This window comes from Eleutherodactylus coqui, chromosome 6 (assembly GCF_035609145.1).
Source record: "Eleutherodactylus coqui strain aEleCoq1 chromosome 6, aEleCoq1.hap1, whole genome shotgun sequence".
NCBI lineage: Eukaryota > Metazoa > Chordata > Amphibia > Anura > Eleutherodactylidae > Eleutherodactylus > Eleutherodactylus coqui.
The window spans coordinates 237,532,319-237,593,266 of record NC_089842.1 but is presented as its reverse complement, the minus strand read 5'-3'; the positions used below and the strand labels follow the sequence as shown (position 1 = coordinate 237,593,266).

Below are 60,948 nucleotides of genomic sequence, written 5' to 3'. Positions count from 1 at the left end.
AAATCAATTTTACACTGCGGTCTTAGTGTTTCATGCACACAGCTAAAGGGAGTTTCTTGTGTTTTAATATAAAACAGAGCATTGTGTACATAATAATACAGCTTTAATAGCCCCTCGTGTTATTGATATGTTGATACATATCAATACTGTTAGCAAACATTTGTTGAGAATGTAGGGACCACTCAGATTTTTTGAAAGTCTCTATTGATTTGTAGGGGGCACAAGCCTTGGGTGCTAGGACTGTAGTGGCTCTTCCCAATCATTTGCACTTGAGGGCCCAAGTATCCCTGGTCCAACACTGGACTCCTTCTGGCCCCCTAGGGCGTGCAAAGGCAACAGTTGCATTCGGCTCTGGAGCCTGGGGCGGGGGCATAGGAAAACATCAGTATTAGAAATAGTAGGGGTGGGAGGGGAGGGGGTTTGCACGTATTCTATATTGGGGTCCAGAAGCTTCTGACAAGGTATAGATGTGCATGTATATGCGGCATACAGCGCCTGCTATCTGTTGGTGTTTCTAATGTTGTAAGTAAAGGTTTTGCTGCTCCACACATGTGCAGGCAAGTCTGGGATACCAAAGCCAGGGGAGGGGAACCATCTGAAGGCATGTCTGGAACAGCCTTTAGTCCCTGCAGAAACAACAAAGTTAGTATTAGCCCTTAAGGACACAGTGGAATCATTGTTTTCATCTCCACATTCCAAAAGCCATAACCTTTTTTTTACAATGTGCGATAAATAACGCTTTATTACTTTATAGTGCCGGGCATTAGAGATGCAGCGATGCCAGTTTCTTGTAGGTTTTCTTTTGACTATTTACATTTTTCCATAATAAAACGTAATTTAAAAAAAGATTTCTTTATTTTATATTTCACAAAGGATTTTTGTATATTTCTGTACATTTTGTACCATTTTTCATCTTACATTTCCCATTCATTTCCTCGCATTACATAAACGTATATCTGGTTCCGGCTCAATAGCAGAGGTGATGCCAAGCAGATGCTGGTTTCCATGTTGGGGGCTTCAAGGTTTTGGGCTGTTAAAAAGTAGGAAAAAAATAACAATTTGGAATCTGTATTGATGCTACATCACAAAACTGTATGTGTTTTAGGATATCTCCCTACTCTTTATATATTGCCCTCAGCCTACTATTGTCCCCTCCCTGGCCAGCCTTAGCTATGTGTGACTCATGTGGTCGCATGAGACACTGGCTACCAGTTTGTAGGGGAAGACACCAGGTGGATGTACTGTGAGCTGGATCTACCTAGGCAGATGATCTTCTTCCTCCATGTGACAGTGTCTTGTGGAGCTACATGAATCATCCTCCTCCTGGCTTTGTCTCCTCTCCTCTGATGTTCCGAGGTTCTGCTATCATCCCATTGGCAGCCCCACAACACAATTGCTTAGTTCTGCTAAAGTATTTATGTTTAGAGCTAGGTTCTGGTATTGTATCTATGTACTGTTTGTTTTAGTACTGTATGTTATAAGCTTGGTTCTGTGGCTGTATCTATGTACTTAGGTTGGTTCTGGTGCTGCTGTAAGAGGGGTGAGCAGTGTCCTGTTCCCCTCTTACGGATTACAGTGGTTCTGCTGGCATGTACTGAGCTGTAGAACAAGATCCCATCTGCTGCCTTTATCAGACTTTGGCCACCAGTGGGAGCTCCAGCACAACCGAAGACTATTACTAATACCAGTGAATAGTGCAATTGAACTATATAGAGAATTTTCCAGAAGGAGCTCTGATTGGCTGTGTAGCTCCATGTGACTTAGTGGGGAAGGGCTGGCAGCCATCATGGTGCAAATCAGAATTCAGGCTGTATGAGAAGAAGAGGCAGCACAGAGATGTCTGCAGTATAGTGGTAGAGACCGCGCCTAGAGACAGTGCAGCAGGGAGTGCCCCCATGCTGGGGAGCGGCCAGAAGTGAGACTGCCAGAGACTGACATGGTGCTGATGATCAAGAAATTGGGACGGCTGAATGGCAGGACCCTCCAGAGCGTGGGAGGAGAGGGAGTCTCCTGTCTATAGATGCCGGACCCTGAGGCTGTGGTGTTGAAGTTCAGGAGTAACCGGACTGTGAGATGCCTATACTTGGTAAAGAGATGCCAGCACTTGGAAGTTTACAAGTTCCCCTGCAAAGGTTATGAGTAAGACCCCTGGCCGGGGTGTGGGGGTCACAGACACATGGGAACTGCATGCAGGACTCTTCCATACTGTAAAATGCCGGTCAGCTGATTGGAGACTAAACAGACTCCAATATACCGTGTTTCCCCGAAAATAAGACAGGGTCTTATATTAATTTTTGCCCCAAAATATTTCTTTTTTACATGTACATCTGCCTGGACACCATTTAAAAATCATGCAAGGGCTTATTTTCAGGGTAGGTCTTATTTCCAGGGAAACAGGGTAGTCAATGGGATCTATTCGCGCTGTGCAGTTCCATCATGAGATAGATCTGTTCGGCCAGGAGATTGCATTATGGAAGCAGGAAAACGGAACCCCAGATGCAGATGTGAAAGCAGCCTCACCTGATTGATAATATCTGATTAACATGCTGTTTCTTCATGTGATTCAGTCTTCGTGTTCTCTGAGGAGATTTGGGATCCTGATAAAAGAAGATAGAGAAGTAATAAACTCACCCGCTGTCCTCCCTGCTTCACCCGTTACCTCCCATGTGTCATATGTACAATTGGTGCCTGCTTATATGACAGAAGGACCCTCGGGCACCATGACTCAGGTATCACTGTACCTGCTCCAGCTGTGCCCCCAGTCCCATCACCAAAGAAGACCACAACACGAGGGGTGCTGACAGACAGTGCTGTGGAGAAGGCGGTTGTGGAAGAAATGCTGCAAAGGAAGCTTTGCATAATAGGTTGATATATAAAATGAAGCAGCTCGGTCTGGGCGAAAACTTGTTTAATAAATGGCTCATACTCCGATTGGGCCACCGTTGCTAGTGGGGTGCCACAGGGTTCAGTATTAGGCCCCATTCAGTTCAATATATTTATCACCGACCTGATAGAGGGGCTGCACAGCAAAATATCAATATTTGCAGATGATACAAAATTATATAAGACAATTAATACAACGGAGGACAATGTGCGGCTACAAACGGACCGAGATAAGCTGGGGGCTTGGGCAGAAAAATGGGAAATGAAGTTCAATGCTGAAAAATGTAAGGTTCTGCACATGGGCAGGAGAAACGGATGTCACCAATATACACTAAATGGGGTACTGCTAGGGAAAAGTGATATGGAAAAAGACCTGGGGGTACTAGTGGACTGTAGACTAAACTGGAGTAACCAATGCCAGTCAGCCGCTGCAAAGGCAAATAAAGTCTTGGGGTGCATCAAAAGAGGTATAGGGGCGAAGGACGAGAACATTATCCTCCCACTATATAAGGCACTTGTCAGGCCTCACATGGAATACTGCGTACAGTTCTGGTCACCGGTGCTCAGGAAAGATATTACAGTGCTGGAGGGGGTTCAAAGAAGGGCAACTAAACTAATACATGGAATGACGGGACTGGAATACCCAGAGAGGCTATCAAAGTTGGGACTATTCACCCTGGAAAAAAGATGACTAAGGGGCGATCAAATAACTCTGTATAAATGCATGAGGGGACGATACAAGGATCTCTCTCATCATCTGTTTATATCCGTTTATCCGTGGCTGTTGAGAAAGACCTGACGGTCGATACACGTTCCCCATCCTCACATTTCACATCCATGTGCGCAATGCTCTTTTACTAATAAAGGAGAGGTTTGGTATGGTTGCAGCTATCCTCCACTTTTTTCTTTGCTCTTTATTGGACTTCAGCTGCTTGCCGACAGCTCCATGGCTCTATGAGGATATGGCTCCCATTACATCTTCAGCACTGCAGGAGAGGTGAGCTCTGTTTTTTGCAAATTTTTTTGCACTCCTTTGCCTTTATGATCTGTTCATATGCGTACTGTGACACAGGGGCGTAACTAAAGGCTCAGGGGCCCTGATGCAAAAAGTGAGCTGGGCCCCCCCCTCTATCTGTATCTGTACCCGTACCCATACCTAAACCATGCTGCACAGAGACATAACTTGAAGCTTCTGGGCCCCAATGCAAAACCTGTAACAGGGCCCCCAACGATAATGCTTTATTCATAGTACTGGGCTCCCTATATGGAGAATAGAGGCTTTATGGGCCCCCTAAGGCTCCTGGGCCCGGGTGCAACCACATCCCCTGCACCCTCTATAGTTACGCCCCTGCTGTGACAGTAAGGCTTTAGTCAGACGGGAGTTTTTTGCCGCAATTTGCGCATGCGTCCGGCGATTTTATAAAACCATTGCTTTGCAATGGTATCGGACACATGAGCACCTTTTATGCGCTCGTCCGATAAATTATAGAACAGAAATCGCAGATCGCACCTATTTAAGCCCTTCCTGACAATTCATCCCACACTCGCCCGCTGCGCATTGCTTTCAATGGAGCCGGCTGTATTGCCGGCTCCATTGAATGCAATGCGCTGGACAGCTCCGGCCCGTTTCTAATGAAACGCGGCTAGGAGCATATTTTCGGGCGATTTTCGGGCATCGGTCACGCGATTTGCGGATGCGCATCCGTCATGCGATCCGCAAATCGCGCGAAAAAACGCCCGTCTGACTAAGGCCTAAGAGGACATCCGCTACATCTAGAAGAAAGCAGGTTTCATCACCAACACAGAAGGGGGTTCTTTACTGTAAGAGCAGTGAGACTGTGGAACTCTCTGCCCGTGGATGGGGTGATGGCAAAATCCATAGAGGAGTTTAAGGGGACTAGACATCTTTCTATCATATTACAGGATATAGACATTAGGTGACCAGTGGGTTGTTGTTCTGGGGCTTACATTCAGGTAGGAACTATCAAACATTGATCCAGGGATTATTCTGACTGCCTTCCCTGCCATGGAGTCGGGAAGGAACTTTCCCCTCGAATGGGCTAATTAGCTTCTGCATCTTGGGGTTTTTGGCTTCCTCTGGATCAACAAGGGGGTTGAAACAGGCTGAACTAGATGGACATTGTCTCCATTCAGCCGAACATACTATGTTACTAGAAATAGAAGTGATAATAATTTATTGGTAAATTATCAAAATGCAAAGTGACTGAACAAAAGAGAAATATAAATCCCATCAGTATTTGGTGTGACGCCTTTTGTCTTCACAACAGCATTAGCTCTTCTATGTACACTTGCACACAGTTTTTGAAGGAACTCAGCAGGGAGGTTGTTCCAGACATCTGGGAAAGCTAAGCACTAGAGATGAGCGAACGTACTCCTTTCGAGTAATTACTCGATCGAGCACAGCGATTTTCGAGTACTTCAGTACTCGGGTGAAAAGATTCGGGGGGCGGGGGGAGGCGTGGCGGCGCGGGGGGTAGCAGCGGGGAACAGGGGGGAGCCCTCTCTCCCTTTCCCCCCCACTCCCCGCTGCAACCCCCCACTCACCCACGGCGCCCCCCGAATCTTTTCGCCCGAGCACGGAAGTACTCGAAAATCGCGGTACTCGGGCGAAAAAGGGGCGTGGCCGAGTACGCTCGCTCATCTCTACCACAGATCTTTTGTGGATGTCGGCTCACTCCAATCCTTCATGTAACCCCAGACAGACTGAATGATCAGGAGATCAGGGCTCTATGGGGCCAAATCATCACTTCCAGAACTCCTTGTTCTTCCTTACACTGAAGATAGTTATTGTGACATTGGCTGGATGTTGGGGATTGTTGTCCTGCTGCAGAATGCATTTGGAGCCAATCAGATGCCTTCTGTTTATTAAAAAAAATCTTACTTTATGGCATTTTTTCCACACCCGCCTAAACCTTTTAGGCCGGTCTCACGTGATCGTATGCAGAATCCCACGGATTCCAGTTGTGAGATTGGCTGAAAACCCTGCGTACAGCCGTGTAATTGTATTGCGTATGACCGCGTACTCATGCAGGTGATCATGTGCAGTACACTTTTTTTCTTGTTTAGATTTCCCGCACCATCACCTAACGATGTAATTGCTTATGGTCTGCAGGTATATCCGGGACTATAGAGAACAATGGGCTCCATGTCACAGATATCTGCAGTAAAGTAGAACATGCTGCGTTCTTTTTTCCATGAACGGATTACACAATTCCGATCCGCTAATGGGAGCAGAATTGGGTAATCCAATGTATTTGATTGATCCGTGTATTACCGCGGATCAAATGCTTGTGAAATCTGCAATTACTATCCAGTTGAGTGAGACCGGCCTTACACAGTTCTGTATTTCTCCCTTCTCTGTGAGGTCGGGTAAGCAGTTTCAGTAATCTTTGGTACCCTGTTATACCAGTTCTAGCTTGGATGCAAGATATGATACAGGCAAGCATGGAGGCTCTAGTACCCTGTTATACTGACTCTAACTTGCATACAAAATGTGATATGGATGGGCATGGAGGCTCTAGTGCCCTATTGTACCACTTCTAGTTTTGATACTAGATGTGATACAGGCGGGCATGGAGGCTCTAGTGCCTGCTGTACCACCTCTAGCTTGGATGCAAGATGTGATATTGGTGGGCAGGGAATCTTTAGTATCCTGTTGTACCACCTCGAGCTTGGATACAAGATGTGATACGGGAGGGCATGGAGGCTCTAGTACCCTGTTGTACCACCTCTAGCTTGGATACATGATGTGATATGGGCGGGCATGGAGGCTCTAGTACCCTGTTGTACCGCCTCTAGCTTGGATACAAGATGTGATACAGGGGGCATGGAGGCTCTAGTGTCTGCTGTACCACCTCTAGCTTGGATGCAAGATGTGATATGGGCGGGCATGGAATCTCTAGTACCCTGTTATACCGCCTCTAGCTTGGATACAAGATGTGATACGGGCAGTCATGGAGGCTCTAGTACCCTGTTGTACCACTTTAGCTTGAATACAAAATGTGGTACAGGTGGGCATGGAGGCTCTAGAATCCTGTTGTACCACTTTAGCTTGAATACAAAATGTGATACAGGCGGGCATGGAGGCTCTAGTACCCTATTGTACCACCTCTAGCTTGGATACAAGATGTGATACAGGGGGCATGGAGGCTCTAGTGTCTGCTGTACCACCTCTAGCTTGGATGCAAGATGTGATATGGGTGGGCAGGGAATCTCTAGTACCCTGTTATACCGCCTCTAGCTTGGATACAAGATGTGATACGGGCAGTCATGGAGGCTCTAGTACCCTGTTGTACCACCTCGAGCTTGGATACAAGATGTGATACGGGCGGGCATGAAGGCTCTAGTACCCTGTTGTACCGCCTCTAGCTTGGATACATGATGTGATACAGGGGGCATGGAGGCTCTAGTGCCTGCTGTACCACCTCTAGCTTGGATACAAGATGTGATATGGATGGGCATGGAGGCATACAGGTTCCGAATGGCATCCTGTGGCACTGTGCTACACATTTACTGTAACTGAGACTCTAGATTGTGCAAACTCGTAGGCAGTGGAAGTTGGCATCCCAGATGGTCCCATACATGATCTATTGGCAATAAATCTGGCGACTGGATAGCCACGACAGTGTGACAGTGTTAAGAGGGCTTCCTGTCACCCCCTTGTGTGTGTGGCCAAGCATTATCCTGCTGGAAGCCACCATGAGAGGAACACATGTGGCTGCAGGATGTCCTGAACATATCGCTGAGCTGTCATTGTCCCTCGTACCACTACTGGGGGGACCGACTGTCATATTCGATGGCCTCCCAGACCATCACACCAGCAGGGGGCAGTGTGCCGCTCCACAGCAAAGCCAGGATTGAGGCGCTCACCCAGAGGTCTCCAAATACGAACATGGCTGTCGTCAGTGCCCAAACTAAACCTGGATTTATCAATCAAGATACCCCGGTTCCACTCCGTAGCATCCAGTATTGTTGTTTCTCAACACCACTGCAAACAGTGGTGACGGTGGGCGTCACAAACCATACATGTAAAGGGCACCATAAGACCAAATGTGCTTCAACTAAGTACCTGAGGATTGAACCATTTTTAGGGCATCAGGTGACAAGACCGTTCATCTCATTACACCACAAATCTAATAATTTGCATATCTGCCTGAGATGTAACTGCATGCCGAGTTTGCAAGACAAATTCAACTTCTTCTATATGCTTGATTGTTTGCTTGTTATTACAAAGAGTGTATATGTATGCAGCCAGTAGTGCGAACATCTGCACTATCTCCTGCTAAGACTCCTACAGAACTGTAATGCTAGTATATGGAGAGCAGTTCCACATTAAGGCCTCTTTCACACGAGCGTTGAAGTTTTCGTTTGCCTTCAAAGTGGGCAAAAATTTGCATGAATGAAAAAAAGCCGTGACCAAGTCGTGGCTACATCTCACATTGTCTCGCTCATTCACACGGCCGGGTGCAGCGTTTATATGTTGCAGCCCGGAATTCCTTTGGCTGGCATAAGTACTTCAACTGGCTCAATAGAGCTAAATGACTCCCTCCCCCTCCCTTTGCTGGGAGCTCCCATAGAAGTTTCTGGGAGCTGCCGGCTAAACGCAGCTGAAAGATAGGGCAAGATCTATCTTTTCTGGCAAAACATTGAAACATTGTCCGGCACATTTTTCCGGCCTGGCGTTTTTACGCTGTTACTAATCGGCCATGTGAATGAGAGCATTGGAATCCAATGCTTTATATGGTTGTGACTGTTATTGCGTCTAAATTAGCTGTGTAAAAACGCTCATGTGAATAAGGCCTAAAGGGGAGAGATGACATCTTATTGCCTCCTGTGCACCGCTCCTGTTAAAACATTACGGCATATGAACTTCTAGAAGCATGGCAACTTCGACCATGTATAGGAGAGCATCAGGAAGTATCTCAAACCCAGAAAACTCAGTGTGTTGCTGGGAAATGTAGTTTCCCAGTGGTCACATGGCAGGACTGGCCATTCTGCCATGAGAAGGAGCCTGCATAATAGGAGAAAAGAGATACAAACAAAGCAGCATAGTGAGATAATTTTAACATGGGCCTACCTATTTACCTTATTTATTATCTGTGAGGGTACTGTATTTTTGGAAAAGAAAACTACCATTGTGGGATAACCCCCTTAAAGCAGTTGTCTCCACCGGGTACCCAACAGCACCTCATGATTGCCAAATGGGAGTCCAGAAGGATTTTTTTTGCCAGTAAAATGAGAAACATTGGCTTCTACCTCATTGGTTTTTTTTCGCCTTTCTCTAGGTCAACACTGATGGGGGTGGGGGGTAATAGACTGAACCAGAAGGACATACCGGTATGTCTTTTTTTTAGCCATCCACACCATGTTTGGTTATGATGTCCGTGACACAGTGACCTCAGAAGTGCTACGTGCTAGTCCATTCCACCACGGGAACCATATACATCTTTGTGGAGCCGCTGACGGCTATAAGATGGTAAAGATCGCGTTTTTGTTTTCAGTCCTGCATTAATCTTTATTCTTTACCATCAGGAATTATTTATTAGTTATGATAATTAGTCTTAAATTGACTCAAGGCTGAACCTCACATGTACCCTTGTATAATGGTGGAAAGATCTGTGGGACCATGGATAGGTGTTTCTGTGGACACCTTGCATTCTTATTTTGGGACATACAAGCACATTCCTACCTTTCCTGTGATTAACCATTATAGTGAGATATATAATTAATGGCACCAGGAACAGAACACATTGCGCTGGCTTTATGATCAGAAGAAGAAGTCTACGAGGCAGGAAGACTTCTGCAAGAGAAAACAGAGAAACAACTGATAAAGGGACATGAAGAGGCCTGATGACCTCTTGGTGACAACAGCAGATCACGCAGGATGATGGAGATCTGAAGGTGTCACCCAGTACATGTATGAACACCTGCTGGGCAACATGGCAGGTAGATTGTGGTGGATGTCTTATGTTTGAGGTCAGAAGAATCAGCAGCTGCTGACATCAGGATTCCTATAAGGCTGGGTTCACACGGGACGGAATTGCCATATGGCAATTCTGCCCATGGCTCCTAATCCCACGATTAGCAGCTTGGACGAGATTTTCAAAAATATAGTCCACACACAACGGCCAATCCATTGCGGAAAAGCCGGGCATAAACGGACATGCAGTGTGGAATTCAATTCCACAGCATGTCATTTATTTTTTTCGTTTCTGCAGCGACCTCTCTCCTCTCTATGGGGAGAGAAAACCACAGCAGAATGCCGGCAGCAAAACCGCTCCAAAACCCGTGGCAAAATGCTGCAGGTTTTGAAGCTGCCCTTCTCTGGCGGAATCCTAGCAGAATTTCAGTGCGGTCATTCAGCGAGAATTGTGCTGAAATTTCGTCCCGTGGAAACCCAGCCTAAGAAGTCAAGAAGGTTCTGAACGGAGTGTCCCTAATAGGGATTACTGGGATTGTGGGAGGGTAATGACTGGCCTATTATTATACTTCTAAGACTTATTTCCACAGAGACACACAGTGGATGTGTCTTCTATGTAAACTCTGATGATACCTGCAGGTCATGTCCCCATCATAACAACCAAGGTGCCAGCATTACTAGTGCCTTCATAATGATAGCAGAGTGCCCTTGTAAGCAGTGTCAGTATAATGCCTGCTCATAAACAGTGAATGATCCTGAATCACATCCTGTATTACTTGAATACTCCCAACATTCTTTAATAATACAATGGCTGGTCTGCTGTCTACTTACAAGCAGAATAGTGAGTACAGCTCTGGAGAAGGGTATGTGCTAGTGAGCTCTGCTAAGATCCAGAGGGTGTGGTCATCCCAGGCACAGGATCAGCTTTTGGCCCAGCAAGGTGTGCCGTTTCTGGGGCTTCCGACAGCAATGGAACCCCTGACCTCCTCCCTCCGGCTTCGGTCAGGGGGAGGGAGGGTTGAATCCCAGGAGGGAAAGAGAGCTAGTCGGGGCAGCAGCAATGTCACCCTGATTCCCCAGGTAGATACAGAGTCCAGGAGGACAAGAAGCCAGGCAAAAGGAAAGAAGGTCAGTGCAAAAGAAAGCCTGTAAGTTGAGGTGAATGCCAAAAGGGAGTGTCCTTAGAGGAACTGGCATCCTGTATCGCCACACATACATGCGGGACTATGAAGAGACCGGGAGGGAACTTTTAAAGCATCGAAGAGAGCTACAGGCTGCCTGCTGTGAGATGGAACGAGCCTCCCGTGGCAGGAAAATGGCAATAATCAAGAAAATTAAAGCCTGTGAAGTGGCGATTGAAATGTACAAGGAGGAAAGGGAGAGGATCCTGAAGACCTTTATGACCTTTATGAAAAAATTGCTAAATGACATGCAGTTCTCCCAGATGGCGGCCAGGAGCCCTGGCAGCAGAGAAACTGGGTAAATACCAAAACAGCAGCTCAGAGGAATCGGAAGCTTTAGGGTGGGGGGCAGGTGGCATGGGTATTAGTGTATCTTGACGCCACCAGGAATTCCTGGTGGATTCAAGATTGACAGGGGGTGACGCCCCCTGTATCTGATTGGCTGCACAGCACTCTGGCAAAAAAGTCCTATAAAAGAGCAACTAAAGAACATACAGTGGGCCCTGGTGCTAACGCACAGCCACAGCTGCAACGGTGTTAGTATGCACCGAGGCACAAGGCAGAACCCCGGAATGTGTTGTGGCACGGATGGCCAAGTTTTGTGAAGCAGGTGTTCGTGCGCCACCAGCATCGTACCGCAAGATGCACCCACTCCCATATAATATAGTGATTGCGGCCGCTGCAGGGAGTCGACTAGGCATGGAAAGAGTGTTATGTGGCGGCTGCAAAGTGCTGGAGCACACGGCGGATGGCTTCCCCACACCACCTGATCTGCCTTTCCCAGCGGCAGAGCACAAGCCCTGAGGGCGGAGCCTGTCAGCAGGGGAACCAGCAGCCATGGATGTGACAGTCCTGGTGTCGCACCAGAAGCGCTGAGGCGGGGGAAGGGTGTATAGGCACATCACAGTCCCGCCGGTGGAGCAGATGCGCTGACAGCGGAAACTGTGAGCGGCCCTTCGCCAGACAGGGATCTGACAGTACCTCTGGCAGCGGACAACAAGCAGTGAGGGTGGTAGCAGTAAGTGGGGGACCTTAGGGTGAGAGTAAACATGTCTTCTTTGCCTTACATTATTAGATGTTAATGCTGCCATGTTATAGCTCATAATAGGTTGGTATATGACAAAGGTCTAGGCTAGTCTATTAGCGATTAAGGCGATAAACCTACACTAACACCAATAGAGCAAAAGCTTCCAACACAAAGATAAGGTAGGATAGGAGAGAGTGAGAGAGATATGCAGCAGCACCTCCAGTCTGGATGGTAGACTGGAGGTGCTGCTGCATATCTCTCTATTAAGGTTTTCTTGCTAAACCACTATTAGTGTTCAGCATACTATTTACCTATTCTACCATTGCTCTTAGGTGTACGGTTTTGGTGCGGTTGTCTCACCATTTAAGAAAGAGTAGGCAAAGGTACACAGTCTTAAAGCCATTATACGGTTGCTATCGGGCCATCTTCTTAGTACTGGTATATACCGTTTGCCCTGAGGTCACGGCAGCTTTATATCCACATATCGATACGGGTGATTTTGACCCATTCTTGGGATGACAATTATTCCACTATAAGGTTCCTGATGAGTTAGCTCTTGACAGAAACGCGTTGAACCAAAAAAATTTTTGTGAACCAGTTTACTCTTGCTGTTCGGTTTCCTTGACAACAAGTATATGTGTCATCTATCTATTTCTGACATTGCTCCAGAATTATGATCCTGATTGTTAAAACTATGAGTCATTGACGTTCATTTTGGTCACCAGCCCTTAACCACGGTCGGTTGGCACTAAATCAATATCTCGCACCAGGAAGTTAGCCATATCGCGGCAGATTAAAGCCTGTGAGCAGGCCATTGACTTTTATGAGGAAGAAAGGGAAAGGATCCTGCAAAGAAGCGGGCCTTTCAAAGAGAAACTGTTAAACGACAAGAGGTTTAGCAAAATGGAGTCTGTGAGCAGCGGCGGCATTAAAGAGCGCTCTGCCAGGTGCTCAAGCAGCAGCAGCTTGGGAGAATCAGACAGTGCTGAGGATGGGCGAGCTGGGTGCTCTGGTGAGCAGCAATCGTCGCTGCCAGGTGGGACTACTGGGCCCAGCATCCAAGCTGAACAGGCGAGTCTGATTCAGAGGACACTGATGACAGTTGCAGCAGCAGTGGAGAGGGGCACTGATAATGCGGCAGATTCAGCTGCAAGAGTCCCCAGAGAGGTTGCAGTCTTGCTATTTTGGAAAGGATCTGCCCCCAGAAATCTCAAGCAAGAAGAGGAGGAAAAAGGAAAAAACATATATTCAAGAAAAGTTTGTTTATGTCACCAAGCACTCTGGTTTGGCTGAAAAGTCAGACCAGGGTGGTAACCCTGAGCTCCTAGTCCCGGGCTCTGTGGTGGGTCCGGTGCAGGGGACTGGGGAAGAGAGGGTTAATGCGGCTCAAAACTCCAAGCCCACTTGTGCTAGTAGTGGGAATAGAGGAGTAAAGGAGATAGAGAAGAGTGTTGGGAAAGCAAAGGGTCGCGGGCAGTCCAGAGGTGCTGGCGCTGTTGGTCACATCCGAGTGGGAGGGGGGCGTGATCCGGCGCCAGGTCTCACCGCTAGTGGCTTAGCTGTCCCCCCTGTGCCCCTAAAGCACCTTTCCGGTACGGAGGGGGCGCAGTGGGTTGTGGCTGGGTCTGCCGATCCTCCCACACACGGTAAACCTCCTTCTTCTGCTGCTGGAAGGAAAGTTGGAGGAACTACAAATCCAAGAGTGGCTAAGGTGGGCGGAGCTACAGCCACCAATGTCAAGAGAAATGTTGAAGTACATCTTCAGCCACCCACCGAAGGTGCCATGGACTTGCCCTCAGGGCATAAAGGGAAAATTAAGGGCAAAGGTAAGATGGCTCCTGGTCCAGCAGCTAATGGAGAAGTGAGTGAGGTAATGGATGTGGCTGTTGGTACCCCTGCTGCCCCTGTTCCTGCAGGAACAGCTGTCCCCGGTTCCCCTGCTAGTATGCGACTTTGTGTACGGGTGGGTGGGGCTTCGGAGGGTAGTCAGGGGGTGGGCCAGGATACAGTCACCCCTCCAGCAGCGACAACAGCTGGTAGAAGTTATGCCAGTGTCGCCGCTAGAGGGAGGGGGGATGCGTCTTCCTTGTCTTTGGGCTCTGGGGACGGCGTTTTGCAGCGGCGCCTCCTGGAGGCCTTGAGGAGGGGGAAGGGCTCGATGAATGTAGGGGGCCGAGTCGTGGATTTGTCTCTCTGGGTGGAGAGACATGGTCTTGGTAACTTCCGAGAACAAAGGGGGGAGACCGTTTGGTCCCTGCCGACAACCGGGCAGGACATTGGCCGTAGGAATGTGGCTCATCTTCAGTGGAGACGCAATGACGTGTGCCCATCCAGGAGTAAGGTGGTGGAGCTTCTGCTGAAGATGGGTTTCAGGGCAAATGACATCTATGCCCTGATCCATCCTTATGGCACATCTGAATTCGACATCAGCTTTGTTCGCCCGGAGGGCCTCGAGCTCTTTTGGAGGAACTACGAATTGATGAAGGACGAGACCGGCTGTCGCGGTTTCGCTGCACAAGTGGTAACCCGCCTAACTGGAGTCAAGAGAGTAACAGTTTTGACTCGTAACGAGTCCCTCTCTTGTTATGATATTATGACTTGGATAAGTCGGTACGGAGAGGTAGTGGATATGCCCAATAAGAACCGGGATGAACAAGGCATCTGGTCCGGAGCCTGGACGTTTATGGTGAAACTTAAGCGTTCAGGGAATTCGGTGGCCCACATACCATCCGAGGCCTTCCTTGGCAGGGATCGTATCTTGGCCTTCTACCAGGGGCAGCCGAAGCTCTGTCACAAGTGCGGCGACCCCACACATTTGAGTGCAGCCTGTAATGTCATCAAGTGTGCTCTGTGTGGCGAGGTAGGTCATCTTGCGGCGTCTTGTACAGAGATTAGGTGTCACCTGTGTGGTGACCTCTGTCACCCATTCAGTCGCTGTCCGCGCTCTTTCGCCAATGCGGTCATGGCCCCAGCGTAGGAGAGCCGTGAGGTTGCTTCTGCAGGGGAGGGGACCAGCAGAGGCGATGGAGCCCAGGAGCCAAGGAAGAACAAACATGCTGGGGCAGCCAAGCTGAGGCGCCAAGGAAGTGCGGAAGGGGCAGGGAGCTGGTGGAAACCCAGGTGGCAGGTGGGTCAATGCTGGCCCCTGCTCCGGATGCAAATCATGTGGCTGAGGTCAGGAAGATCCAAAGGGAAGAGGATACCACTTATTCAGATACTTTCCACTATGAAAGTGTGGGTGAGGGTAAAGATGAGTGGCAAAAGAAAAAGCGCAAGCAGGGCGCCAAGAAAGGGAAAAAAAGGGAAGGGAAATCTTCCCCTGCAATGGGCCAGGTGCAGGAAGGCAATCCAAACTCTCCTCTTGTTGAGCTCTCCAACAGGTACCAAGCTGTCTCGTCCTCAGAGGAGGCAGAGGGAGAGGTGTCTAGGGCAAGCGTGGGGCCTACAGGGGGTGCTGAGCCTTCCTCTTGTGGGGGTTTGGTGACATCCAGGGGGAGGGCTGGCCCAGAGCCCAGTGGCAAGGAGGACGAGGTCAAGGAGCCCCTTGCCATGGACCTTTCAGTGTCCAAGAAACGTGGCAAGGGGTCATTCTCAGACCCTGATGAGAAGCGGGGTGGGAAGAAGAAAGCCATCTAACTCAATCACCAGTGATGGCGGCACCGGCTCCTTTGACACTGGCATCCATTAATGTTGGCAGCATTAAATCTGATATGGCTAGATTTGAGGCCTTTGATTTTCTCAGCCGCGTTGAAGCCGAAATTTTGTTTTTGCAAGAGACCAGGCTGCCAAATTTGGCAGCTGTGCATAAGTCAAGGAGGGAATGGAGGTCTAGTCCATCTTACTGGTCTCTTGCGGCCGAGCCATATAATGGAGTGGCGGTACTTTTTACCACAGCGGTTGAATGCCGACGGGTTATCGAGTTAGAAATAGGGAGATGCCTGATCCTGGATATTCTCATGAAGGGACAAGAGCTTCGGCTAATCAACATCTACGGGACCGCAAGGATCTCTTTATGAGGATCAAGCCGTACCTTTTTACCAGTCGGCAGGTGATCTTTGGGGGTGACTTTAATGCAGTCAAGAGGACTCATGACAGGGGAGGCTCCCTAGGCAAGCTGACTTATGATAGCGTCGTGCTTAATAGCATAGCTAGCGAAGCTCGCCTGGTGGATGTCCACATCCGGCACACCCCAGGCCACGTGGGTTTCACCTATTATAGAGGCGAGTGCAGGTCTAGAATAGATAGGTTTTATTTGAAGGAGGAAGCCATCTCTTCACCAGTTTCTGTTGTTGAGGTGGAATTCTCTGACCACTGTCTGATTTTGTTTTCCCTGAATGTTGCAGAGACCCCCCCGGATGGGTAGAGGCTTGTGGTGCTGAATTCATCACTTCTGGAAGAAGCAGAGATAAGACAGTCCTTTGAGGATTTTCTGCAGAGCCAGGTACCATTACTGGATCTTTGTAGCAATAAGTAAGAGTGGTGGGAGATGCTCAAAATCAGGGCAGCTAGGTTCTTCCGCCAGCTCTCCAGCCTCAGGAGCCTGAGTAAGTACCGTCTTTATCAGGGCCTGAGGAGGAAACTCGAACATCTCGTCTCGACTGGAGGTAGCCGAGAAGATATATCCAGAGTGAAGTCTTTGCTCAAGGGGTGCCAGTATAATAGGCACGCATCTTTGGTTTTTGAGAGGGACTTAGGGAAGTACCTCTCACCCGACCCCTACAGAAACTGCAAGATGTCAGTGAATCGTAAAGTTCTCACTGGACTGATCGACGATACGGTATCTCTGAACAGGTCCAGATCAGGGATTCTGGAAGTCATCAGATCCTTCTACTCGCACCTTTTGAGAAAGAGGGATCTAGATCGAGATGTGATGTTGGCTTTCCTGGATGAAGCTGTTCCTGAGCCAGGGGATGACATCTCCCTTAATGTTTTGACAGAGGAGATCAATATAGAGGAAAAGATTGCCAGGACCGGATGGCCTAACATCCGAGTACTATAAGACCTTCAAGGACCTCTTGAGTCCCCTCTTGACTGAGGTATTCAATGAGTTTCTTTCCTCGGGCACTCTGCCTAGGTCAATGAGGAGGTCGGCTTTGATCCTTCTGTCAAAGGGTAAAGACTCGAGCTGTATTGAGAACTGGCATCCCAAAGTGCTTCTCAATACGGACAGGAAGGTTCTGGCAGTAGTGCTGTTTAATCGGCTGGTCATGTTTGGACCCCGGCTCCTCTCGGGGGCCCAGCATTGCTCTGTTCCAGGCCGTAGCACCTTTAGTGCTGTTCTAGGTGTCCGGGAGGCAGTGGAGCAGGGTAGGGCTGGTCACTGGGAGGGGTACCGGCTGACCTTGGATCAGGCCAAAGCGTTTGATCGGGTTAATCACGAGTACCTCTGGTCTGTTCTTCTGAGGTATGGCCTGCTAGTGGGGTTTGTCAATTGGCTCAGGACATTGTACGCGGGGGCTGAGACTTTCCCACTAGTGAACGGTTGGGTCGGCCACCCATTTGAGGTTGGGTCTGGCGTCCATCAGGGTTGTCCTCTGAGCCCCTTGCTGTACGTGTTTGCCATTGATCCTTTCCTTAGGAGGATTGATGGTGGGCCTATGGCAGGGGTCGGGATGGATCGGGCGGTGCCGGAAGCCACCCTCAGGGTGGCAGCGTACGTGATGACGTCACCGTCTTTGTGTCCTCGAGGGGGGAGGCAGAGTACGTGATGGCAGAGATGGATCGCTACTCGGAAGCATCCGGGTCTGGCATCAACTGGGATAAGTGCGAAAGTCTCTGGTTAGGAAGGGGAGATCCTACATTTGGTCTCCCGGACACCCTTCCACTGCCCCAGGACTCGGCTAAAGTTCTCGGCATCAAATTTGGCCAGGGAGATTACCCCATGCAAAATTGGGTGGTCAGGCTCGATGGTGCCACTCAGAAGGTGGCCCAGTGGAAGGGTTGGTCTTTGACCCTTCGGGAAAGGGTTAACCTGATCAAAACATACCTGCTCCCTTTATTCATCTACCTGGGCAGCGTATGCATTCTGCCAGAGCCTCTCTGGACCCGGGTCTACAACCTGTTCTTCCTAATGTTGTGGGGGAACAGGTTGAACCTAATTAGGAGAGATGTCACATATCGCACGAGGAGACTAGGGGGGTTATCTATGGTCAACCCCGTGGTGTTTCTTGTAAACACCTTTGTTAAGATGAATATAGGCAACCTCTGGCAAGAGAGGGCTCCTCCGTGGGTATTCTCCTGTTGGGGATGGCTTCGGCCTTTCTTCCAGGAATGGGAGACAGGAGGGCGAGTGAAGGATCTTTGCACGCCGCACGGGCATCTTCCGGCTTACGCTACCGTGGTTCTGAAGATGATACGTCGGTAGGGTCTGGGGATGTGGGAGATCAGGACTCTGTCGAGGAGACTCCTCGATAAGAGGGTTCTGTTGACCCATTTCCAGAAGCCCCTGGCGCTCAAGGACTGCCCAAGTCGGGACCTGGAGGGAGGGTTACGTTTATTGAATTCTGACAGGATCCCCTTGAAGTTTTGTGACTTGACTTGGCACTGTTTCCACGGGAGACTGTATGTAAGGGGCAACTTGAAGAGCAGGCCACAGGTGGATAGGGGCTGCCCCCGTCAGGAGTGCAGTAACGTGCTGGAAAGCATGGAGCATTTCCTGCTTCAGTGTCCCTTTAATACAGAGGTATACAATCGGGTGGGAGCCTCCATTGGTTGGCCCAGGTTGGCACGCCTCTCCTATGCGGAATGGGTCTATGAGGCATTCAGGGACCTTGGTGGCAGGGACCGGTGCACTTTATTCTTAGTCAGCCTAGTGGTCAGGTTTCACATTTGGAATGCACGGTGTTTAGTTTCGACGGAAGAGAAAATCCTCCCCGTGGATGAGATGAATAGGAACATCCTGGGTGACCTGGTGAAGGTGCGTTCTCTGGATTATGAGAGGTTGGGCACGACTAAGGCCTCTCTCCTATGGAGAGGGTTTGTCTTTCGTTAGGGACAGTTTTCTTATTGTTAGGGTCTTTTTAGGGACAGAATAGGGAGAGGTAGGGACAGTTTCTCTGAGGGTAATTTTTAGAAAAGGAGTAGGGACAATGTAAGGACAGACTAACTATAGGGATAGTTTCTCTCTATTTGGTCGGTGCCCGGCTTATCATATCCAGTCCTTGTGGAGGGCTGTGTGTGACACTAGTAGAGTTTTTGTTTTCGGTCCAAGATAAAGTATGTACCGCTGCAGGTAACTGAACCTTAGGCTTTCGGGTATTAATATGTAGTGTTGGTTTGTAGTTATGTAGTATAAAGAGATGCTCTATGTTTTGTTTTGTATATAGGGTTAGGTGTTATAGATAGGTTGGGTGGGGGCTTATTGGGGGGAGGGGGGGATTTATGCCTCAGCCGTAGCTTGACACGTCCCGGACAATGAACATTGGGCATGGACTGTTGGTGTGGGCGTGGCCCTCAGGCTGAGGTGGGCAGGGCGTGTATTCTGGTGCAGCTTGGCTCGTCCTGGACATAGACATTGAGCACGGACTTGGGATGCAGGCGTGGCTCCCAGGCTACAGCATAGTGGGTTTGTTTGGGGTGTGTGGTGGTTTTGTCTGTTTATAGGTTTAGTTTAGGATTATGTAAGGTTTTATTCTTTAGGTGGTGGGCATCACCAAAAAAATAAAAATTAAAAAAATTAAATAAAAAAAATAAAAAACATTTAATTAAGAAAAAAAAAAAGGGCCAAAAAAAGGGTATTGGGTTGTTCTTGTTATTATTATTACTTTTTGTTGTTAGTACTATTGTTATTATATAATTGTTTTGGTGTGGAATTTTCATTTATTAGTAGAGATGAGCGAACGTACTCGGTAAGGGCGATTTCGCAATCGAGCACCGAGATTTTCGAGTACTTCACTACTCGGGTGAAAAGTACTCGGGTGCGCTGTGGGGCGGGGGGTTGCAGCAGGGAATGGGGAGGAGAGGGAGAGAGAGAGGGCTCCCCCCTGTTCCCCGCTGCTACCCCCCCCCACTACCCTCTGCAACCCCCCGCCCCACAGCGCACCCAAGTACTTTTCACCCGAATAGTGAAGTACTCGAAAATCGCGGTGCTTGATTGCGAAATCGGCCTTACCGAGTACGTTCGCTCATCTCTATTTATTAGTCAAGTTTTCTTTCTTCTTTTTTGGGATTTCAGGCTGGATCCTGTGAGTTTGGGATGTTTTCTTACATGTGGGTATATTGTTATATGTAGTATGTAGCGTATATGTATGGGTGAGGATGAGTGAGTGTAGTTTTGGAGTGCAGGTTGGTGTAGTGTGCGGTGTGTATTGTTTGGACCAGATGGACCTTTTGCTTTTGTTCCTTTGTCCTGAAGTAAGGCGAAGTCTAGTTAACACAAGTGATCATTTGTTTTGGTTTTATGTTTATGTCTTATGCCAAGTGAGCGATATTTATGTTCTGTTTATTGTTATGTTTTTCACTTTTATAATAAAAAAGATCTACAGGATGTAACTCAGGATCAGCGCAGGATAAGTAATGTATGTACACAGTGACTCCACCAGCAGAATAGTGAGCGCAGCTCTGGGGTATAATACAGGATGTAACTCAGGATCAGTACAGGATAAGTAATGTATGTACACAGTGACTCCACCAGCAGAATAGGGAGTGCAGCTCTGGAGTATAATACAGGATGTAACTCAGGATCAGTACAGGATAAGTAATGTATGTACACAGTGACTCCACCAGCAGAATAGTGAGCGCAGCTCTGGAGTATAATACAGGATGTAACTCAGGATCAGTACAGGATAAGTAATGTATGTACACAGTGACTCCACCAGCAGAATAGTGAGTGCAGCTCTGGAGTATAATAATGGATGTAACTCAGGATCAGTACAGGATAAGTAATGTATGTACACAGTGACTCCACCAGCAGAATAGTGAGTGCAGCTTTGCAGTATAATACAGGATGTAACTCAGTATCAGTACAGGATAAGTAATGTATGTACACAGTGACTCCACCAGCAGAATAGTGAGTGCAGCTCTGGAGTATAATACAGGATGTAACTCAGCATCAGTACAGGATAAGTAATGTATGTACACAGTGACTCCACCAGCAGAATAGTGAGTGCAGCTTTGGAGTATAATACAGGATGTAACTCAGGAGCAGTACAGGATAAGTAATTTATGTACACAGTGACTCCACCAGCAGAATAGGGAGTACAGCTTTGGAGTATAATACAGGATGTAACTCAGCATCAGTACAGGATAAGTAATTTATGTACACAGTGACTGCACCAGCAGTATAGTGAGTGCAGCTCTGGAGTATAATACAGGATGTAACTCAGGAGCAGTACAGAATAAGTAATGTATGTACACAGTGACTACCAGCAGAATAGGGAGTGCAGCTCTGGGGTATAATACAGGATGTAACTCAGGATCAGTACAGGATAAGTAATGTATGTACACAGTGACTCCACCAGCAGAATAGTGAGTGCAGCTTTGCAGTATAATACAGGATGTAACTCAGGAGCAGTACAGGATAAGTAATGTATGTACACAGTGACTCCACCAGCAGAATAGTGAGTGCAGCTTTGCAGTATAATACAGGATGTAACTCAGGAGCAGTACAGGATAAGTAATGTATGTACACAGTGACTCCACCAGCAGAATAGTGAGTGCAGCTTCTGGAGTTGGGTGTGTGCTGGTTAAGCTCTGCAACTTCCAGGGTGTGGTCAGAGAAGGAGGTTCTGCTGAGTTTGGATCCCAGAGAAGGTGCACTTTTCTGGGCTTTGTTGGACATGGAGTACCGCACCTCCTCCCCCCGGGGCCACTTGGGGGGAGGGAGGGAAGTGATGGCAATGGCGGCATCAGAGTCTTCCGAAAAAACTTTGCCACGGGTGCCAGAAAAGCCAGCAGTCCGCAAGAAGACAGGAGCTGCTGGAGGTAAGAAGAGACTGGGTCCGGGCCGTGGCTGCAGCAGCGTGGCTCCGTTTGTCAGCACGGCAGCTTCTGACAGCACCGGGAGTGAGATGGTTACGCGCAGCCAGACCCGCAGGAGAGCAGGTGAGCCGCAGATACCGGTAAGCACGGGAATGTGGAGTGACAAAAAGAAGGAGGAATCCGTGATTGAGCTGGCCTCCAGGCTGGCTAAAAACATCACCGACTACAACTTTGCAGGGAAAATGTTGGTGGTACAAAAAGGAAAGCTCCGTGACGCCAAAATGTTACTGGAGCAAAAAGCTTCTAAAGACAAACAGGCAGAAGCCAGGTCAGCGATAAAAAAGTGCAAAGACTGCATAAAGATGTGGGAAGCAGTGAGGGCAAAGATCCTGGAGGAGAGCGGGCCCTTTAAAGAAAAAATTCTGAACGACGACCGGTTTGCTAAGATGGCGGCAAGGTGCAGTGACCATGAGTCAAGTGATGGTGAAGCCTCAGATGAAGAGTTTGAGGATGTGCAGGAGACCCTGGAGCAGCCTGTGTGCTCTCAAGACTTGGCACCAACGCCCAGAGGCACTACAAGTCCCAGAGGCAAGCTACCTGAAGAGATTGCGCTGCCTTCCACCTCAGGGGAATCTGAGGTGGAGGAAAGAACAGGGAGATTGCAGCTACAGAAGACCCCGCAGCCGGAAGCCTCTGTACATATGGAGGGCTTCATGTTTGGCGACGAGTTGCCAGAGCAGGACACAAAGATAAAGAGAAAGAAAAAGAAACCGGAGAAGCTGCAGGAAAAGCTTGTGTTCGTTCCTGGGAGCTCTGGTCTGGCTGCAAAGTCGGATCAGAGTTCTGACCCCAAAAACCCCCCTGGCTCGGGCTCTGTGGTGGGCCTGGAGCGGGAAGTTGGGGAGAAAAGGGCCCAGCTGGTCAGACCCCCTGTCCCTGTGCTAGTTGGTAACAAGGGCAAGGAGATCAGTAAGAAAGGTGCAGTAAAGGCCAGTACAGATGCAGGTCGCGGTACCGGAAAGGAGGGTGGCAGCGGTGCCACTAATGCAGCAAGTGCTGCCTGTGATGCGGAGGGGGCTGTGGACCTAAAATCTGGGGTCTCCCATAATTTGGGAGCAAGTCAGGCCGGATCCCGCGCCTCCAGTGATGCGGAGGCAAAAAAGAAAAAAAGAAAAAGTAAAAACACAAGCAAAAATCCGGAGGTTTTACCATCTACCTCTGGAGAGGCCAGGACCCATGGACCACATGATCCAAGGAAAAAAGTGGTAGATCCGGGGATGAATGTGCGAGAGCGTGCGGCAGATGTAAGGGACAAGGCCGAGGGTACACGTTCCTCTGCAGTTGCTGGGCCTCCGGGCACCTCGGGTACCCCTGGCGGCCAGGAATCTGGAGGCCCAGGGGATAAGGTAGTTAGGCCAGAGGGGTCATGGGGTCCAGTCGCCCCTCCGGCGGCGACAACACCTGGTAGGAGTTATGCCAGTGTCGCCGCTGGAGGGGAGGGGTCCTCCTTGTCTCCAGGCTCTAGGGAGGGCGTTTTGCAACAGCGTCTCCTGGAGGCTTTACGGAAGGGGGAGAGTACAATCACAGTTGGAGGAAGAGAGGTGGATCTATCTCTCTGGAAAGAGAGACATGGCTTGGGTGCCTTCCGAGAGCAAAGGGGGGAGACCGTATGGTCCCTACCGACACCCGGGCAGGACGCAGGTCGTAGGAATGTGGTCCGTCTTCGTTGGAGAGGCAATGATGCATGCCCCCCGAGGGCAAGGGTAGTGGAGCTTCTGCTGAAGATGGGCTTCGGGGCGGTTGACATCTTTGCCCTGATCCATCCCTACGGCACGTCTGAGTTTGACATCAGTTTCGTTCGCCCAGAGGGCCTAGAAATCTTCTGGGGGAATTACGAGCTGGTGAAAAACGAGCCCGGTTGGCGAGACTTTGCCATCCAGGTGGTGTCTCGCCAGAACGGTATCAAGAAGGTGACCGTTTTGACTCGTAATGAGTCACTTTCTTGCTTTGACATCATGACGTGGCTCAGTAGGTACGGAGAGGTGACGGAGATGCCCCAAAAGAACAGGGATGAGCACGGCATATGGTCTGGGGCCTGGACGTTCATGGTCAAGCTGAAGCGTTCAGGTAACTCAGTGGCACACATACCATCTGCAGCCTTCCTCGGCAGGGATCGTATCTTGGCCTTTTACCAGGGGCAGCCGAAGCTCTGCCACAGGTGCGGCGACCCCTCACACTTGAGCGCCGCTTGTAAGACCTTGAAGTGCGCTCTGTGTGGGGGTCTTGGTCATCTAGCCGCCTCCTGTGCAGAGATTAGGTGTAACCTGTGTGGTGACCTCGGTCACCCATTTAGTCGCTGTCCGCGCTCCTTTGCCAATGCGGTCTCAGCACCTACGGATGGGGGTCATGATGTGGCCTCCGGGGGTGAGGGGACCAGCAGAGGTGGAGGAGCTCAGGAGCCAGGGAAGAACCGGCAAAAGACGCCTGCAGAGCAGAGGCGTCAGGAGAAACGCAGACGGAGCAGGGAGCTGACAGGAGCACCCACAGCAGGTGGGTCGATGGTGGCCCCTGTTCCAGAAGCAAATCTCGCGGCTGAGGCTTTGAGGGACAGCGATTTAGATGAGGAGGACAGGAGGATCCAGAGGGAGGAGACCAACTCTGCAGATTCCTCCCACTGTGAAAGTGTGGATGGGGAAGGCAAGAGATGGCTAGAGAAACGGCGTAAGCTAGGTGCCACGAGGAGGAAACGAAGGGGGGATTCAAGATCTTCTCCCACCCCGGGCCAAGTACTGGAAGGAAAAGCCTGCTCACCTCCAGTTGGACTCGCCAATAGGTTCCGAGCCCTCCGAGACATCTCTTCCTCCTCTTCTGAGGGGGAGGCAGAGGGCAAGGTTCCTAGGGCAAAGAAAGGGTCAACAGGGGGCGCTGAGTCTCCACCTCGTGAAGGCATAGTTCCTTCCGGGGTGGAGGCTACTCTGGAGCCTGGAAACAAGGACGACGGGGTCGGGGGATCCCTTGCTATGGACACATCTGTGTCCAAAAAAAGAGGCAAGGGGATTTCCTCTGACCCCGAGGAAGCGGGTGTGAGGAAGAAAGCCGTCTAATTTAATCACTCATGATGGCGGCACCCACTCCGCTGACTCTGGCATCAATTAACGTTGCCAGCATTAAGTCTGATACGGCTAGATTTGCGGCCTTTGATTTTCTCGGCCGCGTTGAAGCCGACATTTTATTTTTGCAGGAGACCAGGCTGTCCGATTTGGCAGCCATACATAAGGCAAAAAGGGAGTGGAGGTCAGGCCCTTCCTACTGGTCTCTTGCGGCCGAGCCGTATAGTGGAGTGGCGGTCCTTTTTACCGCAGCGGTTGAATGCCGACGAGTTATTGAATTAGAAATGGGAAGGTGCCTGATCTTAGATGTCCTCATGAAGGGACAAGAATTAAGACTTGTCAACATCTACGGTCCCCAGTCAAAAAAGGACAGGAAGAGTCTCTTTATGAGGATCAAGCCCTACCTTTTTACCAGCCGCCAAGTTGTCTTTGGAGGTGACTTTAATGCAGTCACGAGAGCCCGCGATAGGGGAGGCTCTGGAGACAGGCGGTTGACTTTTGACAGCGTCGCACTTAATAGCATAGCTAGCGAAGCTCGTCTGGTGGATGTCCACATCCGGCACACCCCAGGCCACGAGGGGTTCACCTATTATAGAGGTCAGAGCAGGTCTAGAATAGACAGGTTTTATTTGAAGGAGGAAGCCATCTCTTCACCAGTGTCCGTTGTTGAGGTGGAATTCTCCGATCACTGTCTAATATTGTTTTCTCTGAATGTTGCAGAGACCCCCCGGATGGGCAGAGGTTTTTGGAGACTGAATTCATCACTCCTGGAGGAAGCAGAGATAAGACAGTCCTTTGAGGATTTTCTGCAGAGCCAGGTACCATTACTGGATCTCTGTAGCAGTAAGTCAGAGTGGTGGGAGATGTTCAAGAGGAGGGCGGCGAGGTTCTTCCGAGAGCTCTCCAACCTCAGATGCCTGGACAGGTACCGCCTGTACAACGGCCTGAGGAGGAAACTCGAACATCTCGTTTCGACTGGAGGTAGCCGCGAGGAGATCTCCAGAGTGAAATCTTTGCTCAAGAAGTGCCAGTACGATAGACACGCATCCTTGGTTTTTGAGAGGGATTTCGGGAAGTACCGCTCGCCCGACCCTTACAGAAACTGTAGGATGTCAGTGAATAGTAAAGTGGTCACTGGACTGATCGATAGTACAGGATCCCTGAATCGATCCAGATCAGGGATTCTGGAGGTCGTCAGATCCTACTACTCGCAACTCTTGGGAAAGAGGGATCTAGATTCGGAAGTGATGTCGGCTTTCCTGGCTGAAACTGTCCCTGAGCCGGGGGTAGACACCTCTCTTGATGTTTTGACAGGAGAGATCAGAATAGAGGAAGTTAAACTGGCGATTGATGGGCTCCGGCTCAAAAAATCGCCAGGACCGGATGGACTAACATCCGAGTATTATAAGACCTTCAAGGACCTCTTGAGTCCCCTCTTGACGGAGGTATTAAATGAGTGTCTTTCCTCGGGCACTCTGCCAAAGTCAATGAGGAGGTCAGCTTTGATCCTTCTGTCAAAGGGTAAAGACTCGAGCCGTATTGAGAACTGGCGTCCCATAGCACTTCTCAATACGGACAGGAAGGTTCTGGCAAAAGTGCTGTTTAATCGGTTGGTCAAGTTTGCACCCCAGCTCCTCTCGGGGGCCCAGCATTGCTCTGTTCCAGGCCGTAGCACCTTTAGCGCTGTTCTTGGTGTCCGGGAGGCAGTGGAGCAGGGTAGGGCTGGTCACTGGGAGGGGTACTTGCTGTCCTTGGATCAGGCCAAAGCGTTTGATCGGGTTAATCACGAGTACCTCTGGTCAGTCCTTCTGAGATATGGCCTGCCAGTGGGGTTTGTTGATTGGCTGCGAACATTGTATGCAGGGGCTGAGACTTTCCCGCTGGTGAACGGTTGGCTTGGCCGCCCTTTTGAGGTGGGTTCCGGTGTCCGTCAGGGCTGTCCTCTAAGTCCCCTGTTGTATGTGTTTGCGATAGATCCCTTTCTTAGGAGGGTTGATCGTGGACCTATAGCAGGGGTCGGGATGGACCGGGCGGTGCCGGAGGCTACCCTGAGGGCAGTGGCATACGCCGATGATGTCACGCTCTTCGTATCCTCAAGGGAGGAGGCGGAGTTTGTGGTGTCGGAGGTGGATGCCTACTCAGAGGCATCCGGGTCCAGAGTCAACTGGGATAAGTGCAAAAGTCTCTGGTTAGGAAGGGGGGATCCTGTGTTTGATCTCCCGGACACTCTTCCGGTGCCCCAGACTTCAGCAAAAGTTCTTGGCATCAAATTTGGCCAGGGGGATTACCCCATGCAAAATTGGGTAGACAGGCTGGATGGTGCCACTCAGAAGGTAAACCAGTGGAAGGGTTGGTCTTTGACCCTTCGGGAAAGAGTTAGCCTGATCAAAACATACCTGCTCCCTTTATTCATCTACCTGGGCAGCGTATGCATTTTGCCAGAACCTCTCTGGACCCGGGTCTACAACTTGTTCTTCCTAATGTTGTGGGGGAATAGGTTGAACCTGATCAGGAGAGATGTTACATACCGCACGAGGAGACTAGGGGGGTTATCTATGGTCAACCCCGTGGTGTTTCTTGTAGACACCTTTTTTAAGATCAACATAGGCAACCTCTGGCAAGAAAGGGCTCCTCTGTGGGTCTACTCCTGCCGGGGATGGTTTCGGCCCTTCTTCCAGGAATGGGAGACAGGAGGGCGAGTGAAGGACCTTCGCACGCAGCATGGATATCTCCCGGCTTACGCTACCTTGGTTCTGAAGGTGATACGCCGGTGGGGTCTGGGGATGTGGGAGATCAGGACTCTGACGAGGAGGCTCCTCGACGAAAGAGTCCTGTTGACTCATTTCCAGAAGCCCCTGGCGCTCAAGGACTGCCCAAGTCGGGACCTGGAGGGAGGGTTACGTTTACTGAATTCAACCCGGGTCCCCTTGAAGTTTTGGGACTTGGCTTGGCGCTGCTTTCACGGGAGACTGTATGTAAGGGGTAACTTGAAGAGCAGGCCTCTGATTGACAGGGGTTGCCCCCGTCAGGAGTGCAGCGATGTGCTGGAAAGCATGGAGCATTTCCTGCTTCAGTGCCCCTTTAATACAGAGGTATACCAACGGGTAGGGGTCTCCATAGGCTGGCGTCAGCTGGCACACCTCTCCTATGCGGAGTGGGCTTATGGAGCGTTCAGAGGCCTTGGTGGCAGGGACCGCTGCACTTTATTCCTAGTTAGCCTAGTGGTCAGGTTCCACATCTGGAGTGCACGGTGTTTAATCTCGACGGAGCTGAAAGTCCTCCCCGTGGATACGGTATGTAGGAACATCCTGGGTGACCTGGTGAAGGTGCGTTCTTTGGAGTATGAGAGGCTGGGCACATCTAAGGCTTCTCTCCTATGGAGAGGGCTTGTATTTCGTTAGGGACAGTGTTTTCTTAATTTTCTAGGGGAAGAGTAGGGAGAGAGAAGGGACAGGATAGGGAGAGAGGAGGGATAGGGCAGGGACAGTTTTCCATGAAGGGTCAGACTGAGGGGCAGACTAAGGACAGTCTAGGGCAAATTAGGGAGAGAATAGGGAGAAAATGCAAGGGATAGTACATTGTGATGTCTGTGCCCGGCTTATCACCTCCAATCCCGGTGGGGGGCTGTGAGTGCACCATGAAGCTTTTTGTTTTGATTTGGGCAAAATGAAATGAAGTAGGGCTGCAGGAGAGCCGACCTTAGGCTTTCGGGTTATGTATATAGTATATATTATGCATGTTGATATTGGAGTGTATTATGCTTTTGTATATATTGTATATATTCACGTTTTGGGTGGTAGGTAGGTTGGGTGGGGGAGTTGGGGGGAGTGGGATTCACGCCTTGAGCCGTAGCCTGGCACGTCTCGAACATTGAACTCTGGGCACGGACTGGTGGAGCGGGCATGGCCCCCAGGCTGCGGCGGGCACTGTGTGGTATTTATTAAAAAAAAAAAAACCCTGGTGTGGCTTGGCACGTCCTGAACTAAGAACTCTGGGCACGGACTGATGGAGCAGGCTTGGCCCCCAAGCTGCACTGGGGACCCAAAAAAAAAAAAAAAATTTTTTTTTAGTTCGTTTTATGCCAGTTGGCTCAGTCTTTCTGTTTGAATTTGCTTATTTATGTTGCTATTTCAGTTATTTCTGCTGTTTATGTTATTGCTTAAGTTTTGTTCTGTGTGGCTACAGTGCGGTACGGCTGGACCTGGAGTTATAGTTTACAGGGTTTATGTAGTTATAGTTTCCTTAGTTTTATATTTTAGGTATATAGTTGTATATTGTGTTATATGTAGAGTGTGTATGTGTGTGGGTGTGTACGGCGGGGACGAAACCCGGATATGGACATTTACTTTGTTTATGGATCACGGACTGTGGGGGAAGGGCCTTATATTGCTTTATATGGTTATTCTTATTGTTACAGTTTGTCTTTGTTGTGTTTTTTACTTTTATAATAAAAGATCTACAGGATGTAACTCAGGATCAGTACAGGATAAGTAATGTATGTAAACAGTGACTCCACCAGCAGAATAGTGAGTGCAGCTCTGGAGTATAATACAGGATGTAACTCAGGATCAGTACAGGATAAGTAATGTATGTACACAGTGACTCCACCAGCAGAATAGTAAGTGCAGCTCTGGAGTATAATACAGGATATAACTCAGGAGCAGTACAGAATAAGTAATGTATGTACACAGTGACTCCACCAGCAGAATAGTAAGTGCAGCTCTGGAGTATAATACAGGATATAACTCAGGAGCAGTACAGAATAAGTAATGTATGTACACAGTGACTCCACCAGCAGAATAGTGAGTGCAGCTCTGGAGTATAATACAGGATGTAACTGTAACATTAAAACAAGAAGGTCGTGGTTCTATTTCTAATAAAGACATAGGTGCTCATGTGCAACCTGCTCTAACAATAAGGAAAGTTGTGGAGAAGGAAGATGAATCTCAAGCTGCACCCACCTCCATACCCTCCCCTCCAGCTGATGACTCTACCTGGAGAGCATTTCTCACCTGTTAACCTACAAATCTCTTGTACCTGGATGGGGACACTTTTCTCCTGCACCGGGTTCTGGGCGGTACACAGGAATTCCATGTCCCTGGAGGATTTCGTCACTGATATCTGGATGATGCTCCCAGTATTACACAGCTTATACTCAGTGTTGTTTCTTATTCTACATTTCCAAGTATAGGAGACATCTGATAGATGTGATGGGACAGAACAATGAAGGGTAACATTACAGCGGTCTGTGGTGTTCTCCATCACGTCAGTCCTTACAACTGGGAGGGGAATGGGCTCTGAAATAAGAGAATATATATATATTAGTCTTATCTTCTTCTCTGCCCTAGATAACAAGAACTGCTCACCCAGGGCTGTGTTGCAGATTGCATGTTAGGTTATACCTGTGACGTGGTTAGATAGACTACCTGTAAGATTGTGGTATAATGTAATACTATGATATTACATAATACTGTAGGAGCGCTCAAACCATCGCAAGTTCATGTCCACTATGGGGACTAAAGAAAAAACTTAAATTAATTAATAAAACTTTTAGGCTGGGCTCCCACTGGGTGTAAATCCCTCGGAAATCTTGTGGAAGGACCGCACAGAAAACCCACTGAATTTCCGCAGCAGAAATGCAGCTCCAAAACTTGTGCCGCTCAGCGTGGGTTTTGAAGCGGCTTCACCACCTGTAATCTGCTGCGGCCATCTCTCCCCATAGAAAGGAGAGATAGCCACAGCAGAGACGGCGATAAATTTGACATGATTTGATTTTCGTGGAGCATGTCAGTTTCAGTGCAGCTTAGCCACAACGGCTTCTCCGCAGGGCGTGGATGAGATTTTTGAAAATCTCGCCTACTTTGCTGCTTAATCCTGCAATAAAATTGCAGGCGGAAATTCCGCCTAGTGGCAACCCAGCCTTAGAAAAATTATTAAATAAAATAAAAAGGTATTACATTTTTTTTTTAAATAAACTTTTTCCCCATATTTATAAAAAAAAAAGGAGGAAAATATTTGGCATCACTGTAAAAAAAACGATCTATCAAAGTAACATATTATTTATCCTGCACAGGGAAAATAGTCAGGGAAAAAGTGCATATCAGAATTGCTCTTTTTTTGGTCACACCCGTCTCCAAGAAAAAAAAAATGATAAAAAGGGATCAAAACTTCATATGAACTCCAAAATAGTAGCAGTAGAAACTGCAAGACATCCCGCAAAGAACAAGCCCTATCACAACTCCGTCAGCGGAAAAATAAAACTTCTGGCTGTCAGAAGTTGGCGGCAGAAACTAATTTAATGTTCATCCAAAGATACTTCATTTTTAAAAGTAATACAGCAACAGAAAAAAACTATATAAATTTGGTATCATCATGATTGTTCTGACCTAGAAAGAATAAAGTTATGTCATTTTTGCTGCAGTCTGTACATCGTAAAAACAAGACTCTCCAACAGGTGGCAGAATTGTGTGTTTTTTTTTCCATTTTACTCCACTTAGAATCTTTAAAAGGTTTTTCAGTACATTATGTGGCATATTATATAGTAACATTTGAAAAATACAATTCATCCTACAAAACAAGCCCTCAGGCATCTAAGTCGATGGATAAATAAGAGTAATCATTTTTTGAAAGTGCAGTGGAAAAAAGGAAATAGAAAAAAAAAGGTAATTGAGGGGTTAAAAACCCCAAAACGTATAATACAGGCTCCTGCTTCCCTGGCTACAGTCCCAGAGCAAGTGTCCACTCCCCATCTATAGTCCTCATCAACTACCACCTGCAATCTTCTCTCAGGCACTCCTGGAGGCTAGAGCGCTGCTGCCCCCTGCTGGAGAAAGAGATAAGGTATACTTATTGGAATTCTTATCTTTTGGCTAAGAGGATCTTATGGCTGCCTCTCCATGGGCGATTTTTCACTTCGTTTCCTGCAGTGATAATCTGGCCGCGAGAAACGCAGTGAACGCTTTCCATAGACTTAAATAGAAAGTGCAGCCCCGCCGTCCACGAGCGGAGAATCATAGCGCATCTCCGCTCAGGGGATTTAAATCGCAGCATGCTGCGCTTAGCTATGATTCTCCATGGTGAGCCTATCTGTCAGATAGGCTCAGCGCGGAGAGTTGTCAGCTCTCACCTGCTTCCCCGCGGCGTCTCCCGCGGCAGAGATCTACCGCGGGATATCGCTACGCCCGTGGACAGGAGGCCTATAGGACTCAGAAGGATGAGGTTGAGTCCAAGGCTTCTGAATCCAGGACACATGGCGGTGGGGAGGGGTTATATGAGTTCAGTGTGAATACTCACCATAGACAGTGACATTGAATGAATGGACATCTGTTCTTCCATTTGTATCTGCAACCTCAATAGTATAAATCCCGCTGTCCTCCAGGGTCAGATTCATTATAGTCAGTGTAAGTAAGTCATCAGATAGTTGTAGCCGACCCCTGAACTGCGAGGAATATACACGATACGGTTTGTCAGAATTGTCCAGTATTGTAAGACGTGATCCACTCTTATCAAACTTCCAGGAAATGGTCCTCACAGTTCCTGTCTTCAGTGAAGAATAAGAAATGCTGACAGAGCCGTGTAGTAGAGCGTGCTGGCGGTCCTGGGTGTTGGCTTCACCTCCTGCAAAAACACAACATACAAGACTATCTGTCACATGTATAGAAGGTCTATGGTGGACTACTAATAAATCTAAACCTCTGTGTAGTGACCCAGTACATCATCCTGGTCCCCTCCATAAATGTCATACATGTTTTGTCTTATGTAGATGCACTGTGCAAAGCCTGTCTTGTTTTTCCTAGTATGTGTGTTGCACAGCTGCGGTGCTTGGAAGGTTAACTCTGATAAAATCATTGCCTGCATGTAAATGTATCAGTCTGTCATGTCATGTGATATGAGTGAAGGTATAAATAGGAGAGCAGGAAAGGAGTTCAAATCCATCTACAGGAGAAGAGAGTGCCAACTCAGAGTCACATGGAAGCACCTTCAGCTTCCTTGTGGTGAAGATGGAAGTGGAGGAGACACATTCCATAGGAACTGAGATCTGGATGTAAGTGAAGTGAGCCCCAAAGCTTAAAATAGAGCAACCGTAAGCGATTCAGCATAGAAAGACTCAGTGCAGATGTAATAGTTCAAATCCACAAGTTTATCCTATATGGCCGGCCAAGGCCAGGATCACCGTATAGAAGTACTCTATAGTCACACCCATGTGGGGTGTTTTTGCTAATCCTTAAAGGGGCTGTCCCGCGCCGAAACGGTTTTTTTTTTTTTTCAACCCCCCCCCCCCCCCCCCCCCCGTTTGGCGCGAGACAACCCCGATGCAGGGGTTAAAAAAGAACACCGGACAGCGCTTACCTTAATCCCCGCGCTCCGGTGACTTCTTACTTACCCGGTGAAGATGGCCGCCGGCATCTTCTCCCTCGGTGGACCGCAGGGCTTCTGTGCGGTCCATTGCCGATTTCAGCCTCCTGATTGGCTGGAATCGGCACGTGACGGGGCGGAGCTACACAGAGCTACACGGAGCCCCATTGAGAAAAGCAGAAGACCCGGACTGCGCAAGCGCGTCTAATTTGGCCATTAGACGGCGAAAATTAGACGGCAACCATGGAGACGAGGACGCCAGCAACGGAACAGGTAAGTGAAAAACTTTTGATAACTTCTGTATGGCTCATAATTAATGCACAATGTACATTACAAAGTGCATTAATATGGCCATACAGAAGTGTATAGACCCACTTGCTGCCGCGGGACAACCCCTTTAAAGTAAATAATTGCTGCCAGAATGTCTGTGGAGTGACCCTTCCCCCTAACCTCCTCTGGAGTGCTCCCAGTCCAGGAGCGGTGCCATACAGATAATGTGGACTGTAGGACCGGTTTCATCCTATGTATCCTCCCTGACCTCTGATCTCTGTTCTACCTTCACTGTGAAGAAGTGTTATATTAATGTTTATCCAAGTAAAGTTAGGCCGGGCCCTAACCATTCATTGGGGCCCGAGGTACTATAAACCAGTGTCTGTCTTTATTGTCTGCCGTGTAGCATGCCAGTGCGTGGGCATGCCACCATGACAACTACTACCCCTATCATCCTGTTTATTGGCATTCCCTATCCTAGGGATGTCCAATGTGGACTGCAATCCTGCTCTGGCCTTGGCTATGTGTCATCCCTCAGGGAAGAGAGACTAGTAAGTGCCACCATGACAAGTCAACACTGAACCCTCCCAGCTCTCCACATGTGTCAAGTGACCAGGGTACCCCTTTGGGGTGTTGTACTCTGTGTAATAAAAGTTCCATTACTGTCTCATGGAGGGTGGGGGGGGGGGGAGTTGTAAAGTTATTTGCACCAGAGTATGGGGTAAAAAAAAGTACAAAATTTTGCAGAAGGCTTGCTTGCAAGGCTCTTGTGACTTTACGGCTGCTCCGCCAGTTTGTGCCACTATCTCGGAAGGGGAGTGTGATTCATCAGGAGGGGGCGTGACCACCCTTGACTGACACAGTCATGTATAATTTTTTTTGCCAGAAACCGTTGTAAATGATACCAGAAACATTTTGTCAATTCGCTGCCAGCATGCACTTTCTTCAGTTGGTCGTGTCCTGACTAGATAGGGTAATATATCCTTGCTGCTTTTGGCTGAGGTTGTGGTTGGTGATTGACAGCTCTGACATAAAATCACAATCAGATGTGGGGTCGGTGTTCTCTTCCTTCATCTTTCTCCTGGATCTGGTCCAGACCTTTTTCCTCCCAGTATTGTTCCTTGGGTTTTGGACGAACCTTTTTTAGGGTGCGTTTCTTACTAGCGATGCGATTTAATGCAGATTGCCGGGCTGCACCTGCACTTGTAATTATCTAAAAAACATCCACTGAAACGGGCCATATGGATGTAAACAGTCACTGAAAGGGGTCAGAGGAGGACGTCAAGAATCGTTCTGATGAACAGTAGCGGAACAGTCAAGAGTAGCTGAATACAACGCTGGAGCTCCAACTAACATGTCCGAATGGAACAACTGCTGTTCCTTAGAACAGATGGATTATAATAGCAGATGACCAGTTACAGCGCCATTGTGTCTAAGAGACACAGAAGGGCAGCCGCCAACGCCCATGTAATAGCCCCATCAGGGTGCCTGTAGATACAGGGTTTCTCACTGCATAATGCAGGCTGATCAGCACCTCAACTTGTCAATTCAAACACAGCAGCCCTTAGTTATGAATGTGTTTCTGATAGGTTTGTGGCTAAACTGCGCCACAATTAAGGCACACGGAGTCTTAGACACATTTACAAATAGTTTGCACCAAAAAGAAGAAAAAAATCCGACAAGATCGCAATTTTTTCCCCCAAAAGTGGGTGTGGCAAACTTCTGTCTATCTTTCTGACACATTTATGAAATTACTACAAGAAAGAGTCGCTAAAAACTGGAGCTACTCAAACCTAATAACAGTTTATGTAAATGAAGCAATATTTGGTAAAACTTTTGGACACATTATCGGTTTTGGTGCGTTTTATGGTGCAGATCCAACTACATGGATTTTTTTTTTCTTGACTTTTGCCCCCATTTTTGCTTTATTATCATTATTTTGACTGCTGACTGATTATTTTACACCAGTAGATGATGCGGAATACTATTTTTGGAGCAAAATTTTCAAATGCATTTTGGAGCAGTAGCAAGGTTAAGCAGAAATTGGCGCAGTTTGTGGTGTAAAAGGTGGCACTCTGTGAACCTCAGACTCGTAAGCTCGCTGAGGTGCGGCGTTCTCACACAGAAGGCGTTCAACAATCTGCTCCTGGAACTGCAGGAAGGCGAGCGTTCTCTGGGAGTTCTTGTAGGTTGTGTAGGCATTACCTTTTAATACCATTGGATAACAGCCGTCACGTGCCCGGGGCCACTCACTGCGCCCCCCCCCCCCCCCCCCCCCCGGTGTCAGTTACAGGCTCTCAGCTCCCTTTAGTAGCCAAGAGCAGGGAGATTTTAAATTTCCCTGGGCCCTCCCCAGCTTCTGCGAATGCGTCTGACATTTTGTCGGCAGGCGTGCGTCGAAGCCAGGGTGAGGTCCATGCAGGAAGAGATCGTTGGGGGACATAGCGAAGGCCTTAGGTAATTAATTATATCTCCGCTCATTGATTGGATCCATGAGGGGAGATGAAAATTTATGTTTTAATTTTTTTTTTTTTTTACGTTCACGTGATTGCCGTTATTCGTTAAATAATGATGTGATCGGAGACCGCACATTGTGGCCCCCGGTGACCGCCCCTCCCAGAATGTGCAGCTTTATTCTACAGGGCCAACGTGATTTCACAGCCCTGTAGAATAAAGCCCAGACGACCAGTACGTGAAAACACGTATGGGTGGTCACTAAGGAGTTAACACATTATTTTACTACTTTATTATAAATATTTTATATATATTATTTTGGTTTTACTACTTTGTACCATTTTATTCAACCTAATTAACCTCTTCCTTAAAAATAAATTGTATTAACATTGCGTGACCGCACTTCCTGTCATTGGAGCGCAGATATATTCGCCTTTTTAACGCTAATGTTTGAGCCCATGATTGAACTCATGCTGATACTTCTGGTAAGAGCTAACCTATAATCGTAAATACTTATCTTGCTCCAGTAAATTCTGCATCTTACATGTGATTGATAAAGAAGGTCTTTAATCCCCCAAAACGTGTTCCACCCTCCAACCCCGTTATGTATCATGAATAAAACTGTGTTTATCCAATCCCTGTGGACCTGGACCTTAAAGAGACGGCATTGATAGTGTGATTTATCGTACCTGGATTAGGGAGACACTCCCACTATGGAGTGGGTATATTCTACCACATATGATTATTGCTTTTAACCCCTAGATCGCTGGGACTTATTTTCTTCTCTGGTTTTGCCCATCAACGTAAATTAGAGATATGGAGTCAAGTCGTAGAACCACAATGCTCAGTAGAGTGACAAGGACTCCTCAATCTAGTGATTGCTTGAGGTCATCTGAGGGCGTCTCAGATGACAATATGCAATCTTACTGCCCCCCCTCCCCCATATGTCCCATTATAATCAAAGAAAACCCACCTAGCACAAGTAGGATCAGTGCTGTAACTGGAGCGTAGAGGCTTCTTGTGAGTCTCTGCAGCTTCATGGTGATGGTGACAAGATGAACGTGGTGGTGGAGATTGAGGAAATAAATGATGGACAGGAAATGACCGCGTTGGTGTTGCACAATATGATGCAGTTAATGAAGAGACTGTACCCAGTTTAATAGAGAAAGCAAAGCTTTACTGGAGGTGTATATATACTTTGGACTCTAGTGAGACTTCTGATAGATATAAAAGCAAGTTCCTTCAATTGGCAAATATGTAAGGGCCCCCGCTAATGTGTACAAACACATGCTGATACATGCGAATGCCATAGAGATATAATAGAAAAATTGTGCCAAAATTTGGAATGGGTGTCAAAATTTGGGACTAAGCAGGCTCATGGGGAAATATTTGATTGCTTGATACTCAGAGTCAATGTCTGCTGAGGAGTGAGCTGTGGAAGAGCCGGACTAGAGAGAGGGGAAGCTGTTGCCTGCATTACCAGAAGAGAGCGGATGTGTAGAGACTGCAAGAGGGGACCACAGGACTGAGACAGCACCAGCAGAGGAGTCAGGAAGCTGCTGGATGTGAAGGAAGAGGAACAGGATCACTACACCCCAGAGCACAGGAATACCCACCAGCAGGAGGAGCCCTCTTGAGACTCCAGGCAATGCGTATGATCACTGAGGTCAGTGGACGCTGTGACCCCTGCAAATCAACTTGTAGGTGAGGCTGGCCTTTACTGTTATTTTATGTGTGCACATCAAAAAGGGTTAAAAGTAATTACCCAGCAGGGAACAGAACCACACCAGGAAAATTGGACTGTCGTTAAGTTTATGTCGCCTGAACCCCTGTTCATGAACTAAGATATTTATGTATAGGGGAAAGTAACATGGTGGCTCAGGGAGCAGGCGAGCCTAAGATAAGAGACATTACAAGTAATGTAATGCTGTAATCAGAGACTCTGATCCCTGACATCTCTCCTTCCTGTCGGCAGTCCTGCACATGGCGAAGACACCAGGGAAGAGGCCAGGAGCCGCCAGAGCTACAGACTGTGAAATACTTGATAGGGTGAGGTTGCTGCTCAGAGGGAGGTTCGGGGTGGGGAGGGCACAAATAGGGAACAATATTACTACTGTGTCCACTAAGAGAGTCACTATTACTACTCAGGCCATTAAGGGGGACACTATTGCAACACCCCAGAGGAATGACCCTAGACACTTGACTAACGAGAAGAGCTGGATAGGGTTAAGTGCTGACTTGTTATGGCAGCACTTACCAGGCTCTGGTCCCAGAGGGATGACACATAACCAAGGCCAGAGCAGGATTGCAGGGCAGCTTCGATACCCTTAGGCCGCCTGCAGACGGGACCCGACCCGAGCGCCTGCAGAGAGCAGCGCGTACTCACCCGCGGCCTCGGCTGTTTGATGCGCCGGCTTGCCGGGCAGCAGGCGCATGCGCAGACCGGAGCCAGTGTCTGGGCAGTGATGTTTCTCGCAGAGCCCCGCAGAGAAATAGAGCATGCTGCGGTTTGTTTGGCACGCGAGATTTCGCGCTGACAAACCACGGCCGTCTGCCTAGGATTGCATTTGCTTCCAAGGGCGGAAATTCCACAGGAAATCCTGCCACGGAATTTCCGCCCGTCTACAGCCAGCGTTAGGATAGAGAATGCCAACTGTTCCCACACACCAGTATGCAGAGAATAACACACAGAGGCCTATGTATAGTACCGCAGGTCCCCAGGAATGCTTAGGGCCCGGTATAACTTTAATTGGAAAAATAACTTTAACAAACAGGTATTCAAGGTAATGCAGGTACAATTCTCTTAAGTACGAGTAGACTAGAGCGCAGAGGTCCGGGAGGATACACAGGGTGAAACTGGTCCCACAGTCCATATTATCTGTATGGCACCGCTCCTGGACTGGGAGCACTCAAGAAGAGGAAGGGAATAGGGGTTACTCTGCAGACTCTCTGGCAGACAATTATTTAATTGAAAGACTTAGTAATAACACCATGCACAGCAGGCACATGGGTGTGTCTCAGTAGAGTACCTCTGTGCGGTGATCCTGACTCTGGACGGCCGCACAGGAAGAGATGTGTAGTATGAATTGGTACCTGTATGGTGGGTTCCTCTACACAGAACTGTTCACTTTTGTCTTGCTGCGGTCTTTTCCTTTCGGATGGTCCAGGAGCATGCTCTCTGTGTCTTTAACAGCCGTGTTCTCAAGCTGGATGGGGAAGTCCTCACTGACACACAAGGAGTGAGTCTGGTGATACGTGCCAACAGCAGTCCCCGAGACAAGTCTCTTCTCCACATGCTTCAATGAGACTCCTGCATTAAACCGCAGCATGGGAAAAAAGACATATTTTTATATGCTAATACACCGTATAGTGCAACTGCAATTGCTGCTGTTGAATATATACATTGGTATTTAACAGCATTGCTCATCATGATTGTCCAGGCAGTAAAATCCTTACAATTTTTTCTAATTTGGATCAAGTGTGTCTGACCCAATTTATGACAAAAATTGTGGGGAAATCAAATTTTCCATAATGCCTGGAACAGAGGTCAGCGTGCAGCCAAACAGCAGCCTTGATGCTTTGATGACGTCACCAAATGTGTCTTTAATCTTACAGAAGAACTATTTCTCATGAAAAATGGCCTTGAAGACGGCCTTGCATTCTTATAACAGAACAATATTATGCGCTAAGAAAAAGACTGTGAATAGCTGTATGAAGAACAGGTTACAAAACGTAAAATGGAGGACAGAAAATCATTTAACCCCTTAACGACCAGCCCATTGCCTTTTTACGTCCTGCCCAAGTGGGCTTTATTCTCTGAGGACGTAAAAACATGCATCCTACAGAGAATAAAGCCCCGTGGGCTATGGACGTGACAGCTCCATGCTGTCGGTGCCTGCAGGTAGCCGACAGCATGGAGCTATCATCCCAGGCTGCGGGGACCGCCCCCCCCCCCCCCCTGGCATTGCGATCGGCGCTATCCAATGGATAGCGCCGATCGCAGTAAAGTGAAAAAAAGTACTAAAAAAGTTAAAGATTCAGCTGCCCTGATGGATCGGATCCATCAGGGCAGCTGAAATTACTCACCCGCCTTCTCTGGGGTCTTCTGCGCTGACAGAGTCCTCCCGGACCCGCCGCCGCTCTTCTGCGCATGCGCGCCAGACGATGACGTCACACGCATGCGCAGAAGCCCGGGAGCCACCGGCAAATTTAAAATCTCCTGGCTCCCGGCTCCTGAAGGTAGCCGGGAACCAGGAGATATTACCGGGGACCGCGGTGAGCGGTCCCCGGGCCCGCAATCGCCGTTATCCATTGGATAGTGGCGATCGCGAAAAAGTTTCAAAAGTAAAAAAAAAAGTGCTAGTTTCACCTCCCCTCATGGATCCGATCAATGAGGGGAGGTGAAAATACTCACCTCAGGTCCCACGATGTCCCCGGTGTCCCGGGACCCGAAGTCCCCCTCTGCGAATGCGCGCCCGATGATTGACATCGGGCACGTGCACAGAGGGGCTCGAGCCCCGGGAAATTCAAAATCCCTCTTCTCCTGGCTGCCATGTGTAGCCATGAGCAGAGAGATTATACCGGGGACATGATCACTGTCATCCAATGGATAACAGTGATCATGTAAAGTTAAAATAAAAGTGTAAAAAAGATTAAAAAAAAAAAGTAAAATAAAGTTTTAAAAAGTTTAAAAAAAGTTTAAAAAGCGTACGTTTCATCTCCCCTCACGGATCATATCCGTGAGGGAGGATGAAAGTACGTACATAAGGCCTCCAGATTTATCCGCGGACCTTACCCCAGCTTCTGCGCCCGTCGCCAAAATGGCGGACGCATACGCAAAAGCTGTGGATTGCCAGGATAATTGAAATTCTCCCTGCTCCTGGCTACAAAACTGAGCCAAGAGCCCGGAGATTTCACGGGGGGCCGCGGTGAGCGGTTCCTGGTCATGTGTTCGCCATTATACAATGGATAATGGCGATCACGTAAAAGTTAAAAAAAAAAATAATTGAAGTTTCATCTCCCCTCACTGATGCGATCGGTGAGAGGAGATGAAACTTTTTACCGGAGGCCTCCGTATTTTAACCCCGACGAGATCCTCTTCCGTGAACTTACCCGGATTCTGCACATGTGACCACCAGCAAAATGCTGGACACATGCGCAGGAGTCGGGGAGCCCAGGAAACTTAAAATCTCCTTGCTCTCAGCGACCAATGGTCGCCGAGAGCCTGGAGCAGTGACGGGTGGCATCGTTGAGCGGTCCCCAGTCACGTGATAAAAAAGTAGCGATCTAACATAGGTCGGTCTCACATGACCGGATAGGAATTACGGATTCCGCATGCGTCTAATCTGCGGTAATACGCAGATCAATCGCATTGGATTACACAATTCCGCTCACATTAGCGGGTCTGAATTGCGTAATCCACTCGCAGAAAAGAGAACGCAGCAGCTTCTATTTTACCACGGCTATCCGCAGCATAGAGCCCATTGTGCTCCATGGTCGTGGATATACCCGCTGCCCATATGCAACTACGTTGTATACGGGCTGCGAGTACCCGCGTCATCGCTAAGCGACGGTGCGGGAAATACAAACAAAAAAAAATGTACTGCGCATGACCGCCTGTGTGAGTAGGCAGTTATGCGCAGTACATTACACGGTCGTACGCAGGGTCACAGCCGGGTTCACACATGGGATCCGCTGCGGGCCTCCGCAAGCAGATTCCGCCTACGGCTGCGTGAGCCCGGCGTTATTCAGACCGCTACCTGTAATACGTATTTTACAAGAAGCCCCGGGAACGCTTGCCTTCCTGCAGTTCCAGGAGCAGCTTGATGAGCGTCTTCTGTGCGAGACCGCCGCACCTCCGCACCTCCGCAAGCTTACGAAGACTCACGAAATGCCACTTTGTACACCCCATACCTGCCACTGAGGTCAAGAAATGACCCCCAAAAAGAGAGGAGGCCTTGAATTTATTCAGTTGTGCCCTGCAATCCAACGAGTGTTCCCTCCATTATAGGCCTTGCCATGGACCCTGTAAGTAGATTAGGGCCACATTCGGTATGTTTCTGAACTCGGGACAAACGGGGGTATCCATTTTGGGGTGATTGTCTTCATTCCTATGTACGCTGTAGAAAAAAACTTTTTAAACTGAAAAAATTCTCAAAAAAATTGAAAATCGTAATTTTTTCCTTCTGCTTTGATATGATTCAGTCAAATACTGTGGGGTCAAAATACGCAGTATAAGGGCGCCCACCCACTGGCGTTTGCGATTTTCGTGCGTTTTTCGCCGCGTTTTTTGCCGCGTTTTCGCGGCGTTTTCGCGGCTTTTCCATTAATTTCCATTGACTTTCATGGGTGCATTAGGAGAAAAATAAGGACACATATGCAACTGACAGTTCCTATGTTAAAAAACGCAACGCAACGCAAAAAAAAAACGCCAGTGGACAGGAGTACATTCAATTCTAATTGCTCTTGAGAAAAAACGCAAAGAAAAAAAAATCGCCAGTGGGTGGGCGCCCTAACCCTAGATAAATTTGTTAAGGGGTCTAGTTTTCAAAATGGGGTCATTTGAGGGGATTCCTTATCGTTTTAGCCGCTTAATGGCTCTATAAGTGGGCGATGGGACCTGGAATTTATTCAGTTGTACCCTGAAATCCAACGGGTGTTCCTTTCATTATAGGCCTAGCCATGTGTCCTGTAAGTAGATTATGGCCACAGTGGGTATGTTTCTGAACACGGGACAAAAAGGGGTATCCATTTTGGAGTGAAAGTCTTCATTTATATGTGTGCTGTACAAAAAAACCCTGTTTTTAAATTGACGCAATCGCCCAAAAAATGAAAATCGTAATTTTTTCCTACTGCTTTGCTTAGATCTATTAAAAAATTGCACAGTTAAAATACACAGTACACCCCTAGATGAACGCGTTAAGGGGTCTAGTTTTCAAAATGGGGTCATTTGTGGGGGTTCTCTATTGTTTTGGGCGCTCAAGAACTCTACAAGTGTGCTATGGGGCCTAAAAGCAAAATCTATGTTCTGAAAACCACTGATTACTCCTTTTATTTTGGGACCCGTTGTGCATCCAGACATAAGATTAGGACCACAATAGGTATATTTCTGAAAACAGCACAAACAGGGGTATCCATTTCAGGGTGCAAGTCTTCATTCACATGTGTGCTGTACAAAAAAACTCTGTTTTTAAAATGACAGAATTGCCAAAAAAACGAAAATCACAATTTTTTCCTTTTGTTTTGCTTGAATTCATTCAAAAACCGTGGGGTCAAAATGGGCAGTACATGCATAGATAAATTCATTAAGGAGTCTAGTTTTCAAAATGGGGTCATTTCTGGGAGTTTTCTATGGTTTTGGGCGCTCAAGAACTCTACATGTGTGCTATGGGGCCTAAAAGGACTTCAAGCAAAATCTATGTTCTGAAAGCCACCGATTACTCCTTTCAATTTGGGCCCCGTTGTGCATCCAGACAGAAGATTAGGGCCATAATGGGTATGTTTCTGCGCACAGGACAAACAGGGGTATCCAATCGGGGTGCAAGTATTCATTTATATGTGTTCTGTACAAAAAAAGCTGTTTTTAAAATGACAGAATTGCCAAAAAAACGAAAATCACAATTTTTTCCTTTTGCTTTGCTTGAATTCATTCAAAAACCGTGGGTCAAAATACACAGTACACCCCTAGATAAATTCGTTATGGGGTCTAGTTTTCAAAATGGGGTCATTTCTGGGAGTTTTCTATGGTTTTGGGCGCTCAAGAACTCTACAAGTGGGCAATGGGGCCTAAAACGCCTTCAAGCAAAATTTCTGTTCTGAAAGACACTGACTACTCCTTTCATTTTGGGCCCCGTTGTGCACTCAGATATAAGATTAGGGCCACATTGGGTATATTTCTGAACACAGGACAAAAAGGGGTATCCATTTTGGGGTGTAAATCCTCATTTTCATGTAAACTATAGAAAAAAAATATGTCTTTAAAATGACATATTTGCAAAAATATGAAATTTTACTTTTTTGCCTCTAAATTGAATTAATTCCTGAAAAAAAACTGTGGGGTCAAAATACTCATGACTCCCCTCAGTGAATACATTAAGGGGTGTAGTTTTTAAAATAGGGTCATTTGTGGGGGTATCTATCATTCTGACACCTATGAGCCTTTGCTATCTTGGCTTGGTGCAGGAAAATAAAGTGTTCCTCAAAATGCTGAAAAGTAATGTTAAATTTGTACGTCTCCTAAATGGTTAAAAAAACATAAAAGTTTTTCAAATGTGCATTCAGAATAAAGTAAATAGATGGAAATATATATCTTAGCAAAAGTTTGTACAGTATGTTTGCACATATTTGATATATTACAATTGAAAATGTGAAAAAACATTTTTTTCAAAATTTTCCCAATATTGGCACTTTTAATAAATATACACAAATTATATCGGACTATTTTCACCACCTGAATGAACTACAACATGTGGCGAAAAAACAATGTCAGAATCACTTGGATATGCAAAACCTTTACAGAGCTATTCTATGTTAAAGTACACGTCAGATTTCCAAAATTTGGCCTGGTCATTAAGGCGCAAACAGGCTTGGTCACTAAGGGGTTAATTTCCCTCACAAATCCCCTTTTTGTGACTCTTTTCTCATGTTCTGTAGCGCCCACACATGATTTCCGTTCTTATCCAGAAACTTGAGCAAACCACTAAGGAATGTGTTTCCTTACCTAACTAGGAAGATAGACATTCCTAAGAACTGTCCAGGGTTCTCCAGTTGCACCCACATATGGTCGCCCCAACCCGTCCCTAAGGGCTCTATTCTAACCCTGGGTCTGAGGATAGGAGACATGTGATCTGTGTATTAAGATATATATAGCATGAGGAAACATGACATAATGATTTAGCCATTTCTGGGTTAGTTTTCCTTTAATTACATAAATTGTGAATTTGTGTATTTTTGGACCCGTGAACCAATTATTATATAAAACCCACTAGATTAGGTATGCATTGAATGCAACAGCAAAGCAGTATACAACTTACCACTACACCACGGAATATACTGAAAAGTAGACAAAGATGCACTGAACCACAAACCGAAAAGCCAATCAAACCATCCCTGGTCCTTATTTTGCCTGAGTGTCTGTATTAACTTTTTGAATCTTTTTATGAAAAGATTCTGATATATCAGTTAGGTTGAAACAACACATACCTTCAACTTTCTCATATCCTTGATTGAATACCATCAATTGTAGCTCTGTTCTGAAGAGCAGCTTTCTGAGTACCTTGTACATCCAGCAGTGACAAGTCAAGAGCCTGTGAGGCAGTGTTAAAGGGGTTGTCCCGCGGCAGCAAGTGGGGTTATACACTTCTGTATGGCCATATTAATGCACTTTGTAATGTACATTGTGCATTAATTATGAGCCATACAGAAGTTATCAAAAGTTTTATACTTACCTGCTCCGTTGCTGGCGTCCTCGTCTCCATGGTGCCGACTAATTTTCGGCCTCTAATGGCCAAATTAGCCGCGCTTGCGCAGTCCGGGTCTTCTGCTGTCTTCAATGGGGCCGCTCGTGCAGAATACCGGCTCCGTGTAGCTCCGCCCCGTCACGTGCCGATTCCAGCTAATCAGGAGGCTGGAATCGGCAATGGACCGCACAGAAGCCCTGCGGTCCACAGAGAGAGAGGATCCCGGCGGCCATCTTCAGCAGGTGAGTATGAAGACGCCGGACTGCCGGGATTCGGGTAAGTACTACCCGGTTTGTTTTTTTAACCCCTGCATCGGGGTTGTCTCGCGCCGAACGGGGGGGGGGGGGGGGGGTTAAAAAAAAACAAAACGTTTCGGCGCGGGACAACCCCTTTAAGGGCTCTTGCCAAATCACATGCTATACCATTTATTACCCTGCCATTAGTTATTGCTAGTCCCCAGATTCCCACTATTGATGCTCCAAGAGCTATTACTTCAGCAATACACAACAGTGTGGGAGGTCCCTCACAGGTTTCATCTAGCTGACAGGATTCCCTTTCTGCTTTAAATTGTAGTTAGGTATTTAATGCATGAGGATATCTATGTTTGACTGTCACATGTCTCCTAAGATCTGTGGTGCTACAGGTTTTCTGGATTTTTTCTGCTCAGGTGTGGGTGATTGTGCTGGCTGGGCATGTGTGTGTCTCCAGTCAGCCAATCTATTTAGGTCAGTACACATTAAGGCCTTAGTCAGACGGGCGTTTTTTCGCGCGATTTGCGCATGCGCATGCGTCCGGCGATTTTTTAAAACCATTGCTTTGCAATGGTATCGGACACATGAGCGCTTTTATGCGCTTGTCTGATAAATTATAGAACAGAAATCGCAGATCGCACCTATCTGCGATCTGCGATTCCTGTTCTCTTCTCTATATGCGCTCAATGGGGCCGGCGGCAGCAGCGCCGACCCCATTGAGAACATATAGAAGACAAATCCTTCTTCTCTGCCATAGCTGTAACAGCTGTGGCAGAAAAGAACGATGTTTGCCCATTGAATTCAATGGAGCCGGCAATACAGCCGACTCCATTGAAAGCAATGGGCTGCCGGCGTGCGCGGGATGAATTGTCAGGAAGGGCTTAAATATATAAGCCCTTCCCTGCAATTCATCCAGAAAAGTGTTAAAATAAAAAAGATATATATACTCACCTGCTCCCGGCAGCCGGAGTTCCGTGCGGCCGTCCTGCAGTGGGTGTGAAGGGGGTGTGAGTCAGACCTGCTCCCTGATTGGCTCAGCGCTGAGCCAATCAGGGGGCAGGTCTGACTCACACCCCCTTCACACCCACTGCTCAGCGCTGAGCCAATCAGGGGGCAGGTCTGACTCACACCCCCTTCACACCCACTGCAGGACAGCCGCACGGAACTCCGGCTGCCGGGAGCAGGTAAGTATATATATATTTTATATTTTAACACTTTTCTGGATGAATTGCAGGGAAGGGCTTATATATTTAAGCCCTTCCCGACAATTCATCCCACACTCGCCCGCAGCGCATTGCTTTCAATGGAGCGGGCTGTATTGCCGGCTCCATTGAATGCAATGCGCTGGACAGCTCCGGCCCGTTTCTAATGAAACGCGGCTAGGAGCAGATTTTCGGGCGATTTTCGGGCACCGGTCACGCGATTTGCGGATGCGCATCCGTCATGCGATCCGCAAATCGCGCGAAAAAACGCCCGTCTGACTAAGGCCTAAAGCTGAACACACCCAAACCTGGAAGACAGCTTTTATGTGTACTGACCTAGAGTGATTGGCTGACTGGAGACACACACACACGCCCAGCCAGCACAATCACCCACACCTAAGCAGGAAAGCTCCATGGAACCTGTTGTACCACAGATCTCAGGAGACAGACGTGACAGTGACAAAGTACAAAACATACTGGTATATGCCACTCTTTCGCAGCTGTAAAGTAAACTGGCACTATTGTGTGTTGGTTGATAACAATCAATTAAGCTTAAATTGCATTAATTTGATTAGCCAGTCCCCCCTTCCCCCCAATACTGTGAAAAATCGATCCTCTACATAGTCTGTAGCTTTCACTAACTAATCCCTCATTTGTGGTATGAATGGGTAAATAAACCAACCTGTTAACCATGCTGCTTTCTTGAAGAGTGTGTGTTCAGGGCTTACCATTTATGGCAAAAATTGGCATGGCTTCTACCGTGTGATCTAGGACTTCAGACAACTTGGCATCCAAAGAGCAGGACATCCTATGTTCTGGCCCGATTTACCATTGATGTTGTCCCACACATTGTGTAAGTGTATTAAGTAGCTCATTGCAATTCTTATAGGGGGTGTCATTCGAAAACCGAGTCATGCCATTATTTGTGACTTCCACACATGCACATTTTGTCCCAGAGGGTTATCAGGCTGTAGTGGCATTTTTCTGGGCAGTATTGAACCCTGAAGTAATCCAAGCAGAAGACACTGTACCACACGTTACCTCCTTGGATTGATCGGGTAGCTCATGCCTAACGCGTGACATCATGGAGTAGACCTTCCGGGGAAGGCACAGGAGTTTATCCTTCCTCTAGATCCCATCAGTGTGCCTTTCACTCTTCTTTCTTCTGCCAGTCTTCCTTGTCTCCCTTTGAGGCCTGTTCCTGCAATTTAAGCCATAGAGAGATATCCACACCAGCTTTTGGGTGCAACGAGGTTAGCAGCCGTTATCTCAGTCTAGGAGAGTTTGTCTATTGTGTGTACTCTCTGAGTCTTTAGAGCCTCAGGAGTTACTTCCTAGGTGTGAGCCTGGACTTTGATAACAACTACCTGTGTGGGAAGAGCTAAAGCCTTGTACAACAAAGGCACTGCTTCTGCATTTTGGTTTGGTTTACCCGATGATCCAACAGGATTTCAACTACTCCACAAGGGTGCGAAATCGTATGTGATTCCAAGAGCGCACCTCAAGTCGGTGTTTACCTTCAAGCCTGTTTACACATTGCAGTCAGTGCCATTATCTCCGGGCCTCCCGAGTATAGTCCCAGGAAGGGAGTGTTGTTTTCCCTGCGATTACCAATATTGGCTATCATAGCATAACCTATTCTGCTTTTCCATGTTCATGCTATCTGGAACAATCTATAAAAAAACCCTCAAAATTTGCATTACCAATTGGTTCATCTTTAACATGCTCAGATGCAATCATGTTGACATAGGACATCTTGTTGTTCTGTGGGCTCTAGTGATTTAAATACAGAGTATATTCTGGCAGCTCAGTGGTTATGGTGTCCCCCCCCCCCCCCCCCCTCTTGAATCCAAGCGAAAATAATGCAGCAGGATTCAACGTAATTTTATGGCCCCGGCCTGTAGTAAGGCATTAATTGTTACTTCAATGGTTGCCTTTTGTGTGGAACATAGGGGGTATTGAAGCATGTGAGGAAGCCCCTTCTTTGAGCTTGACCAAGACAGGTGGGACCAGAAGTTTCCCAATTTCTGTCTTGCTAGTCTCCCATAGTGTCTGTGGGACCTTATAAACTGGGTTACAACTGCAGGAGGTATGGACTTAGCTTTTTCCAAGAAGACTAAAAATTTTAACAAGCAAATTAACTGTTCGCCCATCTCAGAGCCGAGGGTTACCTGACCATCAGGGGGGGGAAAGTGAATAGTGTCTTGCAGAGCCTGTAGCACATCTGCAGTGTTGCTGACTAGGAATTGTCTTAGCATTTTATGTGTGAGGGAGACAATTTAGCGACCCCAGTTTATATCTGCATTAGGAAGTTTAAACAACATTTTCAAAACCCCAAGTTTCACTTCTATTAACCCCTTCCAATCCACTGTCTGACCTCTGAAGACATTATGATTTAAGGCTGTACAGCTCCGATGTTGAAAGACGTCTGACGGGGTTCTCTTACTGTATATTGCCAGCCTCTCTTCTGTTGGAGCCTATCCAATGTGTCACCTCATGCAGTACTGGCTTTAGCCAGCAGATAGCGCCGTTGTATAACAGCAGAAAAAGAGTAAGCCCCCTATGAAAATCAGGATATAAATTGGATTGGAAAGGGTTAATTGCAGACAATCATGTGCTTAAAATCTGCCCCTGCCGCCCCTTCCTTCCCTCCCCTCTTTCCAAATTTAGCGGAAGAATTTAAGTTGTATTTAGAACTATTGTGATTGGGATGTAAGGGTGCTAGTAGGGCGATTTCATGCTTAGTGAATTTGGTAGCTGAAGGATTTGTGCTGAATGTAGAATTTCCATGCCTGCAGGAGCGACAACACCTCTGGAACCTCTGCAAAAACTTGCTGCAGATTCAGAAGTGACAAACCCATTGCACAATCTCTTTCCTTACATCATCTAGCTCCAACCCTTTGAATTTGGCTAGTTTTTTGAACTTTTGTGCTCATACTTGATCATTACAGTACAGCAAGGCACATCCCACATCCTACACATACACTTGATCATTACAATACAACAAGGAACATTCTACACATACACTTCTTAAGACACTTTCATTCACTTCATTCATTTTTTTCCATTGCGATCTGTTATCCAACATTTCATTTTCCACCTACTGTATTTCACTTAACCCCTTAAGCACACAGCCTATTTTGGCATTGAGGACCAAACGATTTTTGGTATTTTTTCATCTCCATTTTTCAAAAGCCAAAACCTTTTTTATTTTTCTGTTGACGCGGCCGTATGAGGGCTTGTTTTTTGCGTGGTGAACTGTAGTTTTTATTGGTACCATTTTTGGGTACATAGACCACATTGTAAAAGTTTTATTATTTTTTTATGATTGTAGGGAGAGAAAATGCATCAATTCTGCCATAGATTTTTTTTTTTTAAAGCGTTAACCCCTTAAGGACATGGCCTATTTTGGGCTTAAAGACAGAACGATTTTTGGCGGATTTTCATCTCCATTTTTCAAAAGCCATAACTTTTTTATTTTTCTGTCGGCACGGCCGTATAAGGGCTTGTTTGTCTTTTACAGCGTTAATCATGCAGCATAAATAATACACTACATTTTTTTTCTGCGGGTCAGTACGGTTACAACGATACCAAAATTCTTATACTTTTTTAGGTTTTTCAAGTTTTCTGCAGTAAAAACCCTTCTTTTGGAAATCTTTTTTTTTCTCTATAGCTGCATTCAAAGTCCGGTAACTTTTTTATTTGTCTATGCACAGAGCTCTGTGAGTACTTATGTTTTGCGAAACGAGCTGCAGTTTTTATTGGTACCAATTTGAGGAATATACGGCTGCTTTGATCACTTTTATTTCATTTTTTGGGAGCCAAAATGCTAAAAATTAGCATTTTGCCTCTGTTTGTTAGCGTTTTGTTTACGCTTTTCGCCGTACAAAATAAAAAGCATGTTTATCTTTTTGTACACGTCATTATGGACGCGTTAATACCCAATATGTGCCATTTAAATTGTTTTTTACCTTTTTTTATGCTAATATGAGAAAAAGCACAAAAATAGGGTTTTTTTTTAATTTTTCTTTTTTGTACATTTTTATTATCTTTTTTTTACACTATTTGTGTCCCTCTGAGAGACTTAAAGCACAGCACTGATGATCACTGTGATAAGGCATGGCAGGACTTCTGTCCTGCCATGCCTTATCGCTTATAAGGCGATCCCAGGCACTGGCAACACAGGACGCCTGTATCTGGCATCCTGTTGCCATGGCAACAGGCCGGGCTCTCTGCGATTATATCGCTAGAGACCGGCATCTTCACAAAGGGAGCGCGCTCCCTCTGTGAACCCTTACCATGCCGTGATCTACATAGATCTCTGATGCACCCCCGCTGCTGCAACGGGAGGCCGGCTGTGACTGACAGCCGGCTCCCGCTGCGGGATAGCGCGAGATCTGTCATGATCTTGCGCTATCCCTATGACGTAAGGGTACATCATTTTGCGGAAATGGGGAGGGAAGGGGTTAATTATGCAGCATAAATGATACACTACATTTTTTTTCTGTGGAACGGTACAGTTACAATAATACCAAAATTCTTATAATTGTTTTAGGTTTTTCCACTTTTCTACAATAAAAACCCTTTTTGTGGATATTATTATTTTTTTCTAAAGTCACTGCATTCAAAGTCCTGTAACTTTTTTATTTTTCCATGTACGGAGCTCTATGAGGGCTTATGTTTTGTGAGACGAGTTGTAGTTTTTATTGGTACCATTTTGGGGTACATACATTTTTTTAATTACTTTTATTGCGTTTTTTGGGAGGCAAAATGTTTTTTAGCGTTTTTTTAAATGCTTTTTGCAGTGCAGGATAAAAAGCGTGTTCAATTCATTATACGGACGCGTCAATACCAAATATAAAAAGCATTTAAAAAGTTTTTTTAACATTTTTTTAACATTTTTGTTTTTTGTACTTTATTTTGCTCTTCTTTTTACACTACCTGTGTCCCTCTGAGGGACTTTTACTACAGCACTAAGGATTGCTGCGATAAGGCATGGATGGACTTCTCTCCTGCCATGCCTTATCGCTTATTACAGCTATCTTAGGCAATGACAATACAGGATGCCGTATCTGGCATCCTGTTGCCATAGCAACCAGCCGGGCTCTTGCGATGGCTGAAGTCACAGGGGGAGCGCGCTCCCTCTGTGAACCCTTTACCTGCTGCGATCTACATAGATCGTGGCAGGGAAGGGGTTAACAGTGGGGGGGCGCATCTCCGATGCCCCCCGCTGTCGCAGTGGGAGGCCGGCTACTAGTGATAGACTGCTCCCGCTGCAGGGTAGCGCGAGATCTGCTATGATCTCGCGCTATCCCTATGACTTAAGGGTACGTCATTTTGCGGGAAGTACCCTGCTCCCATGATGTACCCTTACATCATGGGGAGGGAAGGGGTTTATATGCTTTCAAACTGCAGCAGTTATTCATTCTTACACAGACTGAAAAGCATTTTTGTAAGTAGAAACTGAGTGTGTCCTCAGAAGCCAACACATGGCAAAGATCCAGTTGCACGACTGTCCAAGCAATCTTCTGGATTCATACCAGCACTTTTTTTTTTAACATTGCTTGACATCCTTAAATTTTTAAAGCCTTTTTGTCTTCATGCTCGACAACCACCAGTCTGGCAGTTTCTTGAACACACTGTCTCAACCATTTTCCCTGTGAGCTTGCCATACTCATAATCATGGGGATTTCTGCAACCAACTTTTATGGCATGATTCTGCCCTCCAAGATATTAATCTAATGCAGGTGCAACATCTGGTATCCAGTCCATATCACCCTCAGACTAATGCTCTGTGTGGGCACTTCAGTGGCACCCTGAAACAGATGTTGAAGATGTTGGTTGAGGCACATGGATGCAACTTGGAGTGTTACTTCCCACACCTGCTATTCACCTACAGAGAGGTACCTCAGATCTCAACGGGTTTCTCACCTTTTGAGCTGCTGTTTGGGAGGAGTGTATGGGGACCCCTGACTCTGGTAAGAGAAGCCTGGGAAAGAGAAGTGCCCACCTCTAGTGTGTCCATCGTCGACTATGTCGTGCGGCTGCACGATAAGATGCATGCATAGACACAACTCGTGCGCGAGAATATGGAGTAGGCCCAAGCCAGCCAGAAGCAATGGTACGATCGGAACGCCAGAGAGAGAGAGTACCAGGTAGGTCAGCAAGTGTTGGTCTTAGTCCTACTGACCCAAGACAAGCGTCAGGCTGATTGGGAAGGCTCATATATCGTGCACCAGTGGCTCAATGCTGTGAAGTAAGTGGTCACAATCGACCACGCCTGCAGGAAGCAGAGGGTCTTCCACATCAACATGATGAAAGTTCATCATGAACAGGGGTGCTTGTGTCTTGCCGTTATGCAGTCTAACCAAGGATAGTGAGACAGAGGTCTTGACAGATCTGCTGGCCGCAGCCCAGGCCAGCAGATCCATTGAAGATTCAGAGTTTAATCCGCATCTGTCCAGGGACCAGTGGTCCCAGCTGCGGAGGGCCCTGCTCCCCTTCCTACCCACCTATACGGGGAAACCCGGGAGGACCCAGTTGGCAGTCCACCGTGTGGACTCTGGGAAGCAGTCACCTGTGAGTGCAGGGAGATATGAAGTGGGAGATTGATGAGATGCTGTGCCTGGGTGTCATTCAGAAGTCCCAGAGTGCATGCGTCTCCCCTGCAGTCCTGGTGCCCAAAAAGTACCGGACGACCCAGTTCTGTGTGGACTACAGGAGGTTGAATGTGATATCCGACACTTATCCGATGCCCCATATCAATGACCTGTTGGATAAACTGGTGAGTGCCCGGTAACTCACCATAATGGATTTGAGCCGTAGGTATTGGTAAATACCTATGACCAAGGAGGCACAGAGGAGGTCAGCTTTCATCACGCCATTCGGACTCTACGAGTCCAAGGTAATGCCCTTTGGCATGAAGAACACTCTGGCTATTTTCCAGCGTTTGGTGAATCAGCTGCTCGAGGGGCATGGGGAGTATGCTGGTGCATACTTAGATGACATTGATGTTTACAGACCCACTTGGGAGAAACGTCTGGAGCACCTGTCACAGGTGCTCAGGCAGATCCAGGCAGCAGGTCTCACCATTATGCCTTGGAAGTGCCAGAAGCATGGAAAACACTGAAGCCAGAGCCTGGGAAGGTACACACCATCCGATCCTCTCACAGCTTCAAAATCAAAAAGCAGGTCATGTCCTTCTTGGGTACTTCCAGTTACTACCGTAAGTTTTTACCAAACTACAGTGCCCTGGCCAAGCCCCTCATTGACCTGGCAAAGAAAAATCTGCCTAAGGTGGTGGGCTGGACCTCAGAATGTAAACAGTCCTGCATAGCCATAAAGATTGCCCTATCAGCACTCCGCAGAACTTAGACTTCACCAGGAGGTTTAGGGTGCAGACTGATGCCTGCGCTTATAGCCTTGGCACTATCCTCAGCCAGGTAAATGCAAAGGGAGAAGAACATCCTGTGCTTTACCTCAGTCTCAAGCTCCTGCCCAGAGATGTAGCCTATGCCATAGTCAAAAAAGAAAGCTTAGCCATAGACTGGGCCCTACAGAAGTTGCAGCCGTATCTATATTGGCGTAACTTCACAGTAGTCATGAATCCCAACACACTTGGCTGGTTGAACTGTGTAGCCGGAGAAAATGGCAAGCTCCTACGCTGAATTCTGGTGCTGCAGTCCTACAACTTCACTATCCAGCATAAGAAAGAAGTGAACATGGTAATGCTAATGGACTGCATCCAAGACGAAGATGATGAGGCAACAGTAATGGCTTTGGAAATGATCTGTGAAGATCAACCACTATCGCCCATCCAAAAAAGGGAGGTGTAATAGAGAGACTGTAAGGTCCATTGTGTCAACTTTCCTGAACAAGAGCTGTGCTATGGTGTAACCCCCCCCCCCCCCCATTCTTCTCCCACCTACATTTGAGGGATAGTATTAGCATGAAGATACTGAGTGGTATGACCATACATTAGTTAATGAAGTTTTAGAAATGTATTCATGTAGCAAAGAGCTTTTGAGCAGACCCACTGGACCTGAAAAGTCAGATTAGGCAAATCTTTTAATAATAGTTAAGGCCCATTTACACAGGATGAGTGTCGGGCAAACGATGCCCGACACTTGTCCCTGTGTCTCCGCACTCCCGTGCTCCTGCACGGGAACTAGCAGAGCTGGCTCGCACACGGAGCGGCCAGCAGGGGGGTGGGGCAGTGCAGGAGATTTCTCTCCTCTATCTCCCCATCCCCCCTCTATTGAGATAACAGAGTGTCCGTTCGCCTATGAACGGCCGCTGTTTAAACTGCGCGATGAGCGATGAGCATAAAAGATGAGCAATGAAGCTCATTGCTCATCGTGCAGTTTAAACAGCCGCCGTTCTGTAGCAAATGGCTGCTGTGTATCCCAATGTAGAGGGGCGGGGTAGAGAGAGAGGAGAGAAATCTCCTGCACTGCCCCGCCCCCCTGCTGGCCACTCATTGACCCAGCCAGCTCTGCTAGCTCCAGTGCAGGAGCATGGAAACACAGGGACGAGTGTCGGGCATTGTTTGCCTGACACTCGTCCTGTTTTAATAGGCCTTTATTTGTCGTGTGAAGGTCCTAGCCAAATATGAATTATATTTTCAGAATTGTTGTGCCCAGCTGAATAAAACGCACTCACACAGGGGCGTGACTTGGCATGCCAAGGAAGGAGATGCATGCAGCTGAGCTCCGCCATTAAATCCTATAATTCATGAGAGTTACACGTTATCCTGCAGAAAGGAAGTGTCCGATTACCTGCCTGTGCCCTCTGGACACTCTCCTTTGCTCTTGTGGTGCTCCCCGAGGTACCTCTAGCACGGCACTGCGGACCAGAAGGTCGCGGCCTTGCCCAGTCAGCTCAGGCATCTACATCTCTGGACTGCGTTAGAGGGCCACGCGGCCAGAGGAATTCGGCGCTCTCACCTTGTGCTACTGGGATGGGGCAGTGGAAGCACCAGGTAACCCACCCTCCACTTGTGAAGGAGTTGATTGCGGTGTCCTTCAGCACTGCAGGCTTGGTTCTCCCTCATACTCACCACCTCATACTCATAAGACCTGCCCTGTGCCGGCTGCCTTCTGGAGTCAGCGTCTGTGAGGTGTCAGGCGCCGGTTCCTGCAAAAACTGCGCCTTTCCATTAAAGCGATTGCCATTTTAGAGCCCTAGAGGAGAAGGCCTGGAGCCTTGTCCTCATCCAGGAGGGGATGGGAGAGAAGAGGAGACAAGGGGCTAGGAAATATCTCCATGATCCAGGAGACAGAAGGCAGGGAGAGAGAAGCAGCTGCAGCACCTCCTCCTTCACTCCCACATACTGCTGAGGGTTTACCTGAGGGACCCAGGCAGGAATTAAAATTAAAGCCCCTTGCTGGAGCCCACACAAGTTACTAGCAGAAGTCTGACTGAAAAAGGGGCCAGCAATATATTTAGTCAAATACCTGCCAAATAAAAGGGGTACTGATTGAACTATCCTGAGTCACTGCAGAACAGACCCAGCTTAATTCCCTGGTAGTAACAGACCTCTATTCATCCTCCACTACATATAAGCCTTATTATGATGACATCTATCTAGGGGACTGCAGCACCACCTAGTGGCTGAAATCGATATTTGCAGCAATCCACAATATATTGATTCCCCACAGAGTATTTTCATAGATCTGATTTAACTTCCCAGAAAGTAAACTCCTTCACCTACAAATAAGTCATAATTTCCAACCAACAACGCTAAAACTTAAACTTCCCGACTCAAAGTGTAATGCATTTCAGTCTACTATGGTCTTGCTTTTTCAAAAACATCCATGTGCTAGCAATTTACTAATGTGAACAAATACGATCTCTCTCCCCGCTTAGTGATATTTGAAAGCAGACATAATAGGGAATAATCCTAGAGTTTCCAACACGTAAGCAAGCAAAAATACTAAAACACCTAACAGGTGCCTGGATATCGAGAAATTTCTCAAAAGGCTCACAATTGAAATTTCAAAACCATCAAGAACTAGGAACATCACAGGTGAAGACAGATCCTCATCTCTGCTAGCCCCACCTTAAGATTCAGATAGTGATCTCTTACAGGTAGCAGACTACGCTGGGAGTCATTGACTTACTGTGCCTTTCCATGTCCCCACAATTTTTCTAATTCTTGCTTGATAATCTGGTACTAGATGGGACTCTGTCCCTAAAATCTGGTCCAGCAGCAAAAAGTTTGCAATGTCTTTGTTCTTTACCGGCCCAATGGAAGCCGCTGATTACAGTTTTATGTTAGTATTTAATTGTGTTTTGAGCCTTTATTACAGTTCTGCAGATGCTTTTTACTTTGAAAAGTACTTCCCATAATCCTACTTATGGCTGACCTCTATCTAGCCTCATTCAATGTAAAGTGCATTAACATACTGCAAAAAAGGTCTCAAATATTGAATTAACTAGAAAAAAAAAGTGTTGATATAATCTTTTCTCAAGAAACGCATTAAAAAAAAAACTACACCCCTATTATCAATTCTTCACCCAATGCATCAATGCCTCTACGCCACTGAAAAGGCATAGACGGGTAGCAATAGCCTTACTTAAAAAAGTGCCATTTCAAATGATAAACACCATATCGGACCCAGAGGGTAGGTTGATTTTTGACAATTGTAAAATTGGCGACAGGATATTTACCTTAGCTAATGTTTATGCCCCTAACTCTCACCAGCATTCCTTCTTTGCTAGTGTCATTAACCATCTACATGTGTCCTTTGAGGGGGATATTATATTAGACCCTTTCAACCCCACCCTGGATACTTCAAATGATTCCTCAGTGGTCACTTTTCCCAAATTATTATTTTTTTTAATTGTCAGCTGATCTCCACCTGGTCGACCCTTGGAGAGCGCTTAACGCAGACACAAAGAATTTCTCCTTTTACTCCCTAGTTCGCAAAAAATACTTGAGAATAAATTATTTCGACATCACACACTCCATGTTGGATTCAATCACCAAAACATTTTATGACCCTATTCGTTTCTCGAATCATCCCCTTATTTTTAGGAGGATGTCAGTCGCCCCCAGGAGAAGATCTGCATCCAACTGGCTCTTAAATGCTAGTTTATTAAATAACAAGGGGGAGATTGAATATATTCACAGAGGCCTTCAGCATTATTTCAGGGAGAATGCTCTGGAGCCTTACAGCTCCACCATTCTTTGGGAGGCCCAAAAGGCTGTAATACCAGGTTTATTAATTGAACTGGGTGCAAGAAAGAAAAAGGAGAAAGAAAGAGCTGTCACTTCCCTCCTTGAGCAGATTAATCTTATAGAATCCTGTAACAAGGAAGCGGTCTCACTACAACATGAGAAACATCTGTTTAATTTACGCATCAAATTAAAGGAACCCCTCAACCAAAAATCTGAAAAGTACCTCTTCTTTGCGAAACATAAACATTATGCCCTCTCAGACAAATGCGGTAAGCAGCTCACAGCCCTAGACAAAACTCAGAACGCTAAGGCATTTATTCCCACAATCAAAGATAAAAATGATAAATTATATCACAAAACCTCAGGCGTTTCCCAAAATTTTCATGCATTTTATACAGATTTACACTACCGTTCAAAAGTTTGGGGTCACATTGAAATGTCCTTATTTTTGAAGGAAAAGCACTGTACTTTTCAATGAAGATAACTTTAAACTAGTCCTAACTTTAAACAAATGCACTCTATACATTGCTAATGTGGTAAATGACTATTCTAGCTGCAAATGTCTGGTTTTTTGTGCAATATCTACAAAGGTGTATAGAGGCCCATTTCCAGCAACTATCACTCCAGTGTTCTAATGGTACAATGTGTTTGCTCATTGGTTTAGAAGGCTAATTGATGATTAGAAAACCCTTGTGCAATCATGTTCACACATCTGAAAACAGTCTAGCTCGTTACAGAAGCTACAAAACTGACCTTCCTGTGAGCAGATGGAGTTTCTGGAGCATCACATTTGTGGGGTCAATTAAACGCTCAAAATGGCCAGAAAAAGAGAACTTTCATCTGAAACTCGACAGTCTATTCTTGTTCTTAGAAATGAAGGCTATTCTATGCGAGAAATTGCTAAGAAATTGAAGATTTCCTACAACGGTGTGTACTACTCCCTTCAGAGGACAGCACAAACAGGCTCTAACCAGAGTAGAAAAAGAAGAGGGAGGCCGCGTTGCACAACTAATCAAGAAGATAAGCACATTAGAGTCTCTAGTTTGAGAAACAGACGCCTCACAGGTACCCAACTGGCATCTTCATTAAATAGTACCCGCAAAACACCAGTGTCAACATCTACAGTGAAGAGGCGGCTGCGGGATTTTGGGCTTCAGGGCAGAGTGGCAAAGAAAAGGCCATATCTGAGACTGGCCAATAAAAGAAAAAGATTAAGATGGGCAAAAGAACAGACATTGGACAGAGGAAGACTGGAAAAAAGTGTTGTGGACGGATGAATCCAAGTTTGAGGTGTTTGGATCACAAAGAAGAACGTTTGTGAGACGCAGAACAAATGAAAAGATGCTGGAAGAATGCCTGACGCCATCTGTTAAGCATGGTGGAGGTAATGTGATGGTCTGGGGTTGCTTTGGTGCTGGTAAGGTGGGAGATTTGTACAGGGTAAAAGGGATTCTGAATAAGGAAGGCTATCACTCCATTTTGCAACGCCATGCCATACCCAGTGGACAGCGCTTGATTGGAACCAATTTCATCCTACAACAGGACAATGACCCTAAACACACCTCCGAATTGTGCAAGAACTATTTACAGCAGAAGCAGGCAGCTGGTATTCTATCGGTAATGGAGTGGCCAGCGCAGTCACCAGATCTGAACCCCATTGAGCTGTTGTGGGAGCAGCTTGACCGTATGGTACGCCAGAAGTGCCCATCCAACCAATCCAACTTGTGGGAGATGCTTCTAGAAGCATGGGGTGCAATTTCTCAAGCTTACCTCAACAAATTAACAGCTAGAATGTCAAAGGTGTGCAATGCTGTAATTGCTGCAAAAGGAGGATTCTTTGACGAAAGCAAAGTTTGATGTAAAAACAATGTTATTTCAAATACAAATCATTATTTCTAACCTTGTCAATATCTTGACTCTATTTTCTATTCATTTCACAACGCATGGTGGTGAATAAGTGTGACTTTTCATGGAAAACACAAAATTGTTTGGGTGACCCCAAACTTTTGAACGGTAGTGTATATTATATCTAAAACCCCATAGAGTCATTAGCAGTTAAACACCAAAAATGTCGACAACTTTCTGGATGCAGTTAACATCCCTAGCATAGCATCAAGTCAACTGCAATCTCTCTAAAAAACAATTTTTTAGGGGAAAGCATCCAGACAGCCCTGAATGGGAAAAACCCAGGCCCGGATCGTATTTTTAAACTCTTTCCCCACATCTAGTACACTATTTCAACTCCATCAGTGTTGGAAATCCTTTTCAAAAAGACGCGTTGATGGCTCATATAACCTTAATCCACAAGGAGGGAAAAGAGGCTACTTTATGTAGTAGCTATAGGCCCATATCCTTAATTAACAACAATGTTAAATTATATGCTAAGATCTTAGCCAACAGAATATAATTAGTTCTGCCTGTTTGATCAACCCCGAACAAGTGGACTTCATTCCGAATAGAGTAGAAAAGGATAACACCTCACAATTACTCAATTTGACACACCAAGCCCATCATAAATTCTCGCTAGCCCTCCTCACCACTGACGCCGAGATTGATTGGTTGGTCCTCAAATTGTCCCTTCAGAAATTTGGTTTTCCAGAAATATTTATTGAAAATATTATGGCCCTGTACACTGTTCCCTCAGCAAGAATTAAAATAAACTCTGAATTTCCCCCCCTAAGTCCAGATCAACAACAGAACTACACAGGGATGCCCTC

At 47.0% G+C, this 60,948-nt stretch overlaps 1 protein-coding gene across 1 annotated transcript; it reads right to left on the bottom strand.

Annotated features, from left to right (window-relative positions):
* Nucleotides 1-722: 722 nt before the first annotated feature.
* LOC136631642 (SLAM family member 5-like) lies at nucleotides 723-37,233 on the bottom strand. The gene is made up of 6 exons (XM_066605927.1): nucleotides 37,112-37,233; nucleotides 32,353-32,676; nucleotides 30,072-30,356; nucleotides 9,593-9,703; nucleotides 2,521-2,597; nucleotides 723-1,030 (listed from the first exon to the last, which is right to left on the bottom strand). The coding sequence occupies exons 1-5, from the start codon at nucleotides 37,176-37,178 to the stop codon at nucleotides 2,539-2,541; spliced, it is 846 nt and encodes a 281-aa protein (XP_066462024.1). The 5' UTR covers nucleotides 37,179-37,233; the 3' UTR covers nucleotides 723-1,030; nucleotides 2,521-2,538.
* Between the last annotated feature and the right edge of the window lie 23,715 nt (nucleotides 37,234-60,948).

Excerpts from the sequence above, each read along its gene's own strand:
- LOC136631642 (XM_066605927.1), bottom strand. The coding sequence starts at position 37,178 with ATGAAGCTGCAGAGACTCACAAGAAGCCTCTACGCTCCAGTTACAGCA. Across the intron at positions 32,677-37,111 it reads ACTGATCCTACTTGTGCTAG|GAGGTGAAGCCAACACCCAG; the intron begins GTGGGTTTTCTT and ends GTGTTTTTGCAG. Across the intron at positions 30,357-32,352 it reads ATTCAATGTCACTGTCTATG|AGCCCATTCCCCTCCCAGTT; the intron begins GTGAGTATTCAC and ends CTCTTATTTCAG.